This window comes from Rattus norvegicus, chromosome Y (genome assembly GCF_021556685.1).
Source record: "Rattus norvegicus strain SHRSP/BbbUtx chromosome Y, alternate assembly SHRSP_T2T, whole genome shotgun sequence".
Taxonomy (NCBI): Eukaryota; Metazoa; Chordata; class Mammalia; order Rodentia; family Muridae; genus Rattus; species Rattus norvegicus.
Genome location: NC_141555.1, coordinates 57,954,738 through 58,026,826, shown reverse-complemented (window position 1 = coordinate 58,026,826; position 72,089 = coordinate 57,954,738).

Sequence of the window (72,089 nt, the reverse complement as noted above, 5' to 3'; positions counted from 1 at the left end):
CGGGAGACCAGAGTAATGAGAAGCAGACAGAGGGGACAATTCTGTGTTTTTTTTTTTTTCTGGACTACCATAACTACATTTTCCAGGCTATGGATTTGCTCATTGAAATCGTGTGTCTCACATTGGCAAAGGCCAAGCTGTATGAAGCCTCAATATCAAAACTGGATCCAAGGTCCTTTCTTAGTTACTGGGATTTACAGGCAGTCTATCATACCTTGTCTTCTAGATTCACAAATTCTTTTCTGGCTTCATGTACATAAGGCATATTCTTTCATTCTCTCTGTGTGTGTCTCTCTCTCTTCCTCTCTGTCATAATTTTTTCCTCTATCCTACAACAGTCTTTACTAATGTTAATGTATTTCTTGCCAGTTTATGCCCTTCCTTGTCTCATAAACCCCAGGGTGATCTGAACTTGGAGTCCTCTGGAGAACCACAATTAGAAATAGAGTTGACATCCAAATCTACTAGACAAGAACAACTGTGGAGATGCAGAATATTCAACAACCCCCAACAAGCATAGAGCCCAATATGCATGTATAAAAAGAAAATTTTTAGATATTCAAGAAATGCATGGCAGGCTGACCATAGAGTGGCTTCTCTTTGCTGGGACTGCCAGCATCATGACAAAGGTTACATGGGACTTTAATAAACTTGTATAGTTTAATAATATCTAGACTCTACCCTACTTTATCATTCCCTGTCTGTATGTTTCTAATAGATGCTTTCCAGAAATGTAGTAGTGACACCCTTTCAAGAGTATAGACGTTGTCACATGTGGCACCCAACAGAAGAATTTCACTTTTCTTCTATGGTTGAAGCTCCTTATGATTGATCTAGAACATACTTGTCCCCATGACTGATGCTTTGTTTTGTTGTGTGTGTGTGTGTGTGTGTGAGTGTGTGTGTGTGTGTGTCTGTGTCTGTGTCTGTCTGTCTGTCTGTCTGTCTGTCTTTGTCTCTGTCTGTCTCTTTCCTCCGCAGGATACCTCTCCATAGTACAGCATGACTTCTTAATTGCATTCCAAGGTTGACTCATCATGCTTCCTCTGTTTTTGATGTCTCAAATTGCACCTATGTTAAGCAATGCCCCTGTAGCCTGATCTGTGAACTGCTGTTCACATCATAATGAGCCCCATGACTAAAACATGTTATTTTTGAGGCTCTGAACAATGTTTTTGTCTGAATTTACATAATTATTCCAAATTTTTTACTCCCCCACCTAAACTGTACTTCTCTGTGGATCTTTCCAAAGTCCTTGCTTACTTGTATTTATCTATGTACCAGCTCTAGAAGGAAGGCATAATCCCAACTCTCCAGCATTAGTTAGGAGGAGCAATGGATGAGGAAATTGGATAAAATGATCATTTAGCTAAAGAAGATGTCCGCTTAGAGTGATTAACTGTTTAGAATCGTTGCATAAATGACAATCATACTGAGCTAAGTTCTCAACTTCCTTTCTTCATTGTCATTTTCAGTGTGCATAGTAAGGTCGGGATGAACAATTTCTGGGCTTTGTTTGCAAGTTTAGGCTTCAATATCTGTACATGAAGGTGGGATAAAATTCAATTAATCAGTCATATCTCCATTTTTAGAAGGTAGAGTGATGGAAAGTCTTCCCTTGTGTCTCAGCAAAGGTACTGGAAAGGCCAACTTGGCTTGTTGATTTGGAGAAAATCTGGTTAATGGATAGTTATGTACTGTTGAAGGGGACACTCCTCTGGTACACTATTGCATGCCTGGAATTCCGTGGTATTCTTTTTGATGTCACTAGTGTTATGGAAACAGAAGCTGCCCTTGTGGTATTTTGTTAATGCTTATTGTTTTAGACACAGACATGTTTTCTAGGATTATCGAGTTATTTACAGGAAAAACAGAGTGCATGGAGAGATGAGAGAGAGACAAAAATGATATTAGGACTTCTTTCTTGTTATAAAAGTGCAAAATAAATAATCTGGTGTAAAGCAGAGAGAGTAAGCCCTGAGCCAGTACTGGGGAACTTCCTGCAGAAGCTGTGCTTGGGTCAGACCTTCTAGGAGCAGGACTTATGGTCTGAAACATCTGGACTTTTAAAGAAGGGACCAAGCTTCAAGAATATCTGATGAATATTTGGCAGACAGCCAGAAATTGACAAGCATGCTGTTAGTTTGCTATGTGTTCCTTAATTTCACTCTGAATGAGAAAGATATCCAATAGGAGCCACACAGATAAATCTTCGACTCTCAGGGTAGGGTATAGGACTTCATCTACAGACGATTATTGTACATTCATTGACATTTTGTGACAAGGAGAGAGAGAGGGATACTCCCCTGGAAATGTATCAAGATTTCAGACTCATTTTTCTTGAACATACATGATTAGGGCTTGGTGGTCCTAAGAACTATGGACTACAGAACTTACCTGCATATGTCTAGCAATCATCGTTGGAGGCAGGAGAGTAGCTAATAGGTCCAACTTGAAAAGAGCTTTCTTACTCTTTTAGTGCTTCAAAGTGTCTGTAGATTTCCCCTTTCCTCATGCTTTGTTGGGGGACTCAGAATGGTCTCTCCTCTGACTGGGCCATTAATATGCATGTTCCCTTGTGTTTATCTACAGGGTCTGCTGGGAAGGCATCATGCCAACCTTCCACCATCAATGAGCAAGTTCAGGAGATTAAGAAGTAGGAGAAACTGACTATTGAGCTCAAGAAGAAAACCTGTGAGTTGGGTAAACTTCCAGGAATACTGACCCATGGCATCAGCAGAATTTGAACAAAAGATAGTTATTAAACTCAGTCATTCATTGATCGTCTTGACCCCTCTGTGTTAAAGCCAGTATTCTCACACCAGAAGAAACTGCAACTCCAAGGTCCTCATGCACAAACACATTTTTCTTATGTGCCTCTCAAAAGTAGAACTTGAAGGTAGGATAGGAGTGTAATGGGAAGTTATTTCATTTCTCAGAAAAGCAGAAGCTGTGTTTGAATAACAGACGAGATATGGCAAGCAGTGTGTGAGCTCTCATCCTGGATTTTAATAGACAGAGATGCATTTTCTGTCCTCAGAGGAACACAGAAAGGTGGTCAGCTACAGAAGCACAGTAACTTAAACTTAGATAAGTAAAATTTTGTTTTTTTATTTATTTTAAAGATTTATTTTATTTGATTTTTATGAGTATACTGTACCTGTCAGACTCACCAGAAGAGGGCATCAGATGACATTATAGATGGTTGGATGCCACGATTAGTACACTTGGAATTGAACTCATGACCTTTGGAAAGACAGGCAGTGTTCTTAAATGCTGAATAATCTTCCTAGTCTAAACTACTACTACTACTACTACTACTACTACTACTACTACTACTACTACTACTACTACTACTTATTATTATTATTATTATTATTATTATTATTATTACTATTATTGTTAAGCAACCCTAGATAGATCAAAACTTACCCTCCTCCAATGCTCTTCCCCCTTCCCTGTCTCAAGAAGATCTTAGAATAAAGAAAGTCACTATAGTATCTGCCCCTCGACCTCAGCATTAAATAATGAAAAATTTTACTTTTTCTTAGCTATGGAGATTTTCTTGTTGACTGGGCTCATAGCTTCAGACCTGAAGTCAGGGATATTATGGACAATGGAGATCCATTTGAAAGAAGCTGCTTACCTTGGAGGAACAGGGAAACAGTGAGCAAGAGTAAGATGTTTGTCCACTACCTGATCCCTTGCTGAGAACAAAGTCTCCTCTTCACAGCCTGAAAACTGGGCAAGCTGGGTAAGCAGGCATAGCTAACAAGCCAATACAATTGTGTAAATTTTTGTACATATACAGGGTATAAAGGGAGAGCATTTCATTGACTAAGTTGAATATAAACACTGTCCACTATTTTCTTATCACATGAAAGGAAACTTTGGTGGATTTTGTCTATCCTGGGGTCCACAAAGATCACTTCTCACTATCATTGCCATTTTTCCCTGGTAGGACCCTTAAGAGAACTGAGAGAGTCAGAGAAAGACACAGACAACAATAATCTACATTGTAGAGATCAAGGCCATCTCATAAGAAACACTTCCACATGGCTGTGAATTCAGCAGAGGGAAATTGCAACCAACGCTTGATAATGCAGCTGATATCTGGTATACAGACTCATTGACTAACTTTTCTATTGGAGAAAGGAAGCATCAAAATTTAGCATGAGACCAAAAAAAAAAATACTAAAATGAGTCAGAACTCTGATACATGTAGTAAGTGTTCCCAGTGTGGGTCACAAATAACATGAAGGATATATGTTTGAGCTAGAGTTACTCTGTTGGAGTCCTCACATTTCATATGTACTTGAAAATCTGTCACAGCAAACTATATTGATATCATATGCTAGTCCGAGAGACCATACCCAAAAGTATATAATTCCTTCTGAAATACAGTGTTGAACATACTGCACATCACACATTTGTATGAAAGGCTAAAATTTATGTTCTACCTAGATAAAAGCATTCTCTCAATCCTTATCTAAGTAACTTGTTTTTTTTTTTTTTCCGTTTGGAAAATGGCTGAGTATTCTTCAGTTCCAAACATGAACTGAAGTGACACTTCCTCAGACTCTACACATAGTGGACATCTGAGTAGTAATAGACATTTTTAGCCAGGTGGGTCTCCCCAAGGGTCTTTTAGGCATGAATAAGCATGTATAGCCATATTTTAGCCAAGGGATTCATGTAGTAGCCTAAATATTACAGGATCCCTCTGCTGTAAATAATTTTATTTTACACAGCTGAAGGAAGGTGTATCAAAGGCTGTGTATCAAAAGTTGTAGATATTACACCATCCATAGATGATAATATATCAAGAAGAATCCCTTAGGATTACACACATTGATCTAGAAACTCACAGACGATTGTAATCCAGGACAGGTAATCACTTGGCTTAGAAATTTACAATAATATAATGCTCCGAATCTATGTGGAGTGATAATAGATAATGAGAAACCACCTAAAAAGCATATGCATAAGTACAAGATGCTATTCAAAAATTATCCAGAGGGAGTTTGGCAACCTACATTCAGCACAAAGGGATTGATTTGTCACTTCACAGATTCTGATCAGATCAATTTAGTATTGAGAAAACTATATGAGAACTCACTTGCGTATCCCATGACTGTACAACAAGGTAGTCACAGCAAACATGACAATCAGGAAGCATAGCTTGAACTTGCCAACAATGGACAGAGTCCATTTAGCTGACGAAGTCTGACCATGAAACTCAAATTTCCGAAATACCACTTAGGTTTGAATTTACAGAACAATAAATACTTAATGAGTTTTGGGGCAAAATTCTAATCTAAAGACTACAAAATTATTTATCAATCAGATCTTAATCCCTATGGAGAGATTAATGGTAGATATAATGAATTTAATCTGTAGCCCAGAGGTATAAATAATTGGTGCAATTTGAGGTGATTTGATATGTTAAAGAAACATGCAAAACAAAGGAGGTCATTCTATCTTTGAACAGATTTGCTTCTCAAACATGTAGCACAAGTTACTGTGGAATGACCTAGACACATACATGCACATATCCTACAATTAATTGATTTGTTCTGTTCTGTGTGTGGTATGCCGGACTAATCCAAGGTAGGAAGTATATAATGCACAAGTATTTTAAACCCAATATCAATGAAAAGAAATCAGAATTCCTCTTGTGAATGCCATCCTAGATGAGTTAATCCAGATCAAAAAGTAAAAAATGAGTTACATATTCACTTTAATCTGAATGTTAATTCTCTAAACTGTGTATCTGTATGATCTGTTTTGTGTAAGAGTCTAGTATGAACCAGACTGTCCATATTTTGAGAAGTGCAAGTGTACTTATGTATTGCTGAAGTACACAGTCAGGAACAGGAATATCAACTGTGAAGAGACAGGGAAAAGAGCAACAATGAAGGGAATGTAGTACATACAGTTAAAGTGAGAGACATTTGAGGCATTGAATGGAAAACTAATGGAGTAGAAAGACAATTTTTTTTTCAATTTTCTATCAAGTAAGTAAACATTTGCTATAGTTACAAGGGCAGAAGATAAAATAGTGAATGGGTTTATCTATGTGAAATTCGAATAATAAGTAAGTCACAACAATTTTGGATTTCAACTTTCAGTAAACCTATGTTACAAATACTGACTGTATAGTCATTAAGGAGAGAGATGTTAACATCTCTGTTGGAAACATACATATCTTATATTATAAACATTGGAAGTGCAAAATAATCTATGTATTTCTTTACATTTCAAAGTCATTTCCCAAACTCTTCTTTCTTTCTTGAATCCCCCAAGCCTTTCCGATGCTATTTGTTTCTACGATGGTGCTCCTCCATCTACATGCCCACTTCACTTTAGCCATCTAACATCCACCTTCTCTGGATATGACATTTCCAAAAGACCAATTGCCTTCCTTTCCAGAGATTGCAGATTAGACAGTTGTCTTCTCCATATGCTTTGCTATCTATATAGCAGTATCCATGTACTGGCCAAGTATACTCTCATTGGTAAATTTCCTGAGACTCTGAAGGATAAACTTAATTGATACTCTTGTGTTTCATATTTGTTTCCAATCCCCTTAAGATCCTTTAGGCATTAGACAAACTCATCTTATGTAGCTGTCAGTTTCTGTCAAATGTTTAGCTGTATCAGCATCGGTCTCAGTCAGGTGAGGCCAGAGCCCCTCCGAGGACAGACATATTAGGGTCTTATCTGCAAGCACATCTTGACATCAGGAATAGTTCGAGTATTTAAGGTCTGTGGATGAAATGATTCTTATGGTGAGGTAGTCTCTGAAGGGGCTTTCTTCGTTCTCTGCTCTTTTCTTTTACTTTTTTTTATGCCTTGCATATTTATAGGTTAAAAATTTTGAGCTGCATGGGTAGCACCCTTCACTAGGGTCATGTGTAGCTACAAGAGGCAGTCTTTAGTTGTTCTATCTCTTTGCTGCTTAGTATTTAAACTACTAACATCCCAGTAGGTGCATAGGAGCCTTTTGCTTTCCTGAAATCTGGGACTTTCCTGGGGATACCCAAGTTCACCACCCACCATTGATGATTATTGTTGTTTATTCCACTTTTCCTCTGGATTTCTCTCTTGTCTCTTTTCATTGTTGCTATCCCCCTCCCCACTTTGTCCATCCTTCTCTACCTCTAGGTAGGTCCCTTCATCCCTCTGCCTTCTAAGTTTGTTGCAAGCATCCATAATTGGATTTCTTTCATGTTACCCTCCATTTGATAAAGGATTTGAATACTGGGTATTCTTAACTTTGTGGCTAACATCCAATTGTCCCTAAGTACATTCCATGATATGACCTTTTCGTACTCTGTTACTTCACTATTTTCCAGTTTCTTCCCTTTGTGTACAGTGTTCTTGGTGTCCTCATTTTTAATACCTGAGTCGTGTTCCTTTGTTTTATTATAGCACACGTTCTCTATTTATTCCTCAGTGGGGATGACATATTTCACGATTGGTTCCAGCATTTGACTAATATGAGTAAGACTGCTTTGAACATGTTCAAGCACATGTCCTTGTTATATGTGGATCAAGTGTGGGTATATGTGTTGAAGTGAGTGGTAAAGCTGGGTCTTCAGTAAAGCTATTTGCAATTTTCTCTGACTCTCCACCTTGATATCCAAAGTGGCTATAGAGCTACTAATCCCACCAGCAGTGGAGTAGTGTTCCACATCCTAGACCACTCTGTTACTGCATCAGTTTTTTATCTTAGTCATTCTGATTGGTGTAATGTGGAATCTCTGGTTCATTTTGATTTCCTTTTTTCTCATAACCCTGGATTTTGAACATTTCTTGATATGTTTCTCAGATATTGAGTTACATCAGTTAAGGATTCTTGGTTTATCTCTCCAACCCATTTTAAAAGTTTGGATATTTGGTTGTCTGGGGCAGTAAGGAAGAGGGTGTCCATGTGGAGGAGACAATCACTAAAATACGGGAGTGGGAGAGACTAGGGGTGATGGAGAGGAACCCAGGGAAGATAAAAACATTTGAAATACAAATGAGAAATACCCTATTTAATGAAAATGAAAAAAGAATAAACTTACACTTCTGAAATCTTACTGTTGAATAAATATAGCTTTTGAGATTTTAAACATTTATTTCCTATGTAAATTAAAATTGTATGTGCAAATTGAATACAAGTGCTCAGTACTATATTATTTAGTTATGGAGCCTGAGAATTAAACTTATATGTTGTATAACTGTCTTTTAGAATATTTTTTGGAACTTATTTTAATTATTTCTAAACCTTATCTGAGCCTGACACTTTTTTATTGACTATGTCCAATTGTTTTTAGAAAGATACATAAAAGATATTTAATCTTTTCATAAACATTGACACATATACTTCAGCACTGACTCAATATGAATTAGGGTGGATATTATAAGGTATTATTAACCTACTGTTCATATAAGCAAATTCTGTACCTATTCTTTTATTGGATCTTTTTACTTGTTTTACTGTAGGAAATATCAAAATATACAATTGCATCCCATTATCATTTACTTGAAAATATTAATTTCATTGATTGTAATATAGCCCAGATGCAGTGGAAAATGGGTGAAATGTGAGGACTGCTGAGAAACATAGGGTCTGCTCTTTGTTAAGCTTGTCATATATCAAAATAAGAGAGGTAGAGTGACTGATAATGATACGTAAAAATGAAGTAATTACAAATGGTGTATGTATTGTGAAAATGATAAGCATTCTTCATATTTAAGATTTTTAATATTTAAATGGAAATTATTTTAGATTCCTTTATATGGATGTCCTTCTGAGGAGATTATTGGGTCTTAGTAACCAATGCCCACAAGTATGACACCCTGATCTGCATATTGTTTTAAATTAATAATAACTGGAGTAGCAAAATGCTGGAAGAAAATCCGTCCAGTATACTCCTGTCTGTTTAAAGATTGGATATGCAAAAGATGAAAAGAGTTATCTTTGGTTCCTTTATTGAATTTTCTTAATTGAAATGAATTTTTTCAAAAAGAAATATTAAAGACTATAGCCATTTTTGTCACAGGTTATTGTTAGTGTTCTCACTCTGTGTAATTTCACTATAGAGTCATGCAATATTGTTAGTATATCTGTGATATTCATCACATGAAATCAGCATGTTTAAACTGAAAACATCCATAATGTAACCTGTACCAAATTTCCACTTTATTTCTTTTTCTGCTCTATTACACGTCGATGTCATTTTTTTTAGCATTTGCCATGGATTTATAAATAAACATGCTTATGTAGTCCACTCAGAATCACTTGTAAATATTCTTCAACAAATTTCATTTAATATGCAAGTTCAGGTCTTTCACACTTTTTGTATAAAATTGCATAAAGCACTTCTCTGCATGAGGTCTTCTCCAAGCTCTGCTTTCTCTTCCAGAAGTATTCTTCCTATGATTCTTGTCACATAACCAGCTTTCTGTTTTAAATCTGAGTAGAACTAGAACTTTGTAACAACTTTGTTTTTCTTGTCTAAAGATTCAATGGAACAAACTGTTGGTGAAAAATTTATTGGGGGAAAATAGATCATTTTATTATCTCATTTAAAGAGCAATTATAAAATGGTTGACGTTGAAAATAGTACTGAAAACACGGAAGCGGTAGTGATCTCATTTGTGACAGAGAAATAATAATTACCTGTATGAGAGCAATGTTAGTAAAGATAAAAAATGATGGATCATGATTAAATTTCATGATAGCACATGAGGATCTCTTAGAGACTTAAATATAGTGATAAGATTTGAGGTAGAATGCAGAGCAGGGTGGAAAGTAGCTGAAGATTTGCAAATAGAGACAAAGTATGATGTTATGCCTTTAATTAACAAAGACGAGATGATGGGAGAATTTGACAGATTAATGTAAAGGAATCTAAGTATTTCATCTCTGTTAATTACCTGAGGGGAAGTGTTAAATAGACATTTTATTTTAAAAATTACGGCTGATAAATGTTCCTTTAGGTATTAAGATAAGAACATAATTCACATTTAAAATTGTGCTTCATATAAGAAGATATTTCACATTTTAATAATTATTTCATGATTGATGATTCTGAGTATGTGACATAAATCTTCTTATTATCTTTGATGTTTCATGTATGTAAATATGTATGTATGTATGTATGTATGTATCTTTCTATCATTCTGTTCTATCACATATAGCAGTCCATTTGTTATATTTTCTAACTCACATAGGTCCTTTAGTATCCTGAAATTTTATCACATGATGGAAAAGTTAATTAGATATGTCTCATGCTAAAACCCATATACAGTCACATTACCAAACTAAATCTTTGTGTTTTATGAAATAGATGAGGAAATTTGATAGTATAAACATTAATTAGCTACCTTGAATCTCTTTTCTGAACTGTAACTTTACAGTGAATCAAAATTTATGAAACAGATTTTAAAATTCTTGAGTACTAATGTATAGCTGTGAAAAGTTTCATAAAATTAGAAAGTAGAGTGCATTTTATGTTACATAAATATATATATATATATAAACACATATACACATACAAACAAATATATATATATAAATGTGTCCACCTACACGTATATACATATATATATATATATATAAACATATATACATATGCTCTTACGTACACATACACAATTATATATATATGTTTCTATCTACACATACACATATACAAATATATACACATATACATATATACATACATACATTCTTTACTAACCAAAAACTTTGCTTTTGAAAGAAATTGCGTAGGCATAATGTATATGGTTTAGTCAAATAAGAGAAAAATGATGTTATTGTCAAATGACTCTGATTGAGTATTCATTTCTTCTTTTTTAACATGATGATGGTTCTACAAATCTGACTTTTGGTAATTGGAGATTATATGTACTACTCTAACTCATTCATACTCTTACTCCAAAAATAAGTGATTACTTATTATGTTTCCAGTACATGTCTAGAAAATAGGTTTATAAAAAAATGAAGTTTCTGCTTTCCTTCAAGGGCTTCACCATCTAGGGAGTATATAGTCAAATATCATTATTTATTAAGCCTATAATCTACACTAAGTATTTCCTTCAAATTATATCATTTTGCTCCTCTAAAACTCGATTTAGGTATAAGTACACTTCATTTTTCAAATTCAAGAAAGAAAAGTGTGAAAAAGTCCCCTTGAGAATCAGGAGTACTGGAGTTAAAATTCAAGTTCACATAATATATTGCTTAAAATCATTTTTAAAAATGTATTATATGGGGTTGGGGATTTAGCTCAGAAGTAGAGCGCTTGCCTAGCAAGCGGAAGGCCCTGTGTTCGGTCCCCAGCTCCGAAAAAAAGAAAAGAGAAAAAAAATGTATTATACTTGCTGTCTTGAGTCACCAAGTTCAATAATTTTCTTAATAAAAAATAAAACAAAATAAAATCCAAGGGAAATATATTAATAAGATACAATTCCAAATTGTTTTTCCACTCACTTATTACCTTTCATATCTTTACATTTAACATAGAACTAGAAAAAAAATAAAAAACTCCACCACCGATTCCCAACAACCATGGGACAGTTGTTTGTAACGGATGGAATTTTATAGATGACAATTGAAATAAAACTGTGAGTTTGTGACCCTGCTGGTAGATGCATGAAAAAACATGTATATTTAGGTTGAGTTTCTACAATATACACCAGACTAATCCCTACAACTAGATGGCATGTGCATTTGGCCAAACAGGATAGGAAAATTAGCAAATGAGCTCCACATCTTAAACACATTATTTTATAAACTTGCTTGAAATCATGCTTTTGATAATTATCATCTTGACCAAAATCACCGTCAGGCTAGCCCATTCAAAAACAAATTGTTATCACCTTTTGCCAATTAATTCTATTTTTTATACAAGAGTAAGAATATGTAACTGCTATTGAGGTGGTTGTTAAGGGTTTCCAGTACCATTACAGCTCATAGGTTGTAAGTGTTTTTAAATTTTTATATTGGAAACATGGTCAAAGCAGGTACACTGTCTTGAATTTCTCAACTGATCACATATTGGATTACCCGTTTCAAAATTAGCAGCAATAACTGTAAAGGATTTGGATAGTGTCAATCCCTCTGAAGAGAAAATAATGTACAGGATTACTCAGCTACAGTAATGTATTTGTAGCAGCAGCAAACATTTCAAACATATGCTATTTTTTCCAAGGGAAAGTTGGCTACACAGACTATGGCAAACAAATGAAGCAGCAGCAACAATGTTTGTGGATCTTGAGTCTCTGCTGATTTCAATTCCCTGAGAGAATCACAGCATAGAACTTCTCTCTGTCCAGGCTACTTATAGGAGCCTGGCTGTTCTACTAGGTTCTGCCACTGCTGCTATTTCCTGTTTGTTATGACAACTCTGCAAAATTGAACTACTAGTGTATTCATGAAATGTTTGCTAATGGAACAAGCTGCCTCTGCTAAACTGTGTAAAGTAATTCTGCTATCCAGACAACACAGATGGGAGTTGCTCCAATGAACCTTTTTAAACAGGGCCACCACCACTAAACCCAATGCTTCCATCCTTTTTTTTTTAACTTGGGTGGGAGGAGGGCTACAAAGGATGTTAAAGCTTTTAACAGTCATCAGCAAATATTGATATTTGGAAAAAACAAAGTTTTAGTTTGAAGAGATATCAGCTGTGGGCTCTCCTTGGGGTGTAATATCACTCAAGCATTTGGTGTATGCTGCATGGAAGGACCCTGAGAATGCCAAGCTAACTGCAAAAAGACAGGTATTTTCTGGTCCTGCATATATCAGTGAATATAAAGTTTTTTTTTTTTTTTTTTTTATATATTCTTGTATATCTCTTTAATGGTTGGGGCAAGTTTTTGGCAATCCACTTTATTTTTTTTTTTATTAACTTGAGTATTTCTTATATACATTTCGAGTGTTATTCCCTTTCCCGGTTTCCGGGCAAACATCCCCCTCCCCCCTCCCCTTCCTTATGGGTGTTCCCCTCCCAACCCTCCCACCATTGCCGCCCTCCCCCCATAGACTAGTTCACTGGGGGTTCAGTCTTAGCAGGACCCAGGGCTTCCCCTTCCACTGGTGCTCTTACTAGGATATTCATTGCTACCTATGGGGTCAGAGTCCAGGGTCAGTCCATGTATAGTCTTTAGGTAGTGGCTTAGTCCCTGGAAGCTCTGGTTGCTTGGCATTGTTGTACTTTTGGGGTCTCGAGCCCCTTCAAGCTCTTCCAGTTCTTTCTCTGATTCCTTCAATAGGGGACCTATTCTCAGTTCAGTGGTTTGCTGCTGGCATTCGCCTCTGTATTTGCTGTATTCTGGCTGTGTCTCTCAGGAGCGATCTACATCCGGCTCCTGTCGGTCTGCACTTCTTTGCTTCATCCATCTAGTCCAATTGGGTGGCTGTATATGTATGGGCCAAATGTGGGACAGGCTCTGAATGGGTGTTCCTTCAGTCTCTGTTTTAATCTTTGCCTCTCCCTTCCCTGCCAAGGGTATTCTTTTTCCTCATTTAAAGAAGGAGTGAAGCATTCACATTTTGATCATCCGTCTTGAGTTTCGTTTGTTCTAGGGATCTAGGGTAATTCAAGCATTTGGGCTAATAGCCACTTATCAATGAGTGCATACCATGTATGTCTTTCTGTGGTTGGGTTAGTTCACTCAGGATGATATTTTCCAGTTCCAACCATTTGCCTACGAATTTCATAAACTCGTTGTTTTTGATAGCTGAGTAGTATTCCATTGTGTAGATGTACCACATTTTCTGTATCCATTCCTCTGTTGAAGGGATTTCCATTTTCTGGCTATTATAAATAAGGCTGCGATGAACATAGTGGAGCACGTGTCTCTTTTATATGTTGAGGGATCTTTTGGGTATATGCCCAAGAGAGGTATAGCTGGATCCTCAGGCAGTTCAATGTCCAATTTTCTGAGGAACCTCCAGACTGATTTCCAGAATGGTTTTACCAGTCTGCAATCCCACCAACAATGGAGGAGTGTTCCTCTTTCTCCACAACCTCGCCAGCATCTGCTGTCACCTGAGTTTTTGATCTTAGCCAATCGCACTGGTGTGAGGTGAAATCTCAGGGTTGTTTTGATTTGCATTTCCCTTATGACTAAAGATGTTGAACATTTCTTTAGGTGTTTCTCAGCCATTCGGCATTCCTCAGCTGTGAATTCTTTGTTTAGCTCTGAACCCCATTTTTTAATAGGGTTATTTGTTTCCCTGCGGTCTAACTTCTTGAGTTCTTTGTATATTTTGGATATAAGGCCTCTATCTGTTGTAGGGTTGGTAAAGATCTTTTCCCAATCTGTTGGTTGCCGTTTTGTCCTAACCACAGTGTCCTTTGCCTTACAGAAGCTTTGCAGTTTTATGAGATCCCATTTGTCAATTCTTGATCTTAGAGCATAAGCCATTGGTGTTTTGTTCAGGAAATTTTTTCCAGTGCCCATGTGTTCCAGATGCTTCCCTAGTTTTTCTTCTATTAGTTTGAGTGTGTCTGGTTTGATGTGGAGGTCCTTGATCCACTTCGACTTAAGCTTTGTACAGGGTGATAAGCATGGATCGATCTGCATTCTTCTACATGTTGCCCTCCAGTTGAACCAGCACCATTTGCTGAAAATGCTATCTTTTTTCCATTGGATGGTTTTGGCTCCTTTGTCAAAAATCAAGTGACCATAGGTGTGTGGGTTCATTTCTGGGTCTTCAATTCTATTCCATTGGTCTATCTGTCTGTCTCTGTACCAATACCATGCAGTTTTTATCACTATTGCTCTGTAATACTGCTTGAGTTCAGGGATAGTGATTCCCCCTGAAGTCCTTTTATTGTTGAGGATAGCTTTAGCTATCCTGGGTTTTTTGTTATTCCAGATGAATTTGCAAATTGTTCTGTCTAACTCTTTGAAGAATTGGATTGGTATTTTGATGGGGATTGCATTGAATCTGTAGATTGCTTTTGGTAAAATGGCCATTTTTACTATATTAATCCTGCCAATCCATGAGCATGGGAGATCTTTCCATCTTCTGAGGTCTTCTTCAATTTCTTTCTTCAGTGACTTGAAGTTCTTATTGTACAGATCTTTTACTTGCTTGGTTAAAGTCACACCTAGGTACTTTATATTATTTGGGTCTATTATGAAGGGTGTCGTTTCCCTAATTTCTTTCTCGGCTTGTTTCTCTTTTGTATAGAGGAAGGCAACTGATTTATTTGAGTTAATTTTATACCCAGCCACTTTGCTGAAGTTGTTTATCAGCTTTAGTAGTTCTCTGGTGGAACTTGAGACATTAAAAAACGAATTTTGCTTTCTTTTTCCAGAAGCCAATAGCAATGTACATGAAGAGAGTACATCAGTAGTGAGAAAGATAATTGCTGCACTTCTTCAATAATCATTTCCTTAGGTAAGTGAAATTTTATCCAGGTGTTTCAGAAATAATCTAACTATTGTCATTTCCGTCAGTATATGTAGAAGGAACCATGATATAAACAAATGGAATTCACTGCTAGAGTAAAATCTCATTTAAGTAAATCCATATCTGTAAACTCAAGGAACTTTTCCAAGCAATTCCAATTGACATCTTTACACAAATTATTTTTATAATAAATGTAGTAAACAAAATACACCCATACATACAGTAATATCTTTGGAGTTAAGTTCACATCTTATTAATTAATCTATTATTACTTTGGAAGTAATAAAAGAGAATATGGATTGTGTTTGGTAGCAGGCCACAATCCAAAGCATCAATCCCTTTATGGTAATCTAATAGATATGAATTTCATTTCTTCCAAGAATGTTTAAACAAGATTCTCTCCTTTTAGTATTCCCAGTCTCTTGATTTCTTTTTGGATATCACAGATCCCATAATGCTTTGGTTAAAAATGTTCACTACGGCATGATAATAAACTTAGTCTTAGAAATTCTCTGTTAGTTGCTATCTCTGAATAAGGAAGTTTGAATCAGATAAACTAACTTGACTCCACGGAGATGTCATACTTCTCTAACTAGCATTTGCACAATTTTGCCCATAATACTGTGTCTTAGCCAGAGTTTCCATTACTTTTATGAAATACCATGACCAAGGAGGAAAAAAAGCAAGTTGGGGAAGAAAGTGTTTATTATAGTTTATATTTTCTCTTTTAAAATTTTATTTAATTATATTTTAGAGTTCAGATTTCATTCCTCTCAAAGCTCATATTATGTTTAAAATCCCATACCTTCTCCCCGCATTCCCAACTGAATGAAGCTGTCTCCCACTCCACCCTCAGTCTATCAGACCTCTCCACTACCTGGGAACTCAAGTGTCTTGAGTGTTAAGTGCATCTTCTCTTGTTGTGTCCAGAACCAGCACTCCAATCTTAGAGGCCTCATATTAGCTGGTGCATGATGCCGCATTGATGGCTCAGTGTCTGAAAAATCACTGAGGTCCAGGTTAGTTAACACTGCTGGTCCTCCAACAGGGTTGCTCCCCTACTCAGCTTCCCCCAGCTTTTCCCCCATTCAACCACAGGGCTTAGCAGCTTCTGTTCATTGGCTGAGTGTAAATGTCTGCATCTGACTCTTTCAGCTGCTTGTTTTTTCTTTGGTAATGCAGTCATGTCAGGTCCGTTTTGTGAACATGACAAAGCATGAGTAATAGTGTCAGGCCTTGGGGGCCTCTACTTAATCTGGTTCCCAGATATCGCGGGTCACTGGAATTCCTTTTACTCAGGCTCCTCTCTGGTTTTGTCCCTTAAGTTCTTTCAGACAGCAACAAATATGGGTCAGAGTTTTGATTTGTGGATGGCAACCTTATCCCTCACTTGATGCTCTCTCTTCCTCATGGAGTTAGTCTCTACAAGTTCCCTCTACCTACTTCTGGACATTTCACTGAGTCCTGATAGTCTCTTACATCTCAGGTCTCTGGAATATTCTAGAGCCACCCCCACCTCCATCCTTTTAGTTCATGAGGTTGACTCTTTCCATTCATTCTGCTTGCACTCAGGACTTCAGTTAAACTCCCCACCAACACTTGAACATGTTCCCCTCTCCCTTACTGACTCCTTTCTCACCCAGGCCCCTCACTCTTCCCTCCTGAGGTTCATTTCTTCTCCCTTTCAAGTGAGATTGAGATTCCTCTTTGGCAGTTAAGTTGGTTAAAATTTTATTTTTCCTTTTATAAAAATGGGATATTTTGTTTAATTTCAAATATTATTCACTTTTCTAGTTTTCCAGTCATAAGACTCCTATCCTTTCCCCAACCAGTTCTTCTATAAAGGTGTTCCCCTCACCAACCACTCACTTTCCCAGCACCCGTGACATTCCCCTACACTGGGGGTTCCAGCTTTGGTAGGCCTAAGAGCTTCTCCTTCCATTGATATCCAACAAAGCCATCCTCTACCACATATACATTTTAAGCCATAGTTTTGTCCATTTACAGTCTTTGAATATTGGTTTGGTACCAGAAAGCTATGGGTCGTTGGCATTGTTGTTATGGGCTTGAAAGCGATTCAGTCCTTGTAATCCTTTCTCCAAATTTACAAAAAAGAGGTTTGTTTGCATTCCACTGGTGTGCCAATAACCTTCACATCTGTAATTGGCATGGTCTACCTGGGTCTCTCAGAAAAGATCTATATCCATTTCCTGGCAGCATGCACTTCTTAGCGTCATCAATCTTATGTAGTTTTGTGGCAGATCTATCTATCCATCTATCTATCTATCTATCTATCTATCTATCTATCTATCTATCTATCTATCATCTATCTATCTACCTCTATATCTGTCTCTTGTTATCTATATCTATATCTTTATGTATATCTGTATCTATATTTATATTTATATATCTTTATCTATATTTATATTTATATATCTTTATCTATATCTATATCTATCTATCTATCTATATATATATATATCTAAATATATCTATATCTATCTAAATATATATATATCTATATCTATCTATCTAAATATATGTATGTATATATATATATATGTGTATATATATATGTATATGTATTTATGTATATATTTGGTCGCTCCTACAGCTATGTGGTTTGGTGGAATTTTAGGATGGATTCTGTAGAACTAGGTCAAAAATGTAGAAATGCCAATCAAACTCCTTCCTGTTATTATGGACCTATAGAAATTGAGGTTTCTCTGGACATCAAGCCATTCCTCTTCCTGTACATCCTTCTGAGTCTTGTGTTTAACCTGAGAAAGAATGGTGGTAAAATCTCCTAAACCCTTTAGTCTGGCCCTGGGAACACAGGAAGGTACATGTTATAGAACTGATATCTAATAGGAGTAGAGATCTGCCTTCTATAGTACATGATGTCCTGTGCTTTACTGATGTCTCATAGTTTTTGGATAAAATAAGGATTTGGGAGTATTATTTGAAGTAGGAACACAATATTGACAGTTATATTCACTCTATAACTGGTCACGCTTTGTTGCTAATTTATTGCAAAAAATGGAATTGCAAAACAGAATTATTGAGTATACATTCAGGAATATATATATATATATATATATATATTTGGTGTCTCCTACAACTATGTGTATATATATATATATATATATATATATATATATGTATATATAAATTCTCCTATAAAGGAAAGTACAATACGAAAATAAAATACAATGCTCAATCAATTAAAGGTCTGTAGGGAAAATAATGGCCTTTGGGAAACAGAGAAATCCTAGGAAATTGAGCATATGTCACAGGAATAGACCTGGAAATAGAATTCTTATCCAGAATAAACTCCTCCACCCCATGTTCCTAGATCATTTCTACCCATGCCATGTGCCTGACTAACTTTCTCCATTCAAAGCATGAAAACACTAATGTAGGAAAAAGAAGTCTGTAGCTTTAAAGAGATAGAGTACATAAAACATTTCCCTGTGTCATAGGAGACACTTCTGGAAAACACACTCTCAAAACTGATCACTGTTAGGAAAGCTGTTTAGCAGGTAGGCCATCGCAGTTCTCTGTGACATCATCATTAATCCCTCCCTCCAAAATCTCTTGTAACCAGGAGATCCCTATCTTCTTCTGTGATGTCACAAGTGTTGTTGTGTCTGCAACTGCCTCTCAGATATTCCTTCAGTACATCTAGGATTTACTAGTTGGCCTCTAATTCAGAGTAAACAGCCTTTTGGGAGGGAGAACAAAGAGGATGAAAAGATCTGATATGGGAAGAACAAAGGAAGCTGGCCTTCGTCTTGGTATAAAAAAAGAAAAGAAATAAGTGGTCCTTGGAACAGCTCAGTGAGTACTTGGTAGGGATTTAGTGGGATTGACAAAGAGACTGCCTTGATCTGAGCCTCCCACCTATGGGAATCAGGAGTTGGGAGCCTCTCAGAAGCATCTGGACTTGCCTGTTTTTATTGTTCCTGGAAGTCAGAGAGTTTATATCATTAATTTCTTTATTCAATAGGCCAAGTGTTGTGAAGGGCACAGTTGTTTTCCTGACAGCTCATGGCCTTTACTCTTTTTGACAAGAAGAAAAAAGTCCTAAGGAAAAAGGGAGAGACAGATATAGTGTCTCTAGCTCAGAATAAACACTCCATGTTTGCATATCTATAGTGCAGTCTGAGAAGCAGCATTGCTATTAGGTGACACTTCATCATCTCAGTCTTTCCACTAATATTTCCACTGACCACCACTTTACTTTTCTGAGTCAATAGGTATGATTAGCTGTCAGATTTTTCTTCTTTTATTTCTTTCATTTTTTTTTTGTTTTTTAGCACTTTTATTGCTTTTTTTAACTTGATATTTCTATATTTACATTTAATGTTATTTCATTTCCCATTTTCCTACCCAAAAGGTTCCTACCTGTATCCTTCCCCTTTCTTCTCTAACCCCCACCCCCAACTGTGCCTTCACATTCCCTTGAACTTGGAGACAAACCTAGAGAGGACCAAAAGCTTTGGCTTCCATTCATGATGAACAAGGTCATCCTCTGCCACATGCAGTTTGATCCAAAGGTCTGTCCGTGTACATTCACTGAATATTGGTCTAGTATCAGAAAGCTCTGGTTCATTGACATTGTTGTTCTTACGGGATTTTAAGCTCCTTCACCTCTTCTAATCCTTTCTCAAAATCTGCCAGCAAGAAGTCTGTTTCAGTTCACTGGTTTGCTCTAGCATTCACTTCTGTAGTTGACATGATCTACCTGTGTCTCTCAGGAAATATCTATATCCAGTTGCTGGCAGATTGCACTTTTTAGCGACATCAATCTTATCTAGTTTTGGTGGCTGATATATATATATATATATATATATATATATATATATATATATATATATATATCCTGAATATACATATATTCTCCTTTAGGTGGCTCCTAGAACTATGTGTTTGGGTGGAGGCAACATGGATTCTGAGCAACTAGGTCAAGAATATAGAGTTCAGAAATGACAGTGCCAAATAATCTCCCTCCTGTTCTTATGAACCAATTGAAGTTGAGGTTTCACTTGCTCTCAAGCCATTCTTCTTTCTGCCCATCCTCCAGTATCTTATGTTTGGCCTTCAGAGAAATAATGGTAAAATATATGACCCTCAAATCTAGCAATGGGAACACAAAAAGGCAGATCATGTAGTACTGATATCAAAAGTACTAGAAACTGAATTCCATAGTTCTTTTGTCCTTTGCTTTTTTGAAAATTAAATTGGACACAGAAGTTTTGAGTACACATACAGGAATATTAATAAAGTATCTTATCATTGAATGTACAATGAGAAAGTGAAATACAATATTCATTCAATTAAGGTCTGTAGGCAAAATACTGGCCTTTGGGAAATAGAGAAATCCTGGGATATGAACTGTGTATCACAGGAATGAACCTGGGAAACAAAAATTATCTAAAAGAATCTCCTCCACTCTATATTCCTAATTTGTTTCAAGCCGTGCTAAGCCCCTGACTAACTTTGTCCATTCAGAATATGTAACCTCTAATGAACCAAAGAGAAATCTCTAGCTTTAAAGAGATGGAGTATGTAAAGGTTTCCACTGTTAGACAGGAGAAACTCCTGGAAATTGCACTCCAAATCTTTTCAATGTAAGGAAAGCTGTTTAGCAGGTAGGCCATGGCAGTTCTCAGTGACATCATCATTAGGACTCCCAGAAAAATCTCTTGTATCCTGGAGAGACCTCGCTTCTTCTGTGTTGTCACAATTGTTGTACTGACTGCAACTGCCTATCAGATATTCCTTCAGTACCTTTGGGTCTTCAAATTGGCATCTAATGCATTGTAAATAGCCATTTGGGAGGGAAAATATAGACGATGAAGTGATCAGACATGGGGTGTAGAAGGTGACCTTCTGTCTAGGTATAAAAAGAAGAAACACGTGGTCAATGGGAAAGATCCTTGAGTCTTGGGTAGGTGTTGAGTAGGTTCACTGAAGATATAGCCTTGATCTGAGCCTTCCACATATGGGAATAATGAGCTGGGAGCCCCTCAGAAGCATCTGGACTTCCCTGCTTGTTATTTTTCTTGGTAGTCAGTTAGTTTATATAATACATTTCTTTATCCCAAAAGCCAGGTTTTGGGAGGGGCACTCTAGTTTTTCCTGAGAGCTCATAGCTTTTATCCTTTTGTCAAAAAGGAAAAGGTCCTAACAGAAAAGGTAAGGCAAGTATTTTGTCTTCTGCACAGAGTAAATTCCTCCATGCATTGTATTCTAATAATGCAGTTTGTGTCTGGCACTGATATCTGGAAGGGAGAAGTGCTTCTAGATGAGACTTCATCATATAAGTCTTTCAACTAGTAATACTCTGACTACCATTCCCTGACAGTGACCCCTTAAAATTCTGAGTCAATAGGTGTGAATAGCTGGCAGATTTCTTTTCTTTTATGTCTTTCATTTTTTTAAATTTTTAACTAATTTTATTGCTTTTTTAATTGGATATATCTAAATTTTCATTTAAAATATTTCCATTCCCAGTTTTCTGACTGAAAGATCCCTTACAGGTCCTCCTACACTTCTCTTATAACCACCCTTACTGCCCCTGGATATTCCCTTGAACTGGGAGTCAAAGCTAGGCAGAACCACGGGTTCTCCTTCCATTATCACCCAACAAGGCCATCCTCTGCAACATATGCAGTAAGAGTCATAGGATTGTTCATGTACATTCTTTGAATATTGGTCTACTACCAGAAAGCTCTGTTTCATTGGCATTGTTGTTCTTATGGGTTTGAAAGCACCTTCAACTCTTCTAAATCTTTCTCAAAATCTACCAACAAGAAGTTCGTTTTCAGTTCACTGGTTTGCCACTAGGGTTCATGTTGTGGTTCTCCCTGCAGTTATCTGTGTTTGATGCTAATTCAACTGCCCCAAAGTCAGGTGCATAGTCCTGTACTCAGAACTCAGGTTACTTCACAAGAACTACCTCCCCATTGAATGTGTAAAGTATAAGTGAGTGGCAGGAACAGGATAGAAGGAGGGTTAATTTGTGAGGAGAAGGAAGAATGGTCAGTAGAGATGTTTGAAGGAAGAGGAGGAAACTAGAGGAAAAAGGAGGATTGTAATATCACAGAGTGAGAAGCCATGGCAGGTGAATTTAAGATTCTGCTCTGTGTATTTACAAGTCGTTTTTCATATTCAGAAGGGATGGATAGTACCCTACGTGGTGTGTTTAAGTGGGCAATTATATCTAATCAACTAAATAAAAGATTATTGTGCTGTGTGTTTTTTATGTGAGGGTTTGAGTATGGGAGAGTGTATGACGGCATGAAACACTGTGGAGCTGAGGAGTGGGAAGGTGTTTATGCCAAGATATCTAGCAGAGAATTTCAGACACTTCGGTGCCAGAGTTAGCAGGATAAAACAAAAATTTACTTTTTTTTATAGTTTTACAAGAATACAGTCACTTCCGTATATAATATGCTCTAGCTGTGTTTCTGAGGAAAAATCTATATTTGGTTCCTGGCAGAAAGCACTTCTTAGCTTCATCAATCTTATCCAGTTTTGGTGATATTTATGTAGGTGGTTCCTTCTGCTGCTTGGGTAGGGGGAATTTTCATATGGATTCTTTGTAACTAAGTCAAGAATGTAGAATCCACAAAGGACAATGCCAAATAGATTCCCTCCTGTTCTTATGAACCTATTGAATTTGAGGTTTCACTGGACCTCAAGCCATTCCTCTCACAGTCCTTCCTCTTCTATCTTATTATTCCTCAAGAAAGAATCATGGTAAAACATCCACAACCCTCTAGTCTGGCCATGGGAAAACAGTGAGGTAGATAATACAGAACAGATATCAAATGGGACTAGAGAACCTAATTCTATAGTCCATGTTGGCCTTCGCTTTACTGATATCTGGTAATTTTGGGATAAAATAAGGACTTGGGAGTTTAACATTTTAAGTAGCTACACAACATTTACACTGTTATACTCATTCTATAACTGGGCCACCATTCTTGCCAAAATCTTTGCAGAAAATGGAATTGGAAAACAATTTTTGAGTACACATTCAGCAATATTTATTAAGTCCCATATCGATAAATGTACATTAAGAAAGTGAAATACAATATTCATTCAATTGAAGGTCTGTAGGGAAAATACTGGCCTTTGGGAAATAGAGAAAACCTACAAAATTGTACTGTATTTCAAAGATTGTACCTGGGAATAAAGTTAATATCCAGAAGAATTTCCTCCACTCTATGTTACAAAATCTTTTCTACCCATTCCAAGCCCTTGACTAACTTTTTCCAGTGGAGCATGTATCCACTAATAAAGCAAAGAGAAATGTCTAGCTTTAGAGAGATGGAGTACATAAAGATTTCCACTGAATCTCAGGAGACATAACAGGAAAGGGCACCCTCAAATCTGATCAATGTAAGGAAAGCTGTTTAGCAGATAGGCCAAGGCAGTTGTCAGAGACATCATCATTAGGCCCTGCCTGAAAAATCTCTTGTAACCTGGAGAGCTTTATCTTCTTCTTTGATGTCTCTAGTGTTGTCAAGTCTGCATCTGCCTCTCTGGTATTCCTTCAGTACCTTTAGGGTTTAGTAATTGGCATCTAATTCAAAGTAAACAGCCATCTGGGAGTTAGGACAAAGATGATGAAGAGATCAGAAATGGGGAGAAGAAAGCTGCCCTTCTGTCTTGGTCAAAAAAAAAAGGAAGAAATATGTGTGCTTGGGAAAGCCCAGTGATGCCTTGGTAGGTTTTGAGTGGTATTCTTTAACAGATAGCATCGATCTGAGCCTCCCACATATGGGAATCAGGAACTGGGGTCCCCTCAGAAGCATCCGGACTTCTCTGTTCTTATGGTTCCTGGAATTCAGAGAGTTTATATCATTCATTTCTTTATTGCAAAAGCCAAGTGATGGGAATGACACTGTTGTTTTCCTGAGAGCGAATGACCTTTATTCTTCTTCACAAGAAGAAAAAGGACCTAAGGAAGAAAGGAAGGAAAAGTATTGTGTCTCTTGCTCAGAGTAAACTCCTCCATGCTTTATATATCTTTTGTGCAGTTGGTGTCTGACACTAATACCTGGGAGGGAGAAGGGCTTCTAGTGGAGACTTCACCATCTCACTCTTTCCACTATTATATCATTTATTTCTCATATTTTTTATTTTTTACAAATTTTTAATTGTTTTTAAACATTTAAATTTCTATATTTACATTTAAAATACTATATCCAGTAAGAGTTTCCACGAATATGATCCCTAACTGGTTCCCCTCCACTTCTCCTAAAAACCACCTTACTCTCCCTTCACATTTCCTTTAACTGCGAGTCAAACCAAGGGAAGACCAAGGCCTTCTATTTCCATTGGTGCCCAACAAGGCCATCCTCTGCTACATATGCAGTTGAAGGCATAGGTCTGTCCAAGTACAGTCTTTGAATATTGGTTTAGTACCAGAAATCTCCTGTTTTTGGCATATTTGTTCTTATGGGGTTCAAAGTTCCTTAAGCTCTTGTTATCCTTTCTCAGAATCTACCAACAAGAGGTCCATTTCAAGTCACTGCTTTGCCACTAGCATTCACTTCTTTATTTGACATGCTCTAGCTGTTTCCCTCAGGACATATCTATATCTGTTTCCTGGCAGAATGCACTTCTTAGCTTCATCACTCTTATCTAGTTTTTGTGGCTGAAATATATATATATATATATATATATATATATATATATATATATATATATATATACACACACACACATATATATTTTTGTTCCCTCCTACAGCTATTTGGTTAGGTGGTTAGGTAGAATTTTAACATGGATTATGTGGAATGAGATCAAGAATTTAGAATTTACAAATGAAAATGTTAAATAGAATCCCTCCTGTACTTATGAAGGTATTGAAGTTGAGCTTTCACTGTTCCTCAAGCCTTTCTTCTCCCTGCACATTCTCCTGTTTCTTATATTTTGCCTTAAGAAAGAATCACGTTAACACATCTACAGCCTTCAGGTCTGGCCATGGGAACACAGCAAGGTAGATTGTGTAGTACCGATATCAAATATGACTAGAGAACAGAAATGTATAGTCCATGTGGACATTTGCTTTATTGATGTCTGGTACTCTTTGGATAAAATAAGGATTTGGGACTTTATCATTTGAAATAGGTACACAGTATTTACACTGTTATACTCACTCTATAGCTGGGCCCATGTCATTGCCAAAATCATTGCAGAAAATGGCATAGTAAAACAGGATTGTTGAGTACACATTCAGGAATATTTATAAAGTCCCCTATCAAGGAATGTACAAATGATAAGTGAAATACAATATTTAATCACCTAAAGGTCTGTAGGGAATATACTGGGCTATACAAGGCAGAGAAAACTAGAAAATTGAACAGTATATCACAGGAATGGACCTGGAATTAAGTCTTCCTCTCCAAGTTCCCAGATCATTTCTACCCATACCAGGACCCTGACTAACTTTCTCCATTCAGAGCACGTAACCACTATGGAAGAAAAGAGTAGTCTCTAGCTTTATAGAGATGGAGTAATAAAGTTTTCCCCTGTGTCACAGGAGACATACCTGGAAACGGCACTCTCGAAACTGCTCAATGTAAAGAAAGCTGTTTAGAGGTAGGCCATGGAAATTCTCAGTTACATCATCATTAGGCCCTCCATGAAAAAATCTCTTGTATCCTGGAGATCCCTACTTTCTCCTTTAATATCATGTTGTCGTGTCTGCAATGCCTCTCGTATATTCCTTCAGTACCTATAGGATTTAGTAATTGGCCTCTAGTTCAGAGCAAACAGCAATTTGGGAGTGAGAACAAAGAGGATGAAAAGCTCGGAGATGGGGAGAAAGAATATGGCCTTCTGTCTTGGTATAAAAAAAAGGAAGAAATATGTTGACCCCGGGAAATATCACTGAGTCTTTGCTAGGAGTTGAATAGGTATGTTGAAGAGATACAATTGATCTGATCCTTCCACACATGGGTTCAGGAGCTCAGAACCTGTCAAAACTAACTGGACTTCCCTGCTTCTAGTGATTCCTTGAACTCTGAGAGTTTATATCATTAATATATTTATCACAAAAGCCAGGTGTTGAGTAGGGCACTGTCCTTTTCCTTAGAGCTCATGCCTTTTATTTTTTTGCCCAAAAGAAAAGGGTCCTAAGGAAGAAGTGAAAGAAAATTATTGTATCCTCAGCTCAGAGTAAACTCCTTGATTATTTGATTACCTATGGTGCAGTTTGTGTCTGATACTGGTATTTGGGTGTGAGACATGTTTATAGTACATCTTATCAGTCTTTCCACTAGGATTACTCTGACTGCCATTGCCTGACTGTGACCCTTTAGATTTCTCATTCAATATGTATGATTAGAAGGCAGTTTTCTTATCTTTAACTTATTTAATATTTATTATTTTTAGCAAGATTTTTTTTGCTTTTTTAATTTGATTTTCCATATTTACATTTCAAATATGTTTGCCTTTCCCAGTTTCCTGTCCATAGGATCCCTAACCAGTCCCCCTACCCTTCTTGTATAATCCCTCTTATTGCTCTTTGAAATTCCCTTGAATTGGTAATAAAACCTAGTTTAGACCAAGGGCATCTCCTTCCATTGGTGCACAACAAAACCATTCTCCACTACATATGAAGTGGGAGCCATAGTTCTATCCATGTACAATCTTTGAATATTTGTATACTACCAGAAAACTCTGGTTCGATGGCATGGTTTTCCTTATAGGATTAAAGGCTCCTTCAGCTGTTGTAACCCTTCACAAAATCTACCAACAACAAATGGGTTTTCAGTTCACTGGTTTGCCACTAACATTCACTTCTGTATTTGACATGCTCTAACTGTGTCTCTCAGGAAAGAGCTATATCCGTTTCTTCTAATCATGCAATTCTAAGATTCATCCATCTTATCTATTTTGGTGGCTAATATATCTATCTATATCTATATCTATATCCATATCTATAATCTGTATATCTATATATCTATATATCTATATATCTATATATCCATATATCTATATAATTATATATCTATATATCTATTATCTGTATATCTGTTTATCTATATATCTACATATCATCCTTATATACAAATATATATATCTATATCATCTATATACACACATTTATATGTACACACACACATATATATATATATGTGTGCATATATATATATATATATATATATATATATATGTAAATTATAGCTACGAAGTTAGATGGAATTTTAACATGGATTCTTGGATACAAGATAAAAGTAGAATCCACAAATGACAGTCCTATATAGACTCTCTCCTGTTCTTATGAACCTAATGAAGCTGAGGTTTCACTGGACCACACTCTATTCCTCATCCTGCACATCCTCCTGAATCTTATGTTTGGCCTGAAGAAAGGATCAGGGTAAAACATCAAAAACCTTCAAGTCTTGTCATGGGAACATAGTAAGGTAGATAATGCAGAACAGATATCAAATGGGACAAGAGAACCAAATTCTATAGTCCATGCTTTCCTTTGCTTTAATGATGTCTGGTAATGTTTGGATAAAATAAGTGTTTGGGAGTTTATCATTTGAAGAAGGTACACAGTATTTACACTCTTATACTCACTCTCTAGCTGTGCCCCCTTTGTTGACAAAGTCATTGCCAATAATTGAATTGAAAAACTGAATTTTTGAGTACACATTCAGGAATATGTATAATGTCCCCTCTCAAGGAATGTAGACATAATAGTTAATAAAATATTTATTCAATTGAAGGTCTGCAGGGAAAATACTTGCTTTGGAGATACAGAGAAAACCTAGGAAATTGAAGTGTATGTCACAGGAATGGACCTGGGAATAAAATTATTATCCAGAAGAATCTCCTCCACTCCATGTTCCTAGATCTTTTCTTCCCATGCCAAGCCCCTAACTTTCTCCATTCAGAGAATGTAACCCCTTAATGAAACAATAGAAGTACTTAGCATTGGAGAGATGTAGTATGTAAAGGTTTCCACTGTGTCACAGGAGACAGTCATGGAAGAGACACCCTCGAAATTGGTCAATGTAAGGAAAGCTGTTTAGCAGGTAGGCCATGGAAGTTCTCACTGACATCATCATTGGGTCCTGCCTGAAATATTCTTGTATCCTGGAGAGCCCTAACTGGTTCTGTGATGTTTCTAGCACTGTACTGACAGCAACTGCCTCTCGAATATTCCTTCAGTACTTCTAGGGTTTACTAATTGGCCTCTAATTTAGAGTAAACAGCCATTTGGGAGGGAGAAGAAAGAGGGTAAAGAGAATAGAGATGGGGAGAAGGAAGCTGGCCTTATGTCTTGGCATAAAAGAAAAGAAAAACTATGTGGTTCTTGTGAAAACACCCTGGGAAGATGGCTTTAGTTCTTTTGTTCTATGGGTTAACCAAGCTCATGGAGAAGTTGCTGAACATCCTAAAGACCTTTGGGCAGATGATAAATATTCTAGATACCCCGTTTTAGATTTTGATGGTCCTGGGGATTCTATTGCTGATGGTAAATGTTTCCCAGGAAGAGTGATAGAACCAGATTGATTTTTTTGATGCTTTAGAGGACATGGAATTTTTCTGATATACTTGGGCTAATGGCACAAGGTCTAAATGATTTTTTTTTCGATGTGGACATTCCATCAGACCTTTGGAAATATAAAAAGTGTTATTGTATTTTGGAGTCTAATTTTCACAATGACAAATTACTTTGAGGACGGAGAACACTTTCTGGAACCCTAGTGAGGGGTGAAGAAATTCCCTGAAACCCTAGGGCAGATTGGTGAACATGCCTTTTTGGTAGAAGGCGGAGGTACTTGAGCATCCTGGGACAATATGGTATATCCAGCATGCCCTTGTAAGGATTGGCAGCTTTCCACAATTCCTTCATCATTTTTGGAAAATTTCAAGACCCTTTGGACAGATGGAGAACGTGTGGGACTCACGTGAGGAATATTGTAGCTTTTGGTGTCTCTTTGGCAGCAGAAGATGGCAAAGGATCCCTTTTGGCAGAAGGGGTAATGTTGAAACTGTCTTCCTTAGAGGAGAAATTTCTCAAGAGTCCATGAGAAGGGTCAAATCTTAACCCTTTGTTTCTAGAAACATATGCCTGTGGTCCATTTTGGTAGAGGGAGAATGTCGACTATTTCTCCCCAGAGTGGACATGTGAAATAAATCTACTTGGGTAGATGGAGATAGTTGTAAAGCATGTTTTTCAGATGCAGTAGATCCTAAGACATCCTTCTCAGATGAGGAAGGTCTTAATGTACTGTGTATATGTTTAGAAATGCTGACTGTGATATCAGAATGGGGGGTAGGTATTAGAACTACCTCAGAAGATGTGACCTCTCCTAGAGCATCATGGACATATGTGAGAGGGCTGAGAGCCTCAAGATCAGATAAGGATGTTTCTAGATATTTTTGTGTAATTGAGGAAGTTCCAAAAAAATTTCTTCTGCTGGAGAAGTGGAAATAGAGTTCCGTGTAGAAGTGGCAGGTTCCAAAGCCTGACTGGTAGGCAAAACAGGGTCCAAGGCCCCTTCATAATATAAGGTAAAATCCAAGGTCTTTGATGTACTTTGCAGATGTTTGGGCCCGCTTGTGGGTATAAAAAAGGACTGGCAACCATTTGTGCATATTTGTAAGAGTGCGTAGCATCTTCTGTATTTGGGGAAGATGGCCTGATCTTGAGGAGATAAGGAAGTTCAAATAGTCCCCTGTGAAACATGCAGAGGTCATATGCATTCTTTTGCACAAATGGAAAAGAAGGAATCAATTTCCTCAGATATCAAGGATGCTACAGCCACTAGTGTTTGCATTTCATGTTCCACCACTCCTGGTTCACATATGGTTTGATCCATAATGTTTTCTACAGATGGAATATGTCCAAGAAAATCTTTTGTATATGTGCACATCAACCAGCCATTTCTAAGTGATGGCTGTGGGTAGAATGCCTTTAGTAGATGTTTCTTGTCCCACCGTCTCTTAATGAGATAGAGTACTACTCAGAGAATCCTGCTTAGTTTTGGAAAATTCTAGCTTCTTTGATGTATCTGTGAAAATTTTGGAGCCTCTCCTTTTGGACAGAATGTCCTAGAGTCCTGTAAGTAGGTATGGAATGTTTTATCTTCATTGCACATTTTATCAATATGGAGTTTGCAAAGCTCATTGACTGTGTGTTGTGATAAACTTGACTCTTTTGGGCCTGATGACAAGGCAGGAGGGTCCTTTTCAGTGATAGGTGATATGTGAATAATTCTCTATTGTATAGGGACATTGGAATCACTGGGGGATATGGTGAGTGTAGTAGATCACAGTTTTTATGTGCAGAAGGCACAAGAGTTCCTTGGGTGGACTAAGAATTTTCTACCACATCATGCGTGGGTGTGGAACTCTCAAGAGCCCCTTCTTAAGCTGGCAATGGTCCTTGAACTTATGGTGTACATGCAGAAAATTTTGTCTCTGTTTGGACTGTTTTCTGTATTATGAGGTTCACTTGGGGATTTATCCCCCTTGGTCCATAAGTGATGATTTAAGCCCATTTTTAATAGTGGAGGACTTTAAAGGTCCTTTTGGTTTAATAGGGAAGTTTTGAAATCCCCTTTGTCAGCAGAATCAGTTTTCAAACTCATTTTACACGAAGCAGTTTGCATAAGTTACTTTGGTGGAGATGGGGGACATCTTTGTCTGTCTTTGTGTGTGAACATAGCTCTCTGCCCTGCTTTGCCAGTTGGTGAAGTTACCAAAGTCTCATATGGAGAGAGGGCATGACTTAATCTATTTGTGGAATATGAGAAATCACTGAGATTTCATTTAAGAGAAGTTATGCAGTCCTCTTTGTCTGATGGGGCCTGTTGTACCTCCCCTTGACCAGAGGGGTCTTCTCCAACACACTTTGGAGGAGAATTGGAAAGACTGGAGACCTGTAGGATAGGGAATGAATATTTGAAACTCCTTTGGAAACTCTGCGGGACAGAGAGATGATCACTCAGGAGAGTGGGGAATACTGAGACTTCAGGTAAGGAGAGACTGCCACTTCTGCCAACCTGAGCCCACATCCCTAGAACAAGAGGAAACTGCATAGTGCCTCTAGACACATGAATATAGGAGCAGTCAAGCTGCAGGAGCCCTGCAGTCCAAACTGCACCTGGATCTGAACTGGTCGAAACAGTATTTTACACTGAAATTTCGTGTGCGGTGGGGAAAACTTAGACCATCAGAGGGTCAGAAACCCCTGACAACTCTGCTCACATTCCTGACTCAAGAAAAAAACATCAAGCTCCATCTGGGACTCCTGTGCATAGGTACCTAGGGGCAGTAGGGGAAGGACATTTCTAGTTGCTGCCCTCATGGAGAGCTGAAGGTCAGCCCAAGTAGTGACTTCAGGCCTGAGACCAGAGGTATAACCAGCTTTTCTGCTCCAAGTGTCCTGCCTGATTGACTCAGGACACTCAAAGTAGAATTTCTATTGGGACCGGGCACTTACAGTTTCTAGTTGTCACCTGAACCTCACAGATCCTGTCCCAGAACTCCCTGCTCCCAGATTCTGTGGGAGAGAGAGCTGGTCACCCAGGAGTGTAGGCTCTTAGCACAGTTTTCATGTGTCTCATAAGTTTGGGTATGTTGTACCTTCGTTTTCATTGAATTGTAAGAAGTATTTAATTTCTTTCTTCATTTTTTTCCTCGTCCAGGTTATCATTGAGTACAGCGTTGTTTAACTTCCAAGTATATGTGTGCATTCTTCCCTTATTGTCATTGAAAACCAGCTTTATCCCGTGGTGGTCTGATAGGATGCATCGGATTATTTCTATCTTTCTGTACCTTTTGATGCCTGTTTTATGACCAATTATGGTCAATTTTGGAGAAAGTGCCATGAGGTGGAGTGAAGAATGTATATCCTTTTGCTTTAGGATAGAATCTTCTATAATTATCTGTTAAGTCCATTTGGTTCATGACTTCTCTTAGTTTGTCTATGTCTCTGTTTAATTTCTGTTTCCGTGTCCTGTCCATTGATGAGAGTGGGGTGTTGAAATCTCCTACTCTTATTGTGTCAATTGCAATGTGTGCTTTGAGATTTAGTAAGGTTTCTTTTATGTATGTAGAGGCCCTTTTATTTGGAGCATAGATATTTATGATTTAGAGTTCATCTTGGTGAATTTTTCCTTTGATGAATATGAGGTGTCCTTCCTTATCTTTTTAGTTGACTTTTGGCTGCAAGTCGATTTTACTTGATGTTAGAAAGAATACTCCGCTTTGCTTCTTCAGATGATTTTCTTGGAAAGTTGTTTTCCAGCCTTTCACTCTCGGTAATGTCTGTCTTTTTCTCTGAGCTGTGTTCCCTGTAGTGCAAAATGCTGGGTCCTCATTCCATATCCAGTTTGCTAATCTGTGTCTTTTTAGGGGGCAATTGTGTTCTTTGATGTTTAGAGATATTTAGGAATAGTGATGGTTGCTTTCTGTTATTTTCAGATTTTGAAGTTAGTTTATGTTTGTGTGCTTCTCTTCTCTGTTTTGTTGCGAATAGTTTAATTTCTTTCTTTATCTATGGTTTTACTTTCCACCATGTGTTGGACTTTGCCATTTATTATCCTTTGTAGGACTGGATATGTGGAACGATAATGTGTAAATTTGGTTTTGTCATGGAATATCTTAGTTTCTCCATCTATGTTAATGGAGAGTTTTTCAGGATAAAGTAACTGGGTTGGCATTTGTGTTCTCTTAGGATCTGTATGGCATCTGTCCAAGATGTTCTAATTTTCATAGTCCTTGGTAAGAAGTCTGGTGTAATTCTGATAGGTTTGTCTTTATCCTAAGGAAGGTCGCCCTCTAGATGCCATGAATTAACCAGTGCATCGAGTTTCTGCATTAACCCCTATGTCCCCTAATTCTGGCCGGTTCTCTTTGCACAGTGCTATCCCTCCATCTTCCCCACCGACCCTCTGCTCCTGTCCTCAGTCGCCCTCACTCACCCACAGAATCTATTCCAGTTTTCCTTTCAAAAAGGTGGATGCTTTCCCCCCTCACGGGCCTTCTCCTTTCCTGTGTCCTCTCGGCATTTGTAGATTTTAGATAGAATACGATTTGCCTCACAGCTGATACCATGCATAGGTAAACGCCCGCCATGTTTGTGTGTCTAGGTCTCAGTTCCCTCTCTGGCTGATTTGTTTTTCTAGTTTCATCTATTTTCTCTTAAGCTTCATGATGTCATGCCCCACCCAATGATGTCATACCCTGCCCCCATGTTGTGATATCCCTGCCACAATAATTTCATGCCCCACCCCATGATGTCATGCCTCAACCCAATGATGTCACACCCCTGTCCCCGTGATGTCATGTCCCCAGCCCCCTCCTTGCCAGAATGTTTGAATCTATTCAACAGGTAACATTCTGAATGCTGCCCTGGCACCACACTCCTCCAGGCAACCACCATTTACAGTCCCTCTTTCTATCCTCTCCCATTCTTCTCTGAGACAGTAGAGGACCCCTCTAGGTTCACCCTCTCCCCTGGCACATCAAGTCTCTGCAGAAATAGATTCATTGTGTCCCACCATCTCCTGAAAACGCAGCCCGGGTAGGAGAACAAAATCCACAGAGAGGCGTAGGGTTTAGTGACCCCACGTGAAGCCCGTTAAGCTCCTCTGCTTCTCTAGCCCTTCCCTCAGCTCTCCAGTGGAACTCACTGAGCTCCATCCAATGTTTGGCCGTGCGTCTGTGCAGCTGTTTCAGTCGGCTGCTCCATTGAGCCTTCCAGAGGAAAATAATGCTACCCTCCCGTCTGCAAACACAAGAAAGGACCATTAATAATGTCAGAGTTTGCCGTCGGCCCATAGGATAAGTCTCACATCCGGCCACTTATCCTTTGACCATTCCCTCATTTCCTCTTCCATCTCTGTCCCTGTATCTCTTACAGAGGGGGCAATTTCTGGGTCAAAATTTTGGGGGTGGTTTGTGTCCTTAACCTTCCACCATAGGTCCTCCGTGGCTACGGAAAGTGACCATTTCAGTATCTGTATCCCCATTGCAACGAGTATCAGCTAAAGTCACCCTCATCGATGCCAGGGTAGCCTCACCCATCCCAGATTGCAGGCAAATCATAGAGATAGCGCCCACCCTGGACAGTCACTGATTTCAGTTTATTCTCTTGGCTCTCTGTCCCTTTTGCACGCCTCTCCCAAGAAATGATTCTCAAACCCCATATCCCTTCCCATTCCCTCAGACACCCAATCCTTTCCTTCCATCTGCCTCCTCTCATTATTTTATTCCTCCTTCTGAGTGAAATCAAAGCATTTTTCTTGGATCTTTCTTCATGTTTAGCCTCTTTGGTTCTGTAGATCGCAGCGTGTGAATTCTGTACTTTATGGCTAATACCCTCTTTTAATCACTTAAATTTAATCATGTACATGTTATTTTGGGTCTCAGTTACCTCATTCAGAACAATACTTTCCCATTCCATCTACTTGACCGCATCTTCACAATGTCCTTATTTTTCATAGCTGCGTAGTATTCCATAGTGTAAATGAACCACATATTCTGTAGCCATTCTTTCATTGAGGGGCATCTCGGTTATTTCTATTTTCTACTCATTATGAAGAATGAAGCTAGGAACATGATGGAGCACGTGACTTTGCGGTATGGCAGATGTCTTTTCAGACATAAGGCAAGGAGTAGTACAGCTAGGTCTATAGGAAGAATATTCCTCGTTTTTTCAGAATCCACTGAATAGATATGCAATGTCATTATTCAGTTTTGTTCTTCCCCGGCAAACGGTATTTGTATCCTTATATTTATCAGCTCCCTCAAAGGAGGTTGCCTCTAACTAGACCTCTATCATGTATTAAGGAGATCGCATATGAACTTTCTGTCTATTTTAATTGTTCAGTAAATGCTAGAGCCTATGACAGGGAGTCAGAGAGGTAATTTGATAATGGAGGGTGGAGGATGGGGTTTGGTAGAGAGTCAGAATAGGGTAAGAGAGGTATAGTATTATTACTATATAATAATTTAATATACTAACATAATATATAAATATTAATTATATTGAATCATAATATTAATATTTAATAATTTAATATATTAATGTACTATATCTTTATTTATTATTTATTATAATAATATAATTCAATATATTAATATACTAGAGTAATATTTATCATATATTATCATAACGTTGATATATAACAATTTAATATGTTAATATAGTATATTAATATTACTTATATTATTATAATGTTAGTATATAATAATTTAATATATTAATTTATTATATAATATTTTATATATGTATATACACACACACACATATAAATATACTGCATGGTATGCAACATCCACAAAGTTAACTCCAAGTGAGCTCGCATGTTAATGGGAAATCCTGAGGGTAGAATATTTTTTTTTCAGTTTTGTTTGCTTATATGGTGGATCACTTTGATGGGTTTTCCTAGATTGATCAACTCCCACATCCTTAAGAGGAAGCCTACATGATGGCACTTGAATGGTGGTTTTGATATGCCCTCGGATATTATTTTGGAGCATTTTACCTAGTATTTTTTCCATCAATGTTCGTAAGGGAAATTCGTCTGAAATTCTTCCTTTGTTGAGTCGTTTGTGATTTAGGTGTCAGTGTGACAGTGGTGACATGGAATCAGTTTGGCTATTTTCCTCCTGTTTCTGTTTTTTGGAGTAGGTTGAGAATTCTTTGAAAATCTGGTAGTAGTCTGTACTCAAACAATCTGGCCCTGGGGCTGTTTCAGTGGGGAAACTTAATTTCTGTTTGTGTCTCTTTAGGTGTTATAGAGCTATTTACATAGTTTATCCTACCTGAATTTACCTGTGATCAGTGTAATCAGTCTACACAATCATTCACTTTGTTCAGAGCTTCTAATTTTTGAGACAGCAGGTATTTGAAGTGAGACCTAAAGATTTTGTGACTTTCATCAGTGTCCATTGATACGGCTCCCTGGTTCAATTCTGTTTTTGTTATTTGGATGATTTCTCTCCACCTATTAGATTATCTGTCTGTGTGTTTGTCTGTCAGGTTGATGTTCCAAGGAACCAACTCTTGTTTTTTTTTTTTTTTTGATCTTTGTATTCTCTTTGTTTCTGATGTATCACTTTCACCCCGAGTCTGATCATTTCTTGCTGTCTCCTCCTTTAATATGCATTTGCTTCTTTTTATTTTAGAGATTTAGGGTGTGCTGTGAAGTTGCTAGTGTGTGGTCTCTCCGGTTTCTTTATGAAAGTGCCCTGTGCTGAATATGCAAGTTCCTCTTAGCACTGCTTTCCTTATGTCCCTTAAGTTTGTAGAAGCTGTGCCTTCATTTTCATTAAATTCTAGGAACCCTTTTTGTTTTTCATGTCTTCTCGGTACTGGTAGTTTTTCAGTTGCGAGCTGTTTAATTTCAATGAGTTCATACACTTTTTCTTATTGTTGAAGTCCAGTTTTAATCCGTGGTGATCTGAAAAGATCCAATGGTTAGCACAGTCTTTCTGTATCTGTTCTGGCTTGTTTAGAGTGGGAGGACATGGTCAGTTTATGATAAGGGTCCATGAGGTACTGAAAAGAAAGAGTGTACTTTTGTGTTTGAGTAAACTATTCTGTAGATATCATTGAGGTCAATTTAATTGAACCCCGTGTTAGTTACATCATTTATATTTTTTTTAGTTTCTGTCTCAATGGCCTGTCCTTGGTGAGAGTGGGACATTGATGTTCCCCACTATTAATATTTGAGGTTCGATGTGATATTTAAGCTTCAGGAATATTTCTCTCACCAATGTTGCTGCTTTTGTCTTTGACATATAGACATCCAGAACTGAGATGACATCTTGGTGGATTTTTCTTCTGATGCATATGAATTGTCCTTCCCCATCTCTTTTGATTACTTTTGGTTGAAAGTCTGATTTGCTGGATGTTAGAAAGGCTACATCTTGTTTCTTGTGTACATTTGCTTGGAAAACTTTGCCGATCCCTTAGTCTGAGGTTGTGTCTATCTCGGTTGCTAGATTGTGTTTCTTGAGTGCAAAAGAAGGATGGATCCTGTTTTTAAATCCACTGTATTAGCCTGTGTCCTTTTACTGCTGAGTAGAGGCCATTAATGCTTAAAGGTATTAATGAGAAGTGATATTTAGTTCATTCTATTTTGATGTTACAGGAGCAGTGCTTTTTCTTTGCTTGCATGTTTTTTGGTTTTTGTTTTTTCGATTGGGATGTTTGAGTGTTTTTGTGAGTATTAGATCTGTTCTGTAAGGTGCATGGTTTTTTTGTTTGCATGTTTTTGTTTTTGTTTTTTGGAGAGCTGTAAGAGTATGCATGAGAATATGAGATCCCTTCTGTAGGTTATGCTATGTAATTATTAATATCTAGTGGGAGGCAGGGACGGTTCAATTTCTTAAAATCCATCAATATAATCTACTATATAATGAAACTGAAAGAAAAAAAACACATAATAATCTCATTAGATGCTGAAAAAGCTTGCAAAAATATTCCAACCCCCCTTCATGTTAAAAGCATCAGAGAGATAAGTGATACCAGTCCTATGCAGAAACATAATAGAAGCAATGGAAAGCAAGCCAGTATGAAACATCAACCTAAATGGAAAGAAACATAAAGGAATTCCATTAAAGTTAAGGACAATGTAAGGATGCCCACACTTCCTACTCAGTATAGTATTTGAAATTCTATCCAGGTTAAAAGCATGGTTCAAATTTGGTTCTGAAATGGAGTATGGCCAAGGCCTGTGAAGGAGGAATGACACAGAGCTTTAGAACTCCTGGGGTATGGCCAACTCTTCCACACAGTCCTGTTGGACCTTGGAGAGTCAGGAACCCAACAAGGACTTCATGCAGAGTGTCACTTGATTTTTGCACTCATATCTCTCTTAATCTAAGAAGTGCATGAAAATCCTCATGGAGCTTCACACCACTCAGAGGGCAGCGCCATTTTTATTTGCAATAACAGTGGTCAAGATCTTTTAGGATTTGCCTCTGGGGCAGATCAGTGCTTCCATCATTTCCCGAGGAAATGTAGAATGGTCAGCGAGGACCGCCAACCTTAAAACACATTTGGAAAAGTAAATTTCTTGTGAAGCTGACTAAGATGTTGTCCCTACTGACTCTGAGGTAATAACAAATTTATGTAACAATTTGAGGTTTGGAAAGGCTGGGACCTTTTAAGGTCAGGGATCAAGAACAATGGCGGCACAGGCTAATGGTGTGACTGTCACAAAGGCTGAACTGTTGATGACTGATTTCTGTCCCAGGTTTAGCCTCAGTTCCTGATAGGTTTTAAAAAGGATTGCCAATCACAGATGTGCATTCTGATCATTTAAAGCAGATATGACATTTTTATACAGATATTTAGATTTCTGTTTTTTTAAAGATTCTTGAGTACTGTTAAAGATAAATAATACAATATTTAAACATTTCTCTGTAAATTGAAATTGCTTACTTATGATGTTACGTTGGCCTTGGGAGGAATTTGATTTCTTTAGGTGTACTATGTAATATTTGTTCTAATACAGTATTGGGTATCATTTTTTCAGCACTATGCAAGAGAATAAAACTAGAACATGATCACATTTGTGTAATACAATATTCAATAAATTAATGGTCTATACGGAAAATACTGCCTGTCGGGAAAAAGAGAAAACCTAGAAAATTGAACTGTATGTCACAGGAATAAACCTCGGAATAAAAATATTATCTAGAAGAATCTCCTATACTTTATTTTCCTAAATCATTTCTACCCATGCCAAGCCCCTGACCAACTTTCTCCATTCAGAGTATGTAACCACTATTGAAGATAAGAGAAGTCTCTAGATTTAGAGAGATATAGTATGTAAAGGTTTCCACTGCGTCACAAAAGACTCAGCTAGAAAAGGCACTCTCAAAATTGGTCAATGAAAGCAAAGCTGTTCAGCAGGTAGGATATAGAGGTTCTCAGTGACACCATCATTAGGCCCTCCCTGAAAAATCTCTTGTAACCTTGAGAGCCCTAGCTCCTTCTGTGAGGTCATAAGTGTTGTTGTGACAGCACTTGCTTCTTAGATATTCCTTCAGTACCTCTAGGGCTTACTAATTGGCCTTTAATTCAGAGTAAACAGCCATTTTTGAGGGAGAAAAGGAAGATGAAGAGATCAGAGATGGAAAGAAGGAAGATGCCCTTCTGTCTTGGTGTTAAAAAAGGAAGAAATACGTGGTCCATTGGAGAGCTAAATTAGTCCTGGGTAGGTTTTTAGTGGGTTCCCTGAAGAGACAGCCTTGATCTGAGTCTTCCACATATGGGAATCGGGAGATGGGAGCCTCTCAGGAGCATCTGGACTTCCCTGTTCTTATGGTTCCTGGAAGTCAGAGTGTTTATATCATTCATTTCTTTATTCCACAAGCCAATATTGGGAAGGGCACAGTTGTTTCCTGAGAGCTCGTGACTTTTATTCTTTTTGTCATGAAGATAAAGGTCCTGAGGAAGAAGGGATGAACAAGTATTGTATTTTCAGCTCAGAGTAAACTCCTCCAGGCTTTGGATCCCTATAGTGCTGTTTGTGTCTGACACTGATATCTGGGATAGAGAAGTGCTTCTAGTTGAGATTTCATCATCTCAGTCTTTCACTAGTATGACTCTAACTACCATTTCCTTGCAGTGACCCTTTACATTTCTGAGTCAATAGGTGAGATAAGCTAGCAGTTTCTTTTCTTTTATTTCTTCCATTTTTTTCATTTTTTAGCAAATTTCTTGCTTATTTAATTGGATATTTCTATATTTACATTTCAAATGTTATTTTCTTTCACAGTTTCCTGTCAATAAGACTCCTAACTGGTCCCACTACCCATCTTCTATAACCTCCCTTACTGCACCTTGACATTCTTTGAACTGGGAGTCAAACCTGGGAAGGACCAAGTTCTTCTCCTTCCATTGGTGCACAATAGGGCCATCCTCTGTAACATATGATATTAGAGCCATAGTTCTGTCCATGCACAGAATATTGGTTTAGTACCAGAAATCTCTGTTTCTTTGGAATTGCTTTTAGTATGGAGTTGAAAGCCCCTTCAATTTCTTTGGAGCGATGTCCTTGATGTCCTCCAATGTTTATGTTATTATTATGGTTAGAATTAAGTATGACTATTTTCATGGAAAATCCCCACCCAGCTGCAAAATACTAATACACATCTGGTGGTCAAGAATAATAATAATATTTCAAAGTTTTCCTGCTGACTAATAATATGACAAACCTGTGACATTTCTGATATTATGTCAACATCAGCTGACTCCCTGACCACACCAATACTGTATCTTTGGCCTGAGTAAATGTTTCCTACTTCTCCCCTCCCTCTGTTACCCCTGTTATGGTATAAATTCATCCTTGGAGGAAAATAAAATTTTTGCCTTGATCAGACTCTTATCTTAACGTCCTTCTTTGCGACCCTTGTCCCCAATTCTATTCCAGGCACCCTCAGACCTCTCACTTACAAATGGCTACCAATGTGCAGCTCTTTGAAGATGTTCTTTAGGAGAACGTCTGTCACTGTGAATAGGCTGGTCTGTCTTTTTGTTTGTGGAAGCCTTCACTCCCCCTTGGGGCTTTTGCTCCCACCCCCGTCCCATCCCAGAGCTTTTGCTGAGTGATGGAACAAGCATTCTACAGTCATCTTTTGTGACATGTCTCAGGGAGTCACTCAGGACACAAATAGGGTTAAAATTTTAAAAAAAAATCTTAGATTTTGTAAAAATATTTGTCCATAGTTCCCCCAGGAGGGAACAGTTGATTCAAAAGATAGTACAGAGTTAGTGATTGTTTAATGGATGGGCTAACCCTTTTACTGAAGTCTATCCTCTGTAATGAATAAAAGTTGTGTGGTTTATGGGTAAAAGGTTGGCTCTCCTTGTATGGATGAGCAACCTCATGTATGTGGATTTAAAACCTTATACCCTCATGTTACTGCAGTGTTCACTTTGTCAATCTGTGCTTCGTGATTGTGCTCCAGAAGTGGTCCACTATGGGGTCTTACAACATTTGGTTCATCACAGGGAACTCTGTTCCCTCCAGACCACAATTGGCGAAGAGATCAGAGGTAAGCTCAAGCAAATCTGTGTTTTGTGTTCTGTGTTACTTTCTGTTTTGTCTCTGTGTCATGTCTGGTTTTTGTTTTATGTTGACTTTTTTTGTCTGCCTCTGATGGCTGGAGTGTTTGAGTAACCACTGGAGAGGATTGAGTGTCCACTTGGTAGTCGCTATTGGTCCTTTTAGGGGCTTACGGCTGTGACAGGATGACTTGCTAGTTTTCACAGGCCATAGGCCCTAGAGGGTGCTCTAGGAGGAGAAAGGAATCTAGAGGACCCTCTAGAAACCCATTGCGATGCCCTTGAAGCCCTCCATTGTAGATGTTATTATTATTGTTAGAATTAACAATAGGTTCATGTTAACCTAGTTAACAATTAACTAGGTTTATGGAAAATCCCCAGCCAACTGAAGAAGACTAATACAAATCTGGTGGTCAAGAAAAATAATAATATGATAATGTTGTCCTGCTGATTAATAATACGACAAACCTGTGAACTTTCTGACGTCCTTTCAACATCAGTTCCATAACCAAATGAATCCTGTGTTCTTGCCCTGTGTAAATGTTTCCTAGTTCCCCCCTCCCTCTGTAACCCCTGTAATGGTATAAATTCAGCCTTGGAGAAAAATAAAATCGATGCCTTTTTCAGGCTCTTGTCTTGGCATCCTTCTTGCGTCCTTTGTCCCACATTCTCTTCCAGGTACCTTCAGAACCCTCACTTACACAGCATTTGTAATCCTTTCTCAAAATCTCAACAGATCAGTTGTCAGTAAACTAGTTTGCCACTAGCATTAACTTCTGTATTTGATATGTTTAGCTGTGTCTCCCAGGAAAGATCTATATCCGGTACCTGGAAGCATGTAATTCATAGCTTCATCAATCATATCTAGTTTTGGTGGCATATATATATGGTTAAGTAGAGGTTAAGTAGAATTTTAGCATGGATTCTGAGCAACTAGTTCAAGAATGTAGAATCCACAAATGACAATGCCAAATAAACTCCATCCTGTTCTTATGAACGTATTGAAGTTGAGGTTTAACTGGACCTCAAGCCATTCCTCTCCCTGCCCATCCAAATGAATCTTATGTTTTGTCTGAAGAAAGAACCATGATAAAATATCCAAAAACCTCAAGTCTGTCCCTGGGAAAACCAAAGGTAGATTTATAGTACTTATATCTAATGGGACTACAGATCAGCTTTCTAAAGTCCATGTTGTCCTTTGCTTTACAGATATCTCATAATTTTTGGATTAAATATGCATTTAGAGTTCATCATTTGAAGTAGGCACACAATATTTTCACTGTTCTGTTCACTCTATAGCTGTACCCCCTTTGTTGCCAATATCTGGGAGTAAGAAGTGCTTCTAATTGAGACTTCACCATCTCACTATTTCCAATATTATTTCTCTGACTACCATTCCCTGACATTGACCCATTAGATTTCTCAGTCAACAGCTGTGTTTAGCTGGCAGTTTTCTTTTCATTTATTTCTCATAATTTTTTTTTATTTTTTACAAATTTTAGTTGTTTTTTAATGTATATTTCAATATTTACCTTTATAATATTATTTCCTTTAAGAGTTTCCTCCCATAAGATCACTAACTGGTCCCTCTCCACTTCTTCTATAACCCCCTTACTGTCCCTTCTAATTCTCTTTAACTGTGAATCAAACCAAGGGAGGATCAAGTGGTTCTTCTTCCATTGGTGCCCAACAAGGCCGTTTTCTGCTACATATGCAGGTGGAGACATAGGTCTGTTCACGTTTAGTCTTTCAATATTAGTCTCATACCAGAAAACTTTGATTCATTAGCATTGTTGTTCTTATGGTGTTGAAAGTCCCCTCAGCTCTTGTTAGCCTTTCTCAAAATCTACCAACAAGAGGTCCATTTTCAGTTCACAGATTTGCCAATAGAATACACTTTTGCATTTGACATGCTCTAGCTGTGTCTCTCACAACATGGCTATATCCGTTTTCTGGCAGAATGCACTTCTTAGCTTCATCAATTATAATTGGTGACAGATATATATATATATATATATATATATATATATATATATATATATATATATATATATATATATATACACACTTTTGGTGCCTACAGCTATTTGGTTAGGTGGAATGTTAACATGGATTCTGTGCAACTAGGTCAAGAATGTAGAGTTTACAATGACAATGTTAAATAGACTCTCTCCTTTACTTGAAGTTCAGGTTTCACTGTTCCTCAAGCTTTCTTAACCCTGCCCATCCTCCTGTTTCTTATATTTGGCTTTAAGAAAGAATCATGGTAAAATATCTAAAACCTTCAAGTCTGGCCATGGGAACACAGGAAGGTAGATAGTATGGTACAGATATCAAATGTGACTAGAGAACTGAATTTATATTCAATATGGTCCTTTGTTTTATTGATGTCTGGTAATTTTTGGATAAAATAAGGATTTGTGAGTTGATCATTAGAATTATGTACGCAATATTTCCACTGCTATATTGACTCAATAGACAGGCCAAGTTTGTTGCCGAATTCATTGCAAAAAAAAAGGGAATTGGAAAAATGAAATTTTGAGTACACATGCAGGAATATATATAATGTCCCCTGTCAATGAATGTACAATCAGATAATGCAAAACAATGTTCACTCAATTAAGGGTCTGTAGGGAAAATACTGGCACATGGAAAACTGAGGAAACCTAGGGAATAGAACTGAATGTCACAGGATTGGACCGGGGAATAAAATTATTCGCCAGAAGAATCTCCTTCACTCCTTGTTCCTATTAATTTTCTAACCTTGCCAAGCCCCTGACGAACTTCTCCATTCAGAGCATGTAACCACTAATGAAGCAGAGAGAAGTCCCTAGCTTAGAGAGATGTAGCATGTAAAGGTTTCCACTGTGTCACAGGAAACACTCCAGGAAAGGGCATCTCCAAATCTGGTCAATGTAAGGAAATCTGTTCAGCAGGTAGGCCATGGCAGTTCTCAGTAACATCATCATTAGGCCCTCCCTGAAAAATCTCTTGTAACCTGGAGAGCCCTAGCTTCTTCTGTGATGTCACAAGTGCTGTTGTGACTGCAACTGCCTCTCAGATATTCTTTCAGTACCTCTACGGTTTCCTAATTGGCCTCAAATTCAGAGTAAACAGCCATTTGAGAAGGAGAACAAAGTGAATGAAGAGATAAGAGATGGGCAAAGGAAGCTGGCCTTCTGTCTTGTATAAAGAAAGGAAGGAAGATGTGGTTTATGGGATAGCTCAGTGAGACATGGGTAGGCGTTGAGTGGGATAACTGAAGAGAAAGCCTTTATCTGACCCTTCCACATATGGAAATATGGAGCAGGGAGCCTCTCAGAAGCATCTGGACTTCCCTTGTTGTTATTTTTCTTGAAAGTCAGATAGTTTATATCATTAATTTCCATATCCCAAAAGCCAAGTGTTGGAAAGGGCAAAGTTGTTTTTCTGAGAGCTCATGGCCTTTGTCCTTTTGGGCCAGGAGGAAGAGTTCCTTAGGAAGAAGGGAAAGACAAGAATTGTGTCCTGAGCTCAGAGTAAACTCTTTCATGCTTTGGATTCCTATAGTGCAGTTTGTGTCTGTCACTGATATCTGGAAGAGACAAGTGCTTCTACCTGAGATTTCATCATCTCAGTCTTTCCACTAGTATTACTCTACCATTCCCTGACAATGACACTTTAGATTTCTGAATGAATAGTTCTAATTAGCTGGCAGATTCTCTTCTTTTATTTCTTTCATTTTTTATCATTTTTTAACAAATTATATTGCTCTTTTAATTGGATATTTATATATTTACATTTAAAATATTATTTGTTTTCCGTATTTCTTGCCCATAAGATCCCTAATCGGTCCCACTCTCCTTCTTCTATAGGCTCACTTACTGCGCCTTCACATTCCCGTTAACTGGGATCAAAACTAGGGAGGACCAAGGACTTCTCCTTCCATTGGGAGCCAAACAGGTCATCCTTTGCTACAGATGCAATTGAGTCTGAGGTCTACCCATGTATAGTCTTTGAATATTGGTTTAGTATGTATATATATATATATATATATATATATATATATATATATATAATTATATATATATATAATTTGTTGGTTCCTACAGCTGTGACATCATGTGGAATTTCAATTTGGATTGTGAGCAACTAGGTCAAGAATGTAGAATCCACAAATGACAATGTCAAATAGACTCCCTCCTGTTCTTTGAACCTATGGAAGATGAGGTTTCACTGGTCCTCTAGCCGTTCTTCTCCCTGCTCATCCTCCATTATCTTATGTTTGGCCTTAACAAAGAATCATGGTAAAACATCCAACCCTCAAGTCCTGCACAGGAACACATTAAGGTTGCTATTGTAGTACTGATATCAAATGGGAATAGAGAACTGAATTCTATAGTCCATATGATCCTTTGCAGTATTGATGTCTAGTATCTAGTAATCTTTGGATAAATTAAGGATTTGGGAGTTTATCATTTGAAGTAGGTACACAATGTTTACACTGTTATGCTCACTCTAGAGCTGGGCCCACTTTGTTGCCAAAACCATTGCAGAAAATGGAATTGGAGAACTGAATTTTTGAGTACACATTGAGGAATATTTATAAAGTCCCCAATCAAGGATTGTACAATAAAAAAGTGAAATACATATTCATTCAATTAAAGGTCTGTATGCAAAATAATGGCCTTTGGGAAACAGAGAAGACCTAGAAATTTGAACTGTATGTCACAGTAATAAAACTGGGAATAAAAATATTATCTGGAAGAATCTCCTCCACTCCATGTTCCTAAATCATTTCTACCCATGCCAAGCCCCTGACTAACATTCTCCATTCCGAGCATGTAACAACTAATAAAGCCCAGAGAAGTCTCTAGCTTTAGGGAGATGTAGTAAATGAAGGTTTCCACTGTGTACCAGGAGTCACTCCTGGAAAGGGCACCCTTGAATCTGGTCAGGAAAGTTGTTCAGCAGGTAGGCCATGGCAGCTTTCAGTGACATCAGCATTAGTCCCTCCCTGAATAATCTCTTGTATCCTGCCTCTCAGATATTCTTTCCTTACGTCTAGGATTTCTATAGTGGCCTCTACTTAAGAGTAAACAGCCTTTGGAAAGGAGAACAAAGATGATGAAGAGATCAGAGATGGGGAAAAGTAACCTGGCCTTCTGTCTTGTTATTAAAAAAAGGAAGAAATACGTGGCCCATGGGAAAGCTCAGTGAGTCCTGTGTAGGAGTTGAGTGGAATCGCTGAAGAGATAGCCTAGACCTGAGCCTTCCACATATGGGAATAAAGAGATTGTAGCCTCTCAGAAGCATCTGGACTTCCCTGGTTTTTATGGTTCCTGGAAGTCAGAGAGTTTATATTATTACTTTCTTTATTCCAAAAGACAGGTTTTCATCTTGGCACACTGGTTTTCCTGACAGCTCATGGCTTTTACTCTTTTTGCCCAGAAGAAAAACCTCCTAAGGAAGAAGAGACAGACAAGTATTGTGTCCTCAGCTCAGAGTAAACTCCTCCGTGCTTTGGATACCTATTGTGCAGTTTGTGTCTGACACTGATATCTGGAAGAGAGAAGTGCTTCTAATTCAGACATCATCATCTCAATATTTCGACTAGTATTACTCTGACTGCCATTCCCTGACAGTGACCCATTTGATTTCTGAGTCCATAGATGTGATTAGCTGGAAGTTCTCTTTTCTTTTATTTTTTTCATTTTTTAATATTTAAAAAAAATACATTGCATTTTTATTTGGATATTTCTATATTTACATTTCAAATGTTATTTCCTTTCCCACTTTTCTGTCCATAAGATCCCTAACTGGTCTGCCTTACTGTCCCTTGAACTAACAGTCAAACCTATAGAGGACTAAAGGCTTCTCATTACAATAGTGCCCAAAAAGGCCATCCTCTGCAACATAAGCATTTGGAACCATAGGTTTGTCCACGAATAGTCTTTGATTATTGTTTTAGATCCAGAACATACTGGTTCATTGACATTGTTGTTCTTATGTGGTTGAACTCACCATCAGCTCTTGTAATTCTTTCTCAAAATCTACCATAACTCTGGTGTCAGAAAAGTAATAAGACTGTAGTGTTCCTTCTATTTCTAGTTTGTGGAAGAGTTTGGAGAATATTGGTATTTGGTGTTCTATGAAGGTCTGAGAGAATTCTGTACTAAACCTTCCTCATCCTGGGATCTCTTGGTTAGGAGACATTTAATGACTGCTTCTACTACTTTACAAGTAATGGGAGTATTTAGAGGGTTTATCTGATCGTGATTCAAGATACTTTGGTATCTTGTATCTGTGTAGAAAATTATCCATTTGATCCTTGCTTTCCAGTTTTGTTAAGTATATGCTTTTATAGTAGGATCTGATAATTTTTGAGCTTCCTCATTTTCTATGGTTATATCTCTATTTCACTTCTGATTTTGTTATTTTTAATTTGAATACTAAGGATTTACCTATCTTCTGGATTTTTCAAAGAACCAGCTCCTGGTTTTGTTGATTCTCTACATAATTCCTTTTGTTTCTACTTGGTTGATTTCAGTACAGAGTTTGATTATTTCCTGCTGTCTAGTACTCTTGGTGTATTTGGATTTTTATTGGTTCTGAGATTTCAGGTGTTCGGACAAACTGCGAGTGTATCATAGCTCCTGTTTCTTTGTGGAGGCTCTCAGAGCTATGAGTTTTCCTCTTAGCATTGCTTTTTTGTGTTCCCAATTTATGCATTCATTTTCATTAAATTCTAGAAAGTCTTTAATTTTTTTTTTATTTCTTCCTTGAACAAGTTCTCATCAAGTAAATCATTCTTATGCTACCATGTATATGTGGGACTTTGGTTGTTCTTGTTGTTATTGAAGACCATTCTTAGTGATTTTACAGTTTGCATGGAATTAATTCAATCTTCTTGCATCTTTTGAGGCCTTTTTTGTGATGGATCATATTATCAGTTTTGTAGAAGGTACCATGTAGGACTGAGAAGAAAGTGTCAGGAGCCATATCAGGACAAGCTCATAACTAACAGGTGATCATCCTCAGATGGAGAGCCTTGGATTATTTTATAATCCACAACTGGTTTGCCCTTATTAAGCAAGGCTGTAAGAGATTCATTTTTGGTAAGTTTCCTGCTATTGAAATGCTATTCATGTTATTATTATTAGACATATATAAAAAATCATTGAGTAATTGCACACCCCTTTGGGGCAGATCTCTGCAGGCCTACGAAGTTGCACTGTCCCGTAGTGATGCTATTCATACAAATAGATGAATTCTTTAGTCTTAATAATGATCCTACAATAATTCCTAAAATTATATGAATGGTTATTAAGCTCTTTTATAGTGGAACTCAACAAGTCTCTTTCTAATAGTCAGAATTCCAGTGACAACTCCAGTCTCCCAGGTGTCACCAGTTAATTATTCTGAGACAGTAAACAGACTTTCTCCTACTCAGAACACATTCCAAGAAGTTGCAAAACAGTTTTCAAGTGACATAAACGATTTGTTACAGGTGCAAGGACAGGTGATTAGATATAGACTGTGTTTATCTTTAAATAACTTCACTAACAACTATGGTTTTAGACTTTCAGTGAACCTGTAGAGCTGACACTGGTGTTGAATGTTTAGCCAGATAATTACTCTTGATGGATATCCATGTAAACTTGTATTTCTATTTATGCTTTGATCTTTCATATGAACTTGTGGTGAACATTGTAACACCTGATCATGTATTCTGAAAGACTTTTAGGTGCTGAGAACAAAGAGAAGACACACATAAGGAGTGAGACAGAAGGTCTGAACTGGAAGGACAGAGACAGATGGACAGAGCTGGAGAGGGGATGACCTGAAAAGACCGGTTTGAGATAAGGAGAACAAAGGTAAGTAGAACTAAGACAAAAAGATCTTGGCTGAGAAGTAATGTAGAGAGGAATAACTTATGTAACATAAGAGAGCAATCTAGAGAATGCAGGTGAAAAGAGGACAAAAGACGAAGCTGGAAAAAACAGAAGGTGCAGGCAGGTTTCTCCTTATCTTGGGACAGAAAAGGTCATTTCTTAATAGCAATGCAAAATTAGTCTTGTTAAAAGGAACAGGCCTTTTCTTTTACAAACTTGGGTTTAAATCACTTAGCATTAAAAGGGTAGAAGCGATTTCTTTCTCTCTGTAATAAAGATTGGAGTTCATCTTTCTGTACTGGTCCTTGGTCTTTTGCTCCATATGCATATGTAAGTATTGATGTCTGTGTAAGTATGTAATTATGAGAATGTATGCGTGTGTGTGTGTGTGTGTGTGTGTGTGTGTGTGTGTGTAAGAATGTAATTGTGACTATGTTCCCAGACTCCGTGAGAGAGAGACCCAACCGCCTGGTCAGGTTGGCACTCCTGAGGCTGCAGAGCGGAAGAGACCACCAACACTGCCCACCCCTACCCAAATCCCTGGCTCAAGAGGAAACTGTATAAGGCCTCTGGGCTCCCGTGAGGGAGGGCTCAGGAGCAGCAGGAACCCTGCCGGAGACACCGCCGGAACCTGAAGGAAACAGATTGGATAAACAGTTCTCTGGACCCAAAACCTGTGGGAGCGAGAGCTAAACCTTCAGAGAGGCAGACAAGCCTGGGAAACCAGAAGAGACTGCTCTCTGCACATACATCTCGGAAGCCAGAGAAAAAAACCAAAGGCCATCTGGAACCCTGATGTACTGAAGCTCCTGGAAAGGGTGGCACAGATCTTCCTGGTTGCTGCCGCCACTGAGAGCCCATGGGCAGCACCCCGTGAGCGAACTTGAGCCTCAGGACCACAGGTAAGACCAACTTTTCTGCTGCAAGTGACCTGCCTGGTGAACTCAAGACACAGGCCCACAGGAACAGCTGTAGACCTGTAGAGAGGAAAAACTACACGCCCGAAAACAGAACACTCTGTCACCATAACTGACTGAAAGAGAGGAAAACAGGTCTACAGCACTCCTGACACACAGGATTATAGGACATTGTAGCCACTGTCAGAAATAGCAGAACAAAGTCACACTAGAGATAACCTGATGCCGAGAGGCAAGCGCAGGAACCCAAGAAACAGAAACAAAGACTACATGGCATCATCCGAGTCCAATACTCCCACCAAAACAAACATGGAAAATCCAAACGCACCAGAAAAGCAAGATCTAGTTTCAAAATCATATTTGATCATGATGCTGGAGGACTTCAAGAAAGACATGAAGAACTCCCTTAGAAAACAAGTAGAAGCCTACAGAGAGGAATCGCAAAAATGCCTGAAAGAATCGCAAAAATCCCTGAAAGAATTCCAGGAAAACATAAATAAACAAGTAGAAGCCCATAAAGAGGAGACACAAAAATCCCTGAAAGAGTTCCAGGAAAACACAATCAAACAGTTGAAGGAATTAAAAATGGAAATAGAAGCAATCAAGAAAGAACACATGGAAAAAACCCTGGATATAGAAAACCAAAAGAAGAGACAAGGAGCTGTAGATACAAGCTTCACCAACAGAATACGAGAGATGGAAGAGAGAATCTCAGGAGCAGAAGATTCCATAGAAATCATTGACTCAACTGTCAAAGATAATGTAAAGCGGAAAAAGCTACTGGTCCAAAACATACAGGAAATCCAGGACTCAATGAGAAGATCAAACCTAAGGATAATAGGTATAGAAGAGAGTGAAGAATCCCAGCTCAAAGGACCAGTAAATATCTTCAACAAAATCATAGAAGAAAACTTCCCTAACCTAAAAAAAGAGATACCCATAGACATACAAGAAGCCTACAGAACTCCAAATAGATTGGACCAGAAAAGAAACACCTCCCGTCACATAATTGTCAAAACACCAAATCCACAAAATAAAGAAAGAATATTAAAAGCAGTAAGGGAAAAAGGTCAAGTAACATATAAAGGCAGACCTATCAGAATCACAGCATACTTCTCGCCAGAAACTATGAAGGCCAGAAGATCCTGGACTGATGTTATACAGACCCTAAGAGAACACAAATGCCAGCATAGGTTACTGTATCCTGCAAAACTCTCAATTAACATAGATGGAGAAACAAAGATATTCCACGACAAAACCAAATTTACACAATATCTTTCTACAAATCCAGCACTACAAGGAATATTAAATGATAAAGCCCAACATAAGGAGGCAAGCTATACCCTAGAATAAGCAAAAACTAATCGTCTTGGCAACAAAACAAAAAGAATGAAAGCACGCAAACATAACCTCACATCCAAATATTAATATAACGGGAAGCATTAATCACTATTCCTTAATATCTCTCAACATCAATGGCCTCAACTCCCCAATAAAAAGAAATAGATTAACAAACTGGATACGCAACAAGGCCCCTGCATTCTGCTTCCTACAGGAAACACACCTCAGAGACAAAGACAGACACTACCTCAGAGTGAAAGGCTGGAAAAGAACTTTCCAAGAAAATGGTCAGAAGAAGCAAGCTGGAGCAGCCATTCTAATATCAAATAAAATCAATTTTCAACTAAAAGTCATGAAAAAAGATAAGGAAGGACACTTCATATTCATCAAAGGAAATATCCACCAAGATGAACTCTCAATCCTAAATATCTATGCCCCAAATATAAGGGCATCTACATACGTAAAAGAAACCTTACTAAAGCTCAAAAAACACATTTAACCTCACACAATAATAGTGGGAGATTTCAACACCCCACTCTCATCAATGGACAGATCATGGAAAAAGAAATTAAACAGAGATGTAGACAGATTAAGAGAAGTCATGAGCCAAATGGACTTAACGGATATTTATAGAACATTCTATCCTAAAGCAAAAGGATATACCTTCTTCTCAGCTCCTCATGATACTTTCTCCAAAATTGAAAATATAATTGGTCAAAAAACGGGCCTCAACAGGTACAGAAGGATAGAAATAGTCCCATGCGTGCTATCGGACCACCACGGCCTAAATCTGGTCTTCAATAACAATAAGGGAAGAATGCCCACATTAACATGGAAATTGAACAATGCTCTACTCAATGATAACCTGGTCAAGGAAGAAATAAAGAGAGAAATTAAAAACTTTTTAGAATTTAATGAAAATGAAGGTACTACATACCCAAACTTATGGGACACAATGAAAGCTGTGCTAAGAGGAAAACTCATAGCGCTGAGTGCCTGCAGAATAATACAGGAAAGACCATATGTCAGCAGCTTGACAGCCCACCTAAAAGCCCTAGAACAAAAAGAAGCAAATACACCCAGGAGGAGTAGAAGTCAGGAAGTAATCAAACTCAGAGCTGAAATCTGAAGTAGATACAAGTAGAAACAAAAAGGACCATAGAAAGAATCACCAGGACCAAAAGTTGGTTCTTTGAGAAAATCAACAAGATAGATAAACCCTTGGCCAGACTAACGAGAGGACACAGAGAGTGCGTCCAAATTAACAAAATCAGAAATGGAAAGGGAGACATAACTACAGATTCAGAGGAAATTAAAAAAATCATCAGATCTTACTATAAAAACCTATATTAAACAAAACTTGAAAATCTTCAGGAAATGGACAATTTCCTAGAAAGATATCAGGAACTGAAGTTAAATCAGGAACAGATAAACCAGTTAAACAACCCCATAACTCCTAAGGAAATAGAAGCAGTCATTAAAGCTCTACTAACCAAAAAGAGCCCAGGTCCAGACGGGTTTAGTGCAGAATTCTATCAAACCTTCATAGAAGACCTCATACCAATATTATCAAACTATTCCACAAAATTGAAACAGATGGATCACTACCGAATACCTTCTACGAAGCCACAATTACTCTTATACATAAACCACACAATGACACAACAAAGAAAGAGAAATTCAGGCCAATTTCCTTATGAATATCGACACTAAAATACTCAATAAAATTCTGGCAAACCGAATTCAAGAGCATATCAAAACAATCATCCACCATGATCATGTAGGCTTCGTCCCAGGCATGCAGGGATGGTTTACTATATGGAAAACCATCAATGTGATCAATTGCATAAGCAAACTGGAAGAACAAAACCACATGATCATTTCATTAGATGCTGAGAAAGCATTTGACAAAATTCAACACCCCTTCATGATAAAAGTCCTGGAAAGAATAGGAATTCAAGGCCCATACCTAAACATAGTAAAAGCCATATACAGCAAACCAGTTGCTAACATTAAACTAAATGGAGAGAAACTTGAAGCAATCCCACTAAAATCAGGGACTAGACAAGGCTGCCCGCTCTCTCCCTACTTATTCAATATAGTTCTTGAAGTTCTAGCCAGAGCTATGAGACAACAAAAGGAGATCAAGGGGATACAGATCAGAAAAGAAGAAGTCAAAATATCACTATTTGCAGATGATATGATAGTATTTTTAAGTGATCCCATAAGTTCCACCAGAGAACTACTAAAGCTGATAAACAACTTCAGCAAAATGGCTGGGTATAAAATTAACTCAAATAAATCAGTTGCCTTCCTCTATACAAAAGAGAAACAAGCCGAGAAAGAAATTAGGAAAACGACACCCTTCATAATAGACCTAAATTATATAAAGTACCTCGGTGTGACTTTAACCACGCAAGTAAAAGATCTGTACAATAAGAACTTCAAGACACTGAGGAAAGAAATTGAAGGAGACTTCAGAATATGGAAAGATCTCCCATGCTCATGGATTGGCAGGATTAATATAGTAAAAATGGCCATTTTACCAAAAGCTATCTACAGATTCAATGCAATCCCCATCAAAATACCAATCCAATTCTTCAAAGAGTTAGACAGAACAATTTGCAAATTCATCTGGAATAACAAAAAAACCAGGATTCCTAAAACTATCCTCAACAATAAAAGGACTTCAGTGGGAATCACTATCCATGAACTCAATCAGTATTACAGAGCAATAGTGATAAAAACTGCATGGTATTGGTACAGAGATAGATGGAATAGAATTGAGGATGCAGAAATGAATCCACACACCTATGGTCACTTGATGTTTGACAAAGGAGCCAAAACCATCCAATGGAAAAATGATAGCATTTTCAGCAAATTGTGCTGGGTCAACTGGAGGTCAACATGTAGAAGAATGCAGATCTATCCATGCTTATCACCCTGTACAAAGATTAAGTCCAAGTGGATCAAGGACTTCCATATCAAACCAGACACACTCAAACTAATAGAAGAAAAACTAGGGAAGCATCTGGAACACATGGGTACTGGAAAAAATTTCCTGAACAAAACACCAATGGCTTACGCTCTAAGATCAAGAATCGGCAAATGGGATCTCATAAAACTGCAAAGCTTCTGTAAGGCAAAGGACACTGTGGTTAGGAGAAAACGGCAACCAACAGATTGGGAAAAGATCTTTACCACTCCTACAACAGATAGAGGCCTTATATCCAAAACATACAAAGAACTCAAGAAGTTAGACCGCAGGGAAACAAATAACCCTATTAAAAAATGGGGTTCAGAGCTAAACAAAGAATTCCCAGCTTAGGAATGCCAAATGGCTGAGAAACACCTAAAGAAATGTTCAACATTTTTAGTCATGTGGGAAATGAAAATCAAAACAACCATGAGATTTCACCTCACACCAGTGAGAATGGCTAAGATCAAAAACTCAGGTGACAGCAGATGCTGGCGAGGATGTGGAGAAAGAGGAACACTCCTCCATTGATGGTGGGATTGCATACTGGTAAAACCATTCTGGAAATCAGTCTGGAGGTTCCTCAGAAAATTGGACATTGAACTGCCTGAGGATCCAGCTATACCTCTCTTGGGCATATACCCAAAAGATCCCTCAACGTATAAAAGAGACACGTGCTCCACTATGTTCATCGCAGCCTTATTTATAATAGCCAGAAAATGGAAAGAACCCAGATGCCCTTCAACAGAGAAATGGATACAGAAAATGTGGTACATCTACACAATGGAATATTACTCAGCTATCAAAAACAACGAGTTTATGAAATTCGTAGGCAAATGGATCGAACTGGAAAATATCATCCTGCCCAATCACAGAAAGACATACATGGTATGCACACATTGATAAGTGGCTATTAGCCCAAGTGCTTGAATTACCCTAGATCCCTAGAACAAACGAAACTCAAGACGGATGATCAAAATGTGAATGCTTCACTCCTTCTTTAAATGAGGAAAAAGAATACCCTTGGGAGGGAAGGGAGAGGCAATGATTAAAACAGAGACTGAAGGAACACCCAGTCAGTGCCTGCCCCACATGTGGCCCATTCACCCAATTAGACAAGATGGATGGAGCAAAGAAGTGCAGACTGACTGGAGCCGGATGTAGATCGCTCCTGAGATACACAGCCAGAATACAGCAAACACAGAGGCGAATGCCAGCAGCAAACCACTGAACTGAGAATAGGACCCCTGTTGAAGGAATCAGAGTAAGAACTGGAAGAGCTTGAAGGGGCTCGAGACCCCATATGTACAACAGTGCCAAGCAACCAGAGCTTCCATGGACTAAGCCACTACCTAAATACTATACATGGACTGACCCTGGACTCTGTCCTCATAGGTAACAATGAATATCCTAGTAAGAGCACCAGTGGAAGGGGAAGCCCTGGGTCCTGCTAAGACTGAACCCCCAGTGAACTAGACTGTGGGGAGGAGGGTGGCAATGAGGGGAGGGTTGGGAGGGGAACACCCATAAGGAAGAGGAGGGGGGAGGGTGATGTTTGCCCGGAAACCGGGAAAGGGAATAACACTCGAAATGTATATAAGAAATACTCAAGTTAATAAAAAAAAAAGTATGTAATTGTGAGATTGCATGAAATTTGGGCCTAGCTGAATTTGAGTGGAAATGTATCAATGCGCATTTATTGAATCCAGGTGTGAAATTATATGTTTATGCATATTTGTCTATGTAAAAGTTTTTACTTCTGTAATTGCAATGCACTTCTCATGGTTTAATAGATGTTGATGGCTCCAAGCTTCTCCCTAGCCTGTCAAGCAAAAAGCATAAGGAGAAAATGGAAAAGGCTCCAGCAAGTAATCCGCTACTTTATCTCCTGCTGTTTCAGAATGAGGTGGTAAGTGCCAGAGACTGCAGTTTCTGGTCTCAGAAGGCAGAGCAGTTATACTAGCACAGCATAGTGACTTAGACATAGATAAGTAAATCAGGTATAGAAACTTAGTAACTTAAACTTAGATAAGTAAACTTATTATTATACAGCAACCCGAAATATCTTGTTAGACAAAATCTTACCACATATCTCGTTAGACAAAGTCTTACCCTCAGCTAACACCCTTCATCCTCAGCTTCCTCAAGAAGAATGAACAGGAGAAAGAAGATCAATCTTAGGGCTGTCCCATGGCAAGGAGGTGTATTATTTGTTTTAGGATGAAAGGTAGTATTGATATTTGTTAAAAATATTTGGTTCATACCTTGTTAGTTTCTCTGTGTCCTTGCTTAGTTTCTCTTTCCATGATCTGTGCATTTATGACAGTGTGGTATTGAAGTCTCCAACTATTATTGTATATGGAATTATGTATGCTTTGAGTTTTAGTAAAGCTTAATTGATGAATGTGTATGCCCTTCATTTTGTAGCATAATTATTCAGTATTGATTTTTTCTTGGTATATTTTTCATTTGATGAGTATGAAATGTCCTTCATTACCATTTTTCATAACTTTTCCTTGAAAGTCTCTTTCAATTGATATTAGAGTGGTTATGCCAGGTTCTTTCTTGGGAACATTGGCTGGAAAATTTTTTTCACACACACACACACACACACACACACACACACACACACACACACACACACACACACACACACACTCTTTATGTAGAATTGAGTCCTTGGGTGTTTTGTTTTATTTGAAACCAATATTTGCTTTTTTCTGTTAATTTTTTTGTTAGATGTCAAATTATGTTTCTGTGGCTATCTTCTTTAACTTCTTTTGTGTATTTTCAAAGTAGATTATTTTCTTGCTTTGTGTGGGTGTGTAGTTTCCCTCCTTGTTCTGGAACATTAGATCTATTATCTTTTGAAGGACTGGATTTGTGGAAATATGTTTTCTAAATTTGCTATTGTGTGGCATATCTCGAAATCTCCATCTATGTTGTTAAGAGTTTTTATAGTAGCATGGGTTGATATTTTTGTTCTTTTAGAATCTGTGTGATATATGCCCAGGATCTGTGTCTTTTATGAAGTCTGGTGGAATTCTGACAGGTTTGCCTTTTTATGTTAGTCGACCTTTTTGCCTTACTGCTTTTAATATTTTTTCTTTGATTTGTGGACTTTATATTTTGACTATTATATGATGGGAGAAATTTCTTTTCTGGTCTAATTTTTTGGAGTACTATTTACTTCTCATATATTTTCTCTTTCCTTAGGTTAGGGAACATTTCTAGTATAATTTTGTTGAAGATATTTACTGGCCCTTCAAAGTGGGAGTCTTCATTCTCTTCTATACCTATAATCTTTAGGTTTTATCGACTCATTTTGTCTGAGATGTCTGGGATGTTTTGGGTTAGGAGTTTTTGTGTTTTGCATTTTTTGACAGTAGTGTCAATGTTATCTATGGTACCTTCTGTCTCTGATAATCTTTTCATCTTTTATGTTCTGTTGTTTGATGCTTGCATTCTTGAATCCTAATTTCTTTCCCAGGTTTTCCATATCCAGAGTGACTCTTTTTGTGTGTTTTTGTTGTTGTTGTTGTTGTTGTTGTTGCTGTTTAAATATTTTTTTCCTGATGGGTTGTTCAACTCCTCCACCAGTTTGATTATGGTCTCCTGTAATTCTTTGAGGGAGTTTTGTGTTTCCTCTACAAGGGCTTCTATCTCTTTACATCTGTTGTCCTGTATTTCTTTGATGGAGTTATTTATGTCTTTCTTAAAATCCTTTAACATCATCATGTTAAGTGATTTGAAGTACAAACATTTCTTTTTCTTTTCTGTTGTGTTGAGGGTATCCTAGCCTTGCGTTGGTGTGAGAACTGAGTTCTGATGATGTCATGTAGCCTTGGTTTATGTTGCTTAGGCTATTATACTTCCCACTTGCCATCTCATTATCTCTGGGGTTAGCTGGTTTTACTGTCTCTGACAATGGATTGATCCTCCTGTAAGCCTGTGTGTCAGCACTCCAGGGAGACTAGGTCTCTCCTGAAGTATCTTGTGTACCAAGAGGTTCAGCTTCAAGGAATAGATAGAAATCAAAAGTATCCTGTAGCAGACTGCTCCTCTGTTCCTGGGTTCTGAAGACTCTGAGAAGTGGTAGTCTCTAATGTGATCTTGAGTGTGTCAGTACTCATGGAAATCCAGCCATTTCCTGGTGGTCTCTGGGCACAGAGAGGTGAGGTACAGGTTCAGCTCTGGAAACATAGCTTTGGGTCCTCTTGATTTTTAATCTTTCACTGGAACAGTTCACAAATGAAATTTGACTCTGTGACCAGTAAGCCCCTAGGAATGATCATCCCTTTGTATCTTCAGAGATGGGACCACACATGAGTGGCACCTGGCATTTTTACATGGGTGCTATGAATTAAAATAAGGTATCATAGTCTTACATGTCAAATGTATTCCTAACTGAGATAATTGCTCAGTCAACAAAGCATTGCTGTTGAATATGAAATAGACTATCGTTGACAAATAAAAATGTTTAGACAATGTCATCTAGGTAATTGAATTTTAATATATTTATCAACTCACTTAATTACTTCATGATAGTTTAACCAACGCATGGAATGCATATTCATTAAAACGAAGAAAAGCATAAAGTTTATTTTTACAACTTTCTGAATCATGTAATAAATAATAAGTCTCCATTAATGTACCAGGGTCCATAATAGTGGTATAGATTATGAATGAATAAAAAGTATTATGAGCTTTCTTTTATAAAAATTGCATAAAGATATAAGGAAAAAGAAAGAAGTGAATGCATAAATCAGTGTGTTGCAGGTGATTGTATGCAAATAATTCAAGAATCTATTTTAGAAATAAGTTCATGGAGACTGTCCTAAGAAAGTGACAGTTAAGTTAAATAAGATGAAAAATAATTGAACTATACTTCGGGCAATATTACAATAAATATAAGGTCAATAAAGGAAAAGAGCTTGACATATACAAAAAGTAAATGTGAAAGTAGGTTGTATAGATTAAGTGATGGAAGAGAGGACGAAATAAATCTGAAGCTTAGGCAAATAAAGCATATGGGCATACAGAAACAATATAAGAGATATAAATTTTTATTTATGGAAAATATCTTAGAAATAATTGAATAGTATTAAATAAGTTTGTTTAACTCACTATGTATATAGGAAGGGACTCTGGTTACTTATGTATTATGAAATGATACAGAGAATGATTTGAAGGCTGTTTTTTAAGTCTATCTGGAAGTAGTGTCAGTGATAATGAAAAAGAGTCATATCAGAGGGCTATGTTGGAAATTGATGTTTTTGGTAGAAGAATGAGGGTGGGGAGGGCAGGAATCAAATAAAGCTAATGTCTTTTTTCTGAGCAAATGAAAAGGTGTTGGGATTATTTACTCTGATTTGAAATATTTCATAATAAGTGGGTTTAGAAGAATTTTAAAGGAATTTATTTTAGATCGATTTACTTCAAGATGCTTGAAAGAACCTGTAACTCACTAGACATTTCTACTTACTGTTCATGGTTTTGTGATTTAAGCCATTACTCAGAGCATTATTAGCTGTTATATAAGAAAAAACTTAATTCAATATCTGTATTTACCAAGTTATATCTGGGAGTTCTTATTTAATAAAGAGCAAACCTATGATTATACTACATGCTTATTTAGTATATTCAGCAAGTTATTTGCCCATTTACTTACTACAAACATTTTGGATTGCAATTAGAATTTAATCCAAGTTTACGGGGGTTGACACGGCTGTTTGATTAGTATTTAATAGCTCATGAATGTGAATTTCACAGAAAGAAGTCATTTGCTCAGTTTTTGTAAATTTACAAACCCTAGAAGAGAAAAAAATATGTAATAAATTCTAGCTCTTCTAGTTTTTTTTTTTTTTTTGGTTCATTTTTTTTTTTTTTTTTTTTTTTTTTTTGGAGCTGGGGACCGAACCCAGGGCCTTGCACTTTTTAGGCAAGCGCTGTACTACTGAGCTAAATCACCAACCCCTCTAGTTTTTATATTTAGTATTTTAGTGTGTTATGCAGAAATTCTGAATCCAGATGATTTTAACTATAATATCCAGTACTATTAAACATATGCACAGCATTTTACAACTATGAATAATATATGCTTTCAGAAAATTTTCATTAAAACAGCCAGAAATTCTTCATGAGTTCTACCGAACATGGCCATTGGGAACAGAATAAACCGCAAATAAGGAAATGCAGAAAGTGATTGACACATGCAAAATTCTTGGTTTTAAATTTAACAATCATGATAGTTATAGGATAGAGCTTTGAAAATAGAGTCAATGACAGGATGAAAAATACTGAAGAAGAGTATTTAAATTAAATTTTTACTAAATAAAAGAAAACAGTGGATCTGAAGGTAAGCTACATTTAACAAAATGACCCTGTTCTTCTGCCACTATTTATTTAATGCTTTGGTTTTTGTTCTTATATTATGTTTAGAAACATATCAATGATTCTCATTATTCTTAAATAAATGATATGCAGTTCAGCTGATTAAATATTCCACATTATCTTAATGTTCACCTGTATCATTAGATATTAAAATTATAGAGATTATTTTGACTAGAATAAAATTTTATTGTTTCCTTATCATATGAGAGAAGCAATTATTTACAGAGAATGGATACCTGATATTTTCTAAATACTGTCAATAGAGGTTTAATCCATATATATATTAGCTCAATCATTTATACCTCCAAATGAAAGTCAGTAAATTTTACTACACATATAGTACGTAAAGGAAGTGATATATAGGGATAAAACCAACACCTATGCTGCCACAATCATCTATTATTCCCATGATGAAAGCCAATCTTAGGAAGAGAAGATGGTACAGACACATTGCAGGATAAATCAGCTTCATTCAAAATGAGGATTGAGCTGAAAAGGGATTTGAACTAAGAATAGTTAATAATAATATAAGTTTAATGTTATGAGACCTGGTTTTCCTGATATGGTTTCCTTAATCCTTTAACTTGGGCAGTCACATTTCTGCTCTGTGGAATGAGACGTCTCCACCTTCTCTGCCCTCACATATTTCAGTTTGTCACATGGTCCTCAGGACGTCCTTATACCTGGGGAGGTTTTTTTCTTCTTGGAAATACAAAATGCTCATATTTCCTGACTTTGGAGACAGGGTTAAAAGGAAATGGGAAGTGAGTGACATACATACCACAACTCTTCTGTATTATTCCCTAAATGGGGGTTTTTCGAGGATGGGATACTTGAAGTGAGCAGAAAGTAAAGATGCTGCTTTATTTGAAATATTTTCTTACCTCATTCTGTGCCCCTGTAACGGGCCCAGCCTTATCTCTCAGGCGTGGCCATGTTCCTGTCACTGCTCCCCTCCCTATTTCTTGCAGCTCTTAATTCTAGTTCCTGCTTGCCACTCTAGGTTTCTTCTTGACCAGATTCAGCTCATTTTCCTGTGATCCTGCTCTGAAACATACACAAGTTTTTTTTTTTTTTCTTTTGTTTCATTTTCAATCGTTTAATGTTTATGTTGGCTTTTGCTTTACCTCTTTTATGGAAGTCTTAGAGGAGAATCATTCAGGGATGTCTGTTTTGAATGGAATGAGAAAATAAAGAAAAAAATCCCTTTTTAATTTTACAAGACATTTTCATATCTAAGTTTTTCACTAACATTTCCCACCATGCTAGTTTATCTCCCTGTCTTGTCCTGAGTTCTTTCCTCTCATTGCTACTTGGATACTGCCTCGTAGGACTTACTGCAGAACCATGAATGCTGGCATACACAATGAAGGAGTTCATTCTTCACCACTTTTCTAACCCTTTTTAGATGTATCTTCCTTCTCTCTTCAGCTATTTGAATTAATTTGGATTACTGTACTCAATTGTATAGTACTATAGTGCTTGTGCCTTGAAAATATCTGTTATTATTGTCTTGTCATAGTTCTATAGCTCAGGGTTGGGCCTAGTTACATTTTGGAACATTATTCCAAGAAGTTTGTGAACTTGAAAAAAACCTAGGCAGCAGCTATCAATACTTTCAAATGGTACTTTAATACATGAGGGCTTAAAAACTTTTAATAAATCATGGAAAAAGCAGTATGAGATTCCTGTTTCTGTAAAGTACTTGAAAAACAAAAAAGGGAAAAAGACCATGCCCCACTCACTTTTGTCTTCACGTAGGGTGCACAAATGTGACTTTAGTTTTGATGCCTTTTCTGGTTAGAACATAAAATTGTTTGTGGTAGTTTGCGGTAATGATTTGCTTCTATTAGTTTACGCTTTTGTGATTTTTTTTTTGTCGTCATTATTCCCGTTAGGGCCATGCTTCCCCATTTTGTATAGATAAAAGGTGGATTCAGTCCAGCTATTATTGTCCTGGGGAACAACCCACAATTTTGGGAACAAATGTCCACAATTATGTAGTTGACTATGGTTTGAAATCATTCCTTGCCATCACTTTCTTGCAGCAACATAATTCTGTACTTCCTCTTCAATAATTGACAACCCTATAATCCCATTATATATCTGTGTGTAGGGGGAAATGGGATTCTTTAAATTTTCTGTGTTATGTGGTTTTATTCTTCCATAAATTATTTCCCACAGCCACAGAGCACAGCACACTACCGGGCATTATTGAATGCTGGGATAATTGGGGAAGGGTAGTTTGAAATACATCACTGTTCTTTGTGTCAGAGATTTTTTTTTTTTCGGAGCTGGGGACCGAATCCAGGGCCTTGCGCTTGGTAGGCAAGCGCTCTACCACTGAGCTAAATCCCTAACCCCAGAGATTCTTATTTTTAATAAGTAATCCATCCTATAGTAATAGCTAATTAACTCTTGTATTCTCCTTCATATATGGGTGCTGCTGTGAATAAATTCCATTTTTCCATTGATAAACAAAAATAAAATCCCATAAAGGCACGAAAATACATAAAGAGGGAAAAGTATCCACAAAGAATATGCATTTAAAATGGAGAAAAATATAAACAAAATGAGATCAAAATTTATAGCCAGAAATTATGAAATTAAAAATTTCATTATAAAACTACAAATTCGTAAGGTTAGATAATACAAATATATATTCATGCAAAGAGGAAAACATTAAATGCTATGTATGCACAAAGAGTTAACTCAAAATGTATTATATAAACCAAGATTGGAATGGAGCACTCACTGTTTCTGCTGTAGAGGCAAAAATGGAAGGACTACCACTAGGTTTAACCCAGGTTTATTGCATAGTGACAAACTATCAAGAAAGATGATGTTTCAAAAATACCACACAAATAAATCATTGATAATTTAAACAAATACAAAAATAATAAAATATAGAAGAGCAACCCTAGTCAAAAGGGTTCTGATAGAATGCATAGGATTACTTCAATATTCTGGTATTTTTTGAGGCCTGTTATGTGAATGAGTTTATGGTCAAATTTGGAGAAGTTACAATGAGGTGAAGAGGAAAAGGTATATTCTTTGGTTTTAGGATGAAATGTTACCTAAGTCTCTGTTAAATACATTTGGATTTTTCAAGTTATTAAAATAAATTCTGTTATTTTAACCGTATATGTTTAGTTTCAGTTTCCATAAATTGTCCATTGATGAGAGTGCGGAATTGAAGTCTCCTACAATTTATTGTGTGTGGTGCAATATTTGCTTTGACCTATAGTTATATTTCATTTATGAATTTAGGTGTCCTTGCATTTGAAACATAGTTGTTCAGAATTGAAAGTTCATCTTAGCATTATTTTTCTTTGACAAGTATGGTTACCTTCCCTATCATTTTTGATAACTTTGTGTTGAAAGTCAATTTTATTCGATATTAGAAAGGCTACTCCAGCTTGTTTCTTGGGAACATTTGCTTAGAATTTTTCTCCAGGCTTTTACCCTGAGATACTCTTTCTTTGTCACTAAGGTGTATTTCCTGTATGCAGCAAAATCTTGGGTCCTCTTTACGTATTCAGTCTCCTAGTTTATGTCTTTTTATTTGGGGAATTGTGTTCATTGATGTTAAGAGATATTAAATGAAATGGACTATTGCTTTCTATTATTTTTGTTGTTAGAAAGGGAACTACTATTGTGTGGCTATCATCTTTTGGGTTTGTTGAAAGATTATTTCGCTACTTTTTGCTACGGTGCAGTTTCCCTCCTTGGGTTGGAAGTTTCCATCTACTATCATTTGTAGGGTTGGATTTGTGGAAAGATATTGTGTACATTTCGCTTTGTCATGGGATGTCTTGGTTTCTCCATCCATGGTAATTGAAAATTTCACCAGATATCCTAGCCTGAAGATCCAGAAATGAATGCACACACCTACAGTCACTTTGTCTTCGACAAAGGTGCTAAAACCATGAAATGGAAAAAAGACAGAATTTTCACGAAATTATGGTTCAACTGGAGGTCAGCATATAGAAGAATCAATTATGTAAACAAACCTCCGGGGGTGGCAAATGAACATCTTATTAGATGCTGATAAAAATTTTAAAAAATCAATATTTCTTCATGTTATAAGTCTTGGAAAATATCAGGAATTCAACGGCCATACAAAAACATAGTAAGTCTTAAAAAAAAAAAGTAGCCAGCATCAAACTTACTGGAGAGAAATTTGAAGCAATACCACAAAAATCACGGACTGGAAAAGGTTCCCTAATCTCTACTTACTCCTTCAGTATGGTACTGGAAGTCTTATTCACAGAAATTAGAAAAAAACACGGGGCAAAACGGAAAAATTTAGAAAGCCAGAAGCTAAAATATCACGATTTTTAGATGATGTGATTGTATATTTTAGTGACCACAAAATTTCCACCAGAAAACTTTTTCAGCTGATAAACAACTTCAGCAAAGTGGCTGGATGTAAACTTAACTCAAACAAATCTATAGCATTCTACTTCAAGGATAAATAGTTTGAGGGGAACTTAAGGAAATAACAGCCTTCCCAATAGTCACAAATAAGAAAAAATACCTCAGGTTTACTCTAAACAAGCAAGTGAAATTCTGTATGACAGGAACTTCAAGTCTCTGAAGAAAAAAAACATTGACGAAGGTCTCATAAGATGGAATAATTTCCCATGCTCATGCATGGGAAGGGTTAATATTGTAAAAATGGCCATCTTGCCAAAAGCAGTCAACAGATTCTAGGCAATCACCATCAAAATTCCAACTCAATTCTTCACAGAGTTAGAAAGACCAATTTGAAATATTAATATTAATATTAATAAAAATTGATCTGAACGGTACAGAGACAGTGAGGTAGATCAATGGATTATAATTGAAGGCCCAGAAATGAAGGCACCCACCTATGGCCACTTGATATTTGACAATGAACCAAAACCATCCAATGGAAAGATAACATTTTCAACAAATGTTTCTCATTCGACTGGAGGTTACCATGTAGAAGAATGGAAATCAATCAATTCTTATCACCCTGTATAAAGCACAAGTCGAAGTGGATCAAGTATCTCCACAAAAAAATGACATATAATCTTAAACTAATAGAAGAAAAAGTGGGTAAGTTTCCTGTACAGAACACCAATGGCTTTTACTCCAAGATCAAGAATCTACAAATGGGACTTCATAAAGCTCTTGTAGGGCTAGTGCTGTGTCATTTGGAAAAAGGTACAATCAACAAATTACGAAAAGGTCTTTACCAATCTTCCATCTGATAGAGGGCTAAAATCAATCTATACAAAGACTCAAATATTCCTTTCAAAAATGCTGTATAGTGCTAAACAAAGAATTCTCTGCTGAGGAATATCAACATCCTTAGCCATCCGGATAATGCAAATCACAAAATTCTAAGGTTACACGCACTCCAGTTAGAATGGCTAAAGTAAAAAAAATGAAATGACAACAGATGCTGGCAAGGAGGTGGAGAAAGACAAACTCTCCACCATGTTTGGTCAGATTGCAAGCTTGTACAACCACTCTGGAAATCAGTCTGGAGTTTTCTCACAAAGTTGGATATAGGACTACCTGAGGATACCACAAACCCACTTCTTGGATATATACCCAAAAGATCTCCAACATATAAGAAGGACACATGATGCTACATGTTGAGAGCAACCTTTCTTTTTTATAATAGCCAGAAGTTGAAAAGAAACCAGATGTCTCTACACATAGTAATGATAAAGGAAATGTGGTACATTTACACACCTGTGTTCTTCTAAGCTATCAAAAACAAAGTTTGTATAAAATTCTTAAGATGGAAGTAGAAATTATCATTCTGTGTGAGGTAACCCAGTCACAAAAGAATGCAAATGGTAAACATTTATTAGAAGTGTGTATCAGCCCAAAAGTGTGGAATACACAAGAAAGAATTCACAGGTCATATGAAGCCCAAGCAGAAAGAAGACCAAAATGCAGATGTTACATTCCTTCTTAGAAGGGGAAAAATATCCATGGTAGGAAATACAAGGATAAGGATTTAACCAGGGACTGAAGAAAGGGTCAACCAGAGACTGCCTCTTGTTGGGATCTGTCCCATATGCAGTCACACAAACCAGTCACTATTGCTGATGCAAACATGCCCTTGTTGACAGGACTCAGATAAGGATATCTCCTGAGAGACTCTGACTGAACCCTACTGACACTGGTGAGGATGATTGTAGCTAAACATTGGACTGAACAAGGGGGGTTCAATGGAGTTGTTAGAGAGCTGTAGGGGTTTGCAAAACCCCAGGAAGAACAATAATATCAACCAACCAGACCCCACTAGAAATTTGAGGGATCAAACCACCCACTACTGAGTAAAGATTGAGGGACCCATGAGTGCAGCCACATTGTGGCAGAGGATTGCACTGTCTAACATCATTGAAAGGAAAAGCCCTTAATCCTGTGAAGACTTGTTTCCCAATGTAGGGTAATGCCAGGGCATTGAAGTTGAAGTGGATTGGTGGGAATGGGAACATCTTCAGCGATGCCATGTATCTTGTAGGGGTTATGGGAGAGGGAGGAAAAGAGATAACATTTGAAATGTAAATACATAAAATAGTCAGGAAAATTATTAAATAAAAATGACATTTTGTGTCATTAAATTAATCATACAGTAAAATATCATTTCCCATTTCTGATATTGGCACAAATGTTAGAGTTTGTCATTAACTTCCTTTGGTCTCTTTTGCTGTCTATAGCCAACATGTCCCTTTTTGTTATGAGTTATATAAACAAAAATCTATTTTTCAATTTAAAGGAATATAGATTGAAAAAATACTGATATCATTTGAGAATGAAACATACTAACAATTTTACTATACTTCCCTTTATTAAAAGTTAGACAACTCCTTGAAAAAACTTCAATGGATAATATCAAATATGTTTGTAGTAATGGTACATCAAATACATTTTGTTAATAGCCACAAACAAGAAATGTTTCTGATATTTATGCATTATGGTATTTGATTATGGAAGAAACTGAATGATCTTAGATTTTGAAAATAATGTATATAAATCATTTATTTTTAATTTTTGTTGACAGAAGTAAATTATCAACGAATACATATAAGCAATGTGGCACAAACTTATAATATACATAGAGCAAATTAAATATATAATTAATGAACCAAAGGTGAGCAATCATGTATAAAAGCAAGATATATCATGGGGTTGGGGATTTAGCACAGTGGTAGAGCGCTTGCCAAGGAAGTGCAAGGTCCTGGGTTCGGTCCCCAGCTCCGAAAAAAAAAACAAAAAAACAAAAAAACAAAAAAAAAAAGATATATCATTGAGTCTACCTACAGTTGGAGTTAAGAGATGATTCATGATTCCATGTATTTCTTTCTAGACACCTAATAAGATAAAATTAATGTTGGAAAATGCTAAAACTGCAATTAGTAGGTTAGATCGAATATACACATTTAAACATTGCATTTGAAGAAATATACATAATGTATTTTCAAGTTTATGTACAGCATATACTAAAATACACTATCTCCATAAATTATCAATATGACTCAAGCAATTTCTATGCTCATATTAAAGTTGAATTAGCAAGCATACATATACATGTATGTGTGTATGAACACACACACAGGCACACACACACACACAATACTCCTAATAATTTAAAACAAATTAGCAAATAATAAATTCATTCAGAGAAAACCATGTAAAGTGATAAACTAAATTTCCAGAATAATGCTCTCGCAAAAGAATACTTTCAGGCATATAAAACATTGCCTCAGGATTTTTTAGAAAAATACGTATGTGGCCAATATATGTAATCAGATCCCAGTTAGACTTATCACTCAGAATTGAAGTAGAAATTGAAGTGGACCGGGGAAAATATTAAATAACAGGGTTAACTATATTTTTTCAATTATAAAAAAGAAACATTGGAGAAACGGTGAAAGGACACAACAGGTAAGATTGCTTTCTATTAAGCATTGATATCTAAATTTAGTCTTTATAGTCTATATAATAGACAGAGAAAAGTAAATCTTACAAGTTGTTTCTTGACTTAAACACATTTTTCTTGGCTTGTGAATATACCCAGAACCATTCAAGACAATGAAAAGGGATAGATGCAGTGTTTAAATTAGTAAAAGACCTTTTGTTTATTTACTAGTTATGAATGTATTTTTGTAGCATTTCTTCTCAGGTTTCTGTTGGATACTTTATAAACCCGGCCTTTGGTGTGGTCGGTGGTTAAATTTAACTGAACATGGCTGAATATGACAATATAAGGATCCAAAAATGGATCCTTGGTGCAGAGAATACCTTTGGTTTCAACCTGGTTGTAATGAAATTGTGGCCAGAGTGTGCACAACGAAACAGAAGGTAAGAAACTGTGGACTCGGGTACAGGGCTCTTTATAAGAATTCCCTTTTTAGTGTTGGCAGAATTGTTCCATGATATCAAGTGATTGTGCAGTGAGCTGGCCTTTTCTTTATTCCTGTAATGAAAGCAAATATTTGTTATTTTCAGTTCCTTCAGAGAGCTTGCTATGTGACTAGATCATTCAGCAACTCGGTATGAGGGTCTTAGATGTGCAATTTAATTTTAATGTAATTGCATTTAGGTGAAGCTGTGGGTCGTTTGAGTTTATTAAACAGGAATGGGTCACATGAGATTAGAAAGTAGGGTTAAAACAGTGTGGTTTGGAATATATCGAGCATGTGGGATATGAATGTAGAAGTAAGAATGATGCAGACAGTATAGTATAAGTGAGAGAGGCATAGAAGCGGTGTGGAAAAAGAACTGAGGAAGGGAGGATGAAGTTCAATGTCTGCAAACATGACATAAGGCAACCTGTCACTTTATAGGTTAGGTTAAAATAAATACTAAAATTGAAAACTGATACCTTAATTTTTTTCTTTTTTTTTTTTTTGGAGCTGGGATAAGACCTTAATTTTTTATGCAATATACATCATGTTTGAGGTAAAATGCCAGCAAGTGATATCAAAATAATATATTTATCTTATTTGATCTTAGTCATACTCTGCATAATTATTTGTTAAAAACATCACTTACCTTCCAATTGTGGTATCATTTAAAAAATCGCCTGTGAGGTATTAATTATTTATTGTAGAAGAGTATTATTATTATAAGAATATCAGCTGGAAAAAATGTGGTTTGATTTATATTTTAAGTTGCTTTTTGCTTAATTTTTGCCCCTCTTGACATTCACTCATACTGAAATATAATTTTCAATGTTGATATACTACTATAAAAATATGTTTCTGCAGGGTTTTTGAAATTGCTCAATTATAAGGTCATATTATCCATAAACTTCAGGATACCCTCCACAAACCTCATAGATGCAAAGAGGATAAACAAGAAGAAAGGCTTAAATGCAGATACTTGACTCTCACTTAGAATGGGGAATAAAATAGTCTTGGAGGGAGATTGAGGGAAGGAACTGGTTGGGAGAAGGGAGAATAGAATGGATTATGTGTGGGAAGGGACAGGAGATATGGCCAGATAGTCATGAGAAGGAAAGGAAATCTTGAACTTATGGTGATGAGGACGTAGGGGAAATATCCAGGGTGAGAAAGAGTCCTGGGATAGCGTAGGTACCCAGGAATCAATGGGGGTTTCCTAGGCTGTGACTTACATTGGTGATATGGAACATGAAGAGGTCAACTCCTGTGGCAAGGAAGTACCACCAGTGGTGGGTTAAAAACACCAGTACACCCACCAAGCATTCAACGTAAAATTCGTCAAGTCTAAAAGAAAATCAGCGACTGAGTGACTTGCCAGTGAAATTGAGATCCATCCCATAGTCAAGCAACAATTCATGGCATTATTAATGTTGTTCTGTTATACTCGCAGATAGGCGCATGTTGTACTGAGAGACCCCACCCAGCAGCAGACTCAGGCAGATACAGACACCTACAGCTAAACAGTGGATGGAGCTTGAGGACAGTTTGGTGGCCCAAAAGGCAATAGAAACTACACAGGAAGAACAACAGTGTCAACTAACTTAGACCCAGGGGTACTCTTAGAGCCTGAGCCCTAACCAAAGATCATGCACAGGGTGTAGCTAGGCCCCTGGTGCATATGTGGCAGACATGTAGATCAATCTTCATGTGGCTTCCACAAAAACTTGAGTGGGGGGATTCCTGAAAGTTGTAGCCTGACCGAGGAATCTGTTCCCAGACAGGGTTCCGTTGTCTAACGGCAGTTGGAGAGGATGTGCCTAATTCTGAAGAGATTTGATGTTTCAGAGTTGGGGCCATAACTAGGTGTGTCATCATCTTAGGAGAAACGATGAGTGGGACAGAGACTCTGTGAGGAAGTGACAAGGGAGGGGCAGCGTTTGGTATGGAAATTAAAAAAAAAATTACTAAATTTGCTATATCTTTTTCAGTAATCTCCTAGATTATAGTCTCACTGTAGATAAATACTGTGTTTAAATCCAATCTCTATTTGTGGACTTCTATTAGGATAGCTGTTTAGCTTCTCTTTCCTTACCACCAGAGGTCATAAATAGGGGTGTGGCAATGCAATTTTCTTCAGAAGGCAGGCATAGATGTACCACAAACGAGGAGTGTAGGCAAAGGAAATATAACTGAAAATTGAAGATTGAGCTAGAGTAGTGAACAGAAAAGTTATTTCTCATTTAATAACATGCCTTTTTATCATGAACAAATACAGGAACTGAAGATTCCATATATATATATATATATATATATATATATATATATATATATATATATATATATATAACATATAACATATTATTGGTCTTACATTTTCCTTTACTTTAACTTCCCATAGATATTTCTAGTTTATATATATATATATATATATATATATATATATATATGCATGAACAGCACTTGAAACTCAGCAGAAGATTCAGTGCAATGACCATGCGATTTACCTTATCATTAAAGAAGGTGTTTTCCAACTCTTTATCTGGCATATGGATCATATCCATTGAATAAGACCCAATAACTTATTCTTCAAAAATATATTACATACTAGAACAAATGCTTAAAATAATAGCACAAAAATTATCAAAATGTACAGGAAAAATACTAAACTCACAAATCATTGGTTAAGTATAAAT